General features: G+C 38.5%; 4 protein-coding genes across 5 annotated transcripts in view; 3 read left to right on the top strand and 1 right to left on the bottom strand.

Annotated features, from left to right (window-relative positions):
* The window catches only part of LOC307150577 (uncharacterized protein), a 13,552-nt gene extending 7,406 nt beyond the window's left edge, over positions 1 to 6,146 (top strand). Inside the window, exon 3 of the mRNA XM_079857928.1 lies at positions 5,444 to 6,146. Coding sequence (XP_079714054.1) covers positions 5,444 to 5,593 — 150 coding nt within the window. The 3' untranslated portion in view covers positions 5,594 to 6,146. The remainder of the gene's footprint in view (positions 1 to 5,443) is intronic.
* Positions 6,147 to 36,750: 30,604 nt separating this feature from the next.
* LOC307150140 (uncharacterized protein) lies at positions 36,751 to 51,078 on the top strand (the record flags this gene model as incomplete). Its single annotated transcript, XM_079856995.1, has 3 exons — positions 36,751 to 36,811; positions 49,605 to 50,096; positions 50,926 to 51,078. Exons 2-3 carry the CDS (start codon positions 49,644 to 49,646, stop codon positions 51,076 to 51,078), a joined length of 606 nt encoding a protein of 201 aa, XP_079713121.1. The 5' UTR covers positions 36,751 to 36,811; positions 49,605 to 49,643.
* Positions 51,079 to 62,701: 11,623 nt separating this feature from the next.
* On the bottom strand, positions 62,702 to 69,315 carry ralbb (v-ral simian leukemia viral oncogene homolog Bb (ras related)). 2 transcript variants are annotated; one of them, XM_079857721.1, is made up of 5 exons: positions 69,178 to 69,315; positions 68,016 to 68,164; positions 65,408 to 65,616; positions 63,523 to 63,700; positions 62,702 to 63,443 (listed from the first exon to the last, which is right to left on the bottom strand). In XM_079857721.1, exons 2-5 carry the CDS (start codon positions 68,127 to 68,129, stop codon positions 63,324 to 63,326), a joined length of 621 nt encoding a protein of 206 aa, XP_079713847.1. In that variant the 5' UTR covers positions 68,130 to 68,164; positions 69,178 to 69,315; the 3' UTR covers positions 62,702 to 63,323. The 2 variants fall into 2 exon arrangements, with proteins under 2 accessions (XP_079713847.1, XP_079713848.1); XM_079857722.1 differs by lacking the exon at positions 69,178 to 69,315 and adding an exon at positions 68,610 to 68,959.
* Positions 69,316 to 70,812: 1,497 nt separating this feature from the next.
* The window catches only part of LOC307150449 (inhibin beta B chain), a 9,613-nt gene continuing 8,336 nt past the window's right edge, over positions 70,813 to 72,089 (top strand). The window contains exon 1 of the mRNA XM_079857720.1: positions 70,813 to 71,921. Within this exon, the coding sequence (XP_079713846.1) occupies positions 71,537 to 71,921 (385 nt within the window). The 5' untranslated portion in view covers positions 70,813 to 71,536. The remainder of the gene's footprint in view (positions 71,922 to 72,089) is intronic.

The raw sequence follows: 72,089 nt of genomic DNA, 5'->3' as shown, positions 1-72,089 counted from the left end.
CCTATTCACATCTGCCTTGTTTGGTTCGATTGAATCGAACTCAAGTTTGTTTCCCCCCTTGGTGCGGATTTGGGGAGGTGTGAATACAGCAATCGAACTCGGGTGCGGACCAAACAACCGAACCGAGACCCAGCTGAAGAGGTGGTCTCGGTACGGTTCCAAACGAACTCTGGTACGGTTCGTTTATGGTGTGAACATGAACCGACCCAATTGCAGAAAACTGCGCCTTTTTATTTGACTGCTCTTATGAGCATACTGAACAAAACGGACATTTTGGCATAATGGTTATTGTTCATTCAAGCGCGAAAGAGAATTCTGGCGCGCTGTCTGTGCACGCGATACTGTTGCGTGTCTTTCTGCGCGTCGTGTGTGCATCAGGACATTCATAGACAGAGCGTTCTCTTTTGTCTTATCGCGCTTAAATGGTTTAAAAGCATGTTCTCTCCGCCGGAACCGTCTTGCAACACATCGTCGTCTTCTCAAAATCCTAATTACAACATCGTATAGATAACATTGTATCATATGATGCTCATTAGTTTCTTAATATTGCGTTAGTAGAGAATAACACCAAAATAAAAGAACAAATATTGCATTACGAAATATCTCCATGCTGAGCCTGTTTGTGCACTTCCTGCTTTTCCCTGCTTGAGAATTCCTGTCCAATGAATGGATGACCTTAGCACACTGTGGTTTTGTTTACAAATGTTGGTTCACTTGCAAAAAGAGCAGTGTGAAAGCGAACAAAACATTTTATTTGGTCCGGACCAAAGCAAGTGAACTATCGGACTTTCCTGGTGTGAATACACCCTTAGTTACGTTTTTGTGCTAGAGTTTTTTTTTTGCTTTATTTGGTAGTATTTCAAATATGGTTTTAAAATAGTATTAGTAAAAAAATTAAAAATAATAATAAAATAATTCAGTCATTCACTCATTTTAGCGCCCCTATGGCTGAGTAGCGCCCCTAGCATTTGCCTATTCCACCTTTGCGGCGGGCCGGCCCTGGTGGCATGGCGTGGGCGGACCTGGGCGGAGCAGGCTGTGCAGGAGGCCAGGGTGGACCTGACAGTTCAGGGGACCATGGCAGCGCTATCAAGGGACCCACTGCCCCCCCTCCCAAAATGTTCTTGGGGGAAGCTATGGGGTAATGGCCTGGAATGGATACAAGCTTAGGAACAGAAATGACGTGAAAAGTCTCAGCAGAAGTGACGTGAACCGTCTCTGGCTCGGCAGAAGTGACGTGAACCGTCTCTGGCTCGGCAGAAGTGACATGAACCGTCTCTGGCTCGGCAGACGTGACGTGAGCGTCTCTGGCTCGGCAGAAGTGACATGAACCGTCTCTGGCTCGGCAGAAGTGACATGAACCGTCTCTGGCTCGGCAGAAGTGACGTGAGCGTCTCTGGCTCGGCAGAAGTGACATGAACCGTCTCTGGCTCGGCAGAAGTGACATGAACCGTCTCTGGCTCGGCAGAAGTGACATGAACCGTCTCTGGCTCGGCAGACGTGACGTGAGCGTCTCTGGCTCGGCAGAAGTGACATGAACCGTCTCTGGCTCGGCAGAAGTGACATGAACCGTCTCTGGCTCGGCAGACGTGACGTGAGCGTCTCTGGCTCGGCAGAAGTGACATGAACCGTCTCTGGCTCGGCAGAAGTGACATGAACCGTCTCTGGCTCGGCAGACGTGACGTGAGCGTCTCTGGCTCGGCAGACGTGACGTGAACCGTCTCTGGCTCGGCAGACGTGACATGAGCGTCTCTGGCTCGGCAGACGTGACATGAACCGTCTCTGGCTCGGCAGAAGTGACATGAACCGTCTCTGGCTCGGCAGACGTGACATGAGCGTCTCTGGCTCGGCAGACGTGACGTGAGCGTCTCTGGCTCGGCAGACGTGACATGAACCGTCTCTGGCTCGGCAGAAGTGACATGAACCGTCTCTGGCTCGGCAGACGTGACATGAGCGTCTCTGGCTCGGCAGACGTGACGTGAGCGTCTCTGGCTCGGCAGACGTGACGTGAACCGTCTCTGGCTCGGCAGACGTGACGTGAGCGTCTCTGGCTCGGCAGACGTGACGTGAACCGTCTCTGGCTCGGCAGACGTGACGTGAACAGGCTCAGCAGCAGACATGACGTGAAGAGAGACAGGCTTGGCAGGTACTGTAGGGTTGCGGGGCTCCTTGTCCGCCAAACCCACAGTAAAAGTTGAGCCACTTAATAAAAGGGCATAGTCAATATACTGGGCCAGGGAAAAAAATTGTTTTCCCCCTGGCAATTGGGACCACACCGGATCGTTCAGCCTAAACCGAAAAATGTCCTCAAGAGCCACATCATTAAATTTTACCTGGCAACACAGTCCACAAAATTTCTCCACATACATTTCCAGGGAAAGATTTCCCTGGCGTAGGTTTAGGAGGGCAGCCGCTGGGTTCATTGTTGGAGGTCAAGTATTCTGTAAAGGTGATCCACTGGAGGCAAGTGTAAATGAGAACCCAAGTGCAGTTTATTATAAACAAAACCAAACATGAAACAAAAACATGGCATGGCATGGTAGTGATGTTACATATGACACTGAAGCTTCGATGCGCGTATCACATAAGCGACACAATTTGTAGTGAAGCCCCGTATCGAGGCGTGTATTGGTTTACTAGAGTCACGTGATCGATGACAAATGAAGCCTCACTTTCTGTCCAGTCACGTGCGCGTTTCGCTTTGGGTGTCAGAAGGCTCGAACTTCAGATCGTATTTAACGAGTCATTGTTGCCTCAGTCTGGTTGATATTTACAATTATTGATATTGACATTTAATAACAGATGATCCTATCAGACTGTCCTTATTCATTGTGTGTGTGTGTAGAAAGAGAGAGAGAAAGAGAGTAGGCCTACATTAAATCGTATTGAATCATATAAGCTATTATATTTTATTGTCACACTTTAATGGGAAAATTAATTTATTTAATGAACAAATCAAACACAAACATGTAAGGCTTTTATTTGTACACATAACACTGAAACTATGGAGTGTGTTGTGGTTGCTTCATCTGCCAGAGCTTCTAACACAGGCTTCTGGCTGCTTTATTTTAAATAAGCACCAGATGGCGCTGTTCTCGGCGCTGTTCTCGACACTCTCGAAGCTTTGAATCTTTTCCCGGAACAGTCAGGGGAAAGCCTCAGTGATTCATGAGGCTTCATTTCCCCATCCCTATGGCATGGCATGGCGTGGCATGGCATGAAAACTCAAAACAAGACATGAACATGAACAGGACTCACAACAGTGGTTTACAGGAAACAATACTTGACAAAAACACATGGCAAACATGAGGGTTTAAATACACAGACTAATGACAAGTAAAGGGACACCTGTGAACAATGATCAGACAATTAACCAATGACAAGACACATGGCAGGATCACATGACAAACAGGGAATCACATGACAGACATGGAAACATGATATGAACAAACCTAAAACGTGACAAGGATAAACACTATCTGAATATATTTACAAATGGATAAAAACCATGTCAAGGGTGTTGCAAATAAAAGGGATAGTTCACCCAAAAATTCTGTCATCATTTACTCTCTCATGTTAATCATGTTGTTCCAAAGAAGATATTTTGAAGAAAGTTGGGAATCAGACAGTTGACGGCACCCATTGACTTCCATAATATGGGGAAAAAAAATACTATATTCTATGGATGGAAGTCAATGGGTGCCGTTAACTGTCTGATCCCCAACATTCTTCAAAATATCTTCTTTTGTGTTCAACTGAAGGAATTATACAGGTTTGGAACAACATGAGAGTGAGTAAATGATGACAAAATTATTGGGTGAATGATCCCTTTGAAGACTTTCTTTGTCTGACAGAAAGTTTAATATATAGCCTATATACATATATAGCTTGAGATAATGCACTTTTACACAATTTAACACTTTATAGAATGTGATGACAAAAGGTTTTATCGAGTTGATCTTTGTGTACATGTTGTGATGCAGTGATATTTGCATAAACTTTAATTACATTAATGACTAACCGAATGCTGGGAAACCAGACGGTCATATTGCAAATTAAACTTTTAATTTCCTGCAATGATGTCATCAGGGATGGGTTACGAAACCCGTTCCCGGGGCTAAATTATTAAAGTATGCAGTAACGCAGGTTTACACAGAAAAAAATGTGCTTTTTAATAATGTCTAAATTAATACTTGTTAAAAACAATCACTTTAGCCAAGTTTGTACCTTTTTCTGTTTATTTTGATAAAATAATTCATTTTTGTTCAATAAATATACTGTCATTAAAATATGTTAATATAAAAATATATTTTAAAAATACAATAAAAAAGTAAAGATTCTGAAAGCATTGAATGAGATCCCATAATAATTATAGATTTACAGTTGTAACATTGAATCATATCTTATTATATGACAGTATCATATATATATATATATATATATATATATATATATATATATATATATGAAGACTTTAGATGCAAAAGCCTCTAAGTGCCATCTGAAATTTTCTTCTAGAATTTTTATCAAGCTTGTATATTTATGTTCAGTTATTTCACTTTAATGGCAATGAAAATTACCTATTAATTGTCATTAAAGTAAAATTACTATACTTAAACATATGAGCTTGAATAAAATGCTCATTTTAGAAGAAAATTTCAGATGGCACTTAGAGGCTTTTTCATCTGAAATCTTCATATATTTATTTTAAATATGATGGTTTCATTATAAATATGGTGATTATCTGTCCTGTTGTGTTTGCAGTGCGCATCTGATCAGTGGCTGCCCTACCACAAACACAAAATGTATTCATTATTTTCATTATCCAGATGTCATAGTCATCTCATCAGACAGCTGGATTCTCCTTTTACACCAGAAATTACAGCATAATTAGGGTTACAGCTCTGGATAACTTTGGATTTGCATTTGGAGTCATTAAAAGCAATGATCTATGATATGTGTTACGAACTGCTGCGAGACAATAAGGTTGAGGATCCCAAATGCAGTTTATTAGAGTAATCCAAAATCCAAGCAAGGGTCATACACAGGCAGGCAGTCCATACATACAAACAAACAAACAAATCCAAAGGGTAAGACAGGAACGGGAAAACCAGAACACAGGCAGATATCAAGAACCAGGAACATCGACAACAGTGGAAACTCTCAGAAATGCCGTGTAACAACATACAAAACTTCGCAGAGAGTGATGGGGTGAACCAGGCTTATATGGGGTGAGCTAAAGAAGATAATGAGACACAGGTGAAAGTAATAATGAGTGCTGATGAGTCCAGGCAGAGAATTATGGGAGATGTAGTCTGTGAGTGAAACAGGATAGTCTGATGTGGAGTGCCCTCTGGTGGCCAGCTGATGACCATTACAATATGACATGCGATTTTTAGTGTGAAATAAAACACGCATTGACAGTTTGATTGTTTTTTTGCAGACTCAAAATGCTAACATGGCTGGACAGCAAGATTTAGCGACCAAGTCCTCCAGAACGGCATTGATCCTGAACCATGTCGCTCTCGGTCTCGGCATCACAGTCTACATACTGATCATCCTCCTCTCACTGCACAATAACAGCGTTTTTTAATGCTGTATTCTGCTTCACATGCAGCTATTCATGATTTTGCCAAAGAAATTACAAATCACAAGTGGTGTAGGCCTATGTGAAATTATTTGCCTTCAAATATATTCAATGTATCTTTTGATTGGTGCCTTTTAATTAATTAATTAATTAATTAATTAATTAATTATTCTGTTTTATGAATCTTATTAATATCTTCTTTATGAATTCTCTAGTCATTGATAGTATTAACCCTTTCATGCATGAATTATGATAACCTCAGTCAGGATTTTTTTCCTATGTGTTTTTATTGCTCTTAGGGCATGAAAAACAAGAATTGATTTTTATTTGATTTTTTTTACAAATTTTTCAAAGAGATCTTCAGATGTCCACTTGAGTGGACAGCATGCGGTTAGTTTAAACTGAAGATATACTGTATTAAATATAAGACAATAATCAAACAGATAAAGTATGTGAATTTAACAAACTAATCAATGCAATTGTATCAAATCATGTCAAAACTATAAAATATTTACAAAAAAAATAAATGCAAAATATTGCAAAGGCTTCATACAACTTCATACAAGTTGCACTTCGCGTATCTTTGATATCAGAACATGAGGACGTGATTCCATCAGAATTTTCTACAGCCTGTCAAGGTACAACTGTGGAAACCACTCAGATGTTCCCTCCAGTGCACCAGAGTATGGAGATTTACCCTTATTAGCTGATAATTCTGATTATGTTCAAGATGGACATGCACATTTCTATCATAGCCCTCCTCTGAGAAAACCTAGCGATACGTTTTTTCAATCTCATCTGAAATGATCAGTGTTGGGGGTAACGCATTACAAGTAACATGCATAACGCATTCAGATTACTTTTTTTTATGTTACAAGTAAAGTAATGTGTTACAAGTAACATGCATTACCTAATCAGATTACTTTTTGATCTAACAAATAATTAACTACAAGTAATGTGCATTACCTAATCAGATTACTTTTTGATGTAACGAGTAAAGAAACGCATTACAAGTAACATGCATTACGTAATCAGATTACTTTTTGATGTTATGAGTAAAGAAACGCATTACAATATCGCACATTACATAATCAGATTACTTTTCGATGTTATGAGGAAGGAAAAGCATTACAAGTAACATGCATTATGTAATCAGATTACTTTTTGATGTTATGAGTAAAGAAACGCATTAAAAGTAACATGCATTACGTAATCAGATAACTTTTTGATGTTATGAGTAAAAAAACGCATTACAATAACGTGCATTATGAAATCAGATTACTTTTTGATCTAACAAGTAAAGTAATGCATTACAAGTGTCATACATTATGTAATCACATGACTTTTTTAGATGTCAATGAAAATTACATTCTAATAATACAAATACATTTATTTACAGTAGAAAAAGTCAATGCATATTAAGTTTATAAGTTTTAAATTTCAAAAACAATATTCACATTATAATTATGAATTGTAGCTGAAATATAGCAGCTGATGCATGACGTCCACTACAATGGACATGTGATTAATCAGAGTTTTCTCTCAATCTAAAATCAAAACTTGGAAAATTTTACTGTGATATGACTCATTAGATATTGCTTGATGCTGCAATATTTTTTTTACCTACAAGAGTCTCCTAGGATAGAAGGAATCGGTGGATATTCTGGAGCAACTTGGCATGTCTGACTGACCCTTGGCCATCTTGGTTTGGAGGGGAAAAAATCTAAACACAACGGCTTGCCACTTGGTTGCAATGTATAGGATGATGCACCAGGGTCCAATGAAGAGGCTGATGTGCAACTTTGCCATAAAAACCCGTGCAAATTCAAGAAAATGCTTTTTTAATAGCTGTCCACTGTAGTGACCACTATGCGTGAAAGGGTTTTAATGTAATCATCATTCTTTATGTTGCATAATACTTTTACATGTTATTGATTTTTTTTAAATCATTTATATATTTTCTACTATATGCTCTGATATGTTTGATTACGTGATGTACCTTCGTATCAAAATATTAGGTGTTGGAATCTTTCGGATTCGATTCAAATCGATTCTTGAGGTCAAAAATCCACTGAATGAAATTGAAATTGAAATTTATTTAGTTTTTCTTTTCATTTTAGTCAATCCATTATTATTATTAATCTGACTGCAGTCATTACACACATGACTGGCAGTCTTCTGAAATAAAGCAAGGCAGGCAATTTTTATAATTTTTTTAAATATTAAAAATAGGAACAAAAAAAGCAATTTACAAACAATAGGACAAATACAACAGAAAAAAAATATACAAAATTAAATCAACTTTAAGTTTTTCAGGTACATTTTAAGGTTTATTTAACGTACTAAGAAATGCTAAATTGAATAATTAAATGTCAAAATAAAACACTGTATAGTCTACTAGTCAAGTCAAGTCATCTTCATTTATATAGCGCTTTTAACAATGTAGACTGTCTCAAAGCAGCTTTACAGAGATAAATGTATAATTTAACGTAAGATTGTTTTGGCTTTATAGCGGTTCTTTAATAAAGTTAATTTCCAGCTAAAGTTGGTTTTGATTGATTCGCTTCCGTCGCAATGATCATTTGTTATTAAGTTAGGGGCCGCCAAGACGACACCATTCTCTCTACACAAACTTTAAACGCGAATGGCGTTCAGATGCGCATTAAGAACGGGTTCAATAGTTATGTGCGTTTGAATATATGTGTGCAGGTTTGGAATTCCCTACAAACCAAGCCTAAACAAATTACTGGTGTTTCCTTATAGTTTTAATTCAGAATTTTATTTTATTTGATCAATTCGGGGTAGATACGCAAATTGAGTTTCCCGACAACGCTTTATCTGTAGAGTGGGAAAGGGATCCTCCATAGGGAGAGACTAGTTGGCACTTCAGCACTGCGTTGTCATCGGGTCCAGGCGAAGGGCCTTCGTCAGATCTGGAAACGGCCTGGATCCGGGAGGCTGCGGGAAAACCTCGGGATAAACACAGACACTAAAATTAGCGTAGATGCCATTCTTTCATGATGTAACAAGTACATCAGGATTTATGGGAAGTGTTCCCGGTTCCAGCTGACCTAATCTATGCAGCCTAATATTGAATTATAGAAGTCTATAATGTATCATGTGAATGCTAGGTCAAAGAGATGTGTCTTTAATCTAGCTTTGAACTGACAGAGTGTGTCTGCTTCCCGGACAATGTTAGGAAGACTGTTCCAAAGTTTTGGTGCTAAATAGGAAAAGGATCTACCGCCAGCAGTCGATTTTGATATTCTAGGTATTATCAACTGGCCGGAATTTTGAGATCGCAATAGACGTGAAGGAGTATAATGCGTTAAGAGCTCGCTCAAGTACTGCGGAGCTAAACCATTTAGTGCTTTGTAAGTAATCAGCAATATTTTAAAATTGATGCGATGTTTAATAGGGAGCCAGCGCAGTTTTGACAGAACCGGGCTAATATGGTCATACTTCCTGGTTCTGGTAAGAACTCGAGCTGCTGCGTTTTGAACTAGCTGTAGTTTGTTTATTAAGCGTGCAGGGCAACCACCCAGTAGAGCATTACAATAATCTAGCCTTGAGCTCATGAACGCATTAACTAATTGTTCCGCATTTGTCAATGAGAGCATATGGCATAATTTAGATATATTTTTAAGATGGAAAAATGCGGTTTTACAGATACTAGACACGTGACTTTCAAATGAAAGATTGGTATCAAAGAGCACACCCAGGTTCCTAACCGACGACAAAGACTTAACAGAGCAGCCATCAAGTGTTAGACAGTATTCTAGGTTATTACGTGAGGACGTTTTTTGTCCAATAATTAGAATCTCTGTTTTTTTCAGAATTTAGAAGTAGGAAATTACGAGTCATCCAATTTTTTATATCAGCTATGCATTCTGTTAATTTAGTGAATTGGTAAGTTTCGTTAGGTTTTGAAGAAATATAGAGCTGAGTATCGTCGGCATAACAGTGGAAGCTAATTCCATGTTTCCTAATGATATCTCCTAAGGGTAGCATGTACAGAGTGAACAGCAGCGGTCCTAGTACTGAGCCTTGTGGTACGACGGCAAATAGTATGCAAATAAGATGAGATATGTTGATGTATCAGCTTAAAATATGCTTATTCTATTCTGTGGGTGGATGGAGCTTACAGTAAACAGCATCAATTTGAGAAATATTAGAACCTCAGTGTGTCAGAAATATGGGGGGAACAGAATCCGAAGGCAAAAAAAAACAGCTGTCGAAATCCGTTCCCCCACCCCAATGATGAGAGGTGTTGATGTAATGGCTTAAAAAAATGCTGATTCTATTTTGTGTGTGGATGGAGCTTAACTTGCATCAGTTTAAAGAATATATTTATTTATTTTTCCTTTTATTATGATTGCACAGTATAGTAAAGATCTATGACCCGGGACTTAAACTCGTGTCGCCCAAAGTAAAAAAAAAAAAAAACATTGTCAGGTCACTGACCACTAGGCTATTGTGAGGCAAGAAATTTGCTGCAATTTGATCAATATTAGAACCTTATGCGTAAGAAACATAGGGGGAACAGAATCCGACGGCAAATAGTTCAGCTGTCGAATTCCGTTCCCCCACCCCAATGATGAGAGGTGTTGATGTATCGGCTTAAAATATGCTGATTCTATTTTGTGTGTGGATGGAGCTTAACTTGCATCAGTTTAAAGAATAGAATTTATTTTTCCTTTTATTATGATTGGACATTATAGTAAAGTTCGATGACACGGGACTTGAACTCGGGTCGCCCAAAGCTAAAAAAAAACAAAAAAATGGTCAGGTTACTGACCACTAGACTATTGAGGCTATTAACTTACTACAATTTGATCAGTATTATAACCTTATTCAGTAAGAAACATAGGGGGAACTGAATCCGACGGCAAATAGTTCAGCTGTCGAATTCCGTTCCCCCACCCCAATGATGAGAGGTGTTGATGTATCGGCTTAAAATATGCTGATTCTATTTTGTGTGTGGATGGAGCTTAACTTGCATCAGTTAAAAGAATGTGTTTTTTTTTGTGCCTTTTATTATGATAGGACAGTATAGTAAAGTTTGATGACCGGGGACTTGAAAACGGGTCGCCCAAAGCTAAAAAAAACAAAAACATTGTCATGTCACTGACCACTAGGCTATTGAGGCTAGCAAATTGCTGCAATTTGATCAATATTAGAACCTTATTGCGTAAGAAACATAGGGGGAACAGAATCCGACGGCAAATAGTTCAGCTGTCGAAATCCGTTCCCCCACCCCAATGATGAGAGGTGTTGATGTAATGGCTTAAAATATGCTGATTCTATTTTGTGTGTGGATGGAGCTTAACTTGCATCAGTTTAAAGAATATATTTATTTATTTTTCCTTTTATTATGATTGGACAGTATAGTAAAGTTCGACGACCTGGGACTTGAACTCGGGTCGCCCAAAGCTAACAAAAACAAAAACATGGTCAGGTCACTGACCACTAGGCTTTTGAGGCTACTAATTTGTTACAATTTGATCAATATTAGAACCTTATTGTGTAAGAAACATAGGGGGAACAGAATCCGACGGCAAATAGTTCAGCTGTTGAAATCCGTTCCCCCACCCCAAAGATGAGAGGTGTTGATGTATCGGCTTAAAATATGCGTATTCTATTCTGTGGGTGGATGGAGCTTAAACAGCATCAATTTGAGAAATATTAGAACCTCAGTGTGTCAGAAATATGGGGGGAACAGAATCCGAAGAAAAAAAAAACATATGTTGGAATCCGTTCCCCCACTCTCATTATGAGAGATATTGATGTAATGGCTTAAAAAATGCTGATTCTATTTTGTGTGTGGATGGAGCTTAACTTGCATCAGTTTAAAGAATATATTTATTTATTTTTCCTTTTATTATGATTGGACAGTATAGTAAAGTTCGATGACACGGGACTTGAACTCGGGTCGCCCAAAGCTAAAAAAAAACAAAAAAATGGTCAGGTTACTGACCACTAGACTATTGAGGCTATTTACTTACTACAATTTGATCAGTATTAGAACCTTATTTTGTAAGAAACATAGGGGGAACAGAATCCGACGGCAAATAGTTCAGCTGTCGAAATCCGTTCCCCCACTCCCATTATGAGAGGTGTTGATGTAATGGCTTAAAAAATGCTGATTCTATGTTGTGTGTGGATGGAGCTTAACTTGCATCAGTTTAAAGAACATATTTATTTATTTTTCCTTTTATTATGATTGGACAGTATAGTAGAGTTCGATGACCTGGGACTTGAACTCGGGTCGCCCAAAGCTAAAAAAAAAAAAAAACATTGTCAGGTCACTGACCACTAGGCTATTGAGGCAAGAAAGTTGCTGCAATTTGATCAATATTAGAACCTTATTGTGTAAGAAACATAGGGGAAACAGAATCCGACGGCAAATAGTTCAGTGGTCGAAATCCGTTCCCCCACTCCCATTATGAGAGGTATTGATGTAATGGCTTAAAAAATGCTGATTCTATTTTGTGTGTGGATGGAGCTTAACTTGCATCAGTTTAAAGAAAGTTTTTTTTTTTTTTTTTTTTTTTTGCCTTTTATTATGATAGGACAGTATAGTAAAGTTCGATGACCCGGGCCTTGAACTCGGGTCGCCCAAAGCTAAAAAAAAAAAAAAAAACATTGTCAGGTCACTGACCACTAGGCTATTGAGGCAAGAATTTTGCTGCAATTTGATCAATATTAGAACCTTATTCAGTAAGAAACATAGGGGGAACTGAATCCGACGGCAAATAGTTCAGTGGTCGAAATCCGTTCCCCCACCCCAATGATGAGAGGTGTTGATGTATCGGCTTAAAATATGCTGATTCTATTTTGTGTGTGGATGGAGCTTAACTTGCATCAGTTTAAAGAATATATTTATTTATTTTTCCTTTTATTATGATTGGACAGTATAGTAAAGTTCGATGACACGGGACTTGAACTCGGGTCGCCCAAAGCTAAAAAAAAACAAAAAAATGGTCAGGTTACTGACCACTAGACTATTGAGGCTATTTACTTGCTACAATTTGATCAGTATTAGAACCTTATTGTGTAAGAAACATAGGGGGAACAGAATCCGACGGCAAATAGTTCAGCTGTCGAAATCCGTTCCCCCACCCCAATGATGAGAGGTGTTGATGTAATGGCTTAAAAAATGCTGATTCTATTTTGTGTGTGGATGGAGCTTAACTTGCATCAGTTTAAAGAATATATTTATTTATTTTTCCTTTTATTATGATTGGACAGTATAGTAGAGTTCGATGACCTGGGACTTGAACTCGGGTCGCCCAAAGCTAAAAAAAAAACAAAACATTGTCAGGTCACTGACCACTAGGCTATTGAGGCAAGAAAGTTGCTGCAATTTGATCAATATTAGAACCTTATTGTGTAAGAAACATAGGGGAAACAGAATCCGACGGCAAATAGTTCAGCTGTCGAAATCCGTTCCCCCACCCCAATGATGAGAGGTGTTGATGTATCGGCTTAAAATATGCTGATTCTATTTTGTGTGTGGATAGTGCTTAACTTGCATCAGTTTAAAGAATATATTTTTTTATTTTTCCTTTTATTATGATTGGACAGTATAGTAAAGTTCGACGACCCGGGACTTGAACTCGGGTCGCCCAAAGCTAACAAAAACAAAAACATGGTCAGGTCACTGACCACTAGGCTTTTGAGGCTACTAATTTGCTACAATTTGATCAATATTAGAACCTTATTGTGTAAGAAACATAGGGGGAACAGAATCCGACGGCAAATAGTTCAGCTGTTGAAATCCGTTCCCCCACCCCAAAGATGAGATATGTTGATGTATCGGCTTAAAATATGCTTATTCTATTCTGTGGGTGGATGGAGCTTAAACAGCATAAATTTGAGAAATATTAGAACCTCAGTGTGTCAGAAATATGGGGGGAACAGAATCCGAAGGCGAAAAAAAAACAGCTGTCGGAATCAGTTCCCCCACTCCCATTATGTAATGGCTTAAAAAAATGCTGATTCTATTTTGTGTGTGGATGGAGCTTAACTTGCATCAGTTTAAAGAATATATTTATTTATTTTTCCTTTTATTATGATTGCACAGTATAGTAAAGATCTATGACCCGGGACTTAAACTCGTGTCGCCCAAAGCTAAAAAAAAACAAAAAAATGGTCAGGTTACTGACCACTAGACTATTGAGGCTATTTACTTGCTACAATTTGATCAGTATTAGAACCTTATTGTGTAAGAAACATAGGGGGAACAGAATCCGACGGCAAATAGTTCAGCTGTCGAAATCCGTTCCCCCACCCCAATGATGAGAGGTGTTGATGTAATGGCTTAAAAAATGCTGATTCTATTTTGTGTGTGGATGGAGCTTAACTTGCATCAGTTTAAAGAATATATTTATTTATTTTTCCTTTTATTATGATTGGACAGTATAGTAGAGTTCGATGACCTGGGACTTGAACTCGGGTCGCCCAAAGCTAAAAAAAAAAAAAAACATTGTCAGGTCACTGACCACTAGGCTATTGAGGCAAGAAAGTTGCTGCAATTTGATCAATATTAGAACCTTATTGTGTAAGAAACATAGGGGAAACAGAATCCGACGGCAAATAGTTCAGCTGTCGAAATCCGTTCCCCCACCCCAATGATGAGAGGTGTTGATGTATCGGCTTAAAATATGCTGATTCTATTTTGTGTGTGGATAGTGCTTAACTTGCATCAGTTTAAAGAATATATTTTTTTATTTTTCCTTTTATTATGATTGGACAGTATAGTAAAGTTCGACGACCCGGGACTTGAACTCGGGTCGCCCAAAGCTAACAAAAACAAAAACATGGTCAGGTCACTGACCACTAGGCTTTTGAGGCTACTAATTTGCTACAATTTGATCAATATTAGAACCTTATTGTGTAAGAAACATAGGGGGAACAGAATCCGACGGCAAATAGTTCAGCTGTTGAAATCCGTTCCCCCACCCCAAAGATGAGATATGTTGATGTATCGGCTTAAAATATGCTTATTCTATTCTGTGGGTGGATGGAGCTTAAACAGCATCAATTTGAGAAATATTAGAACCTCAGTGTGTCAGAAATATGGGGGGAACAGAATCCGACGAAAAAAAAAACATATGTTGGAATCCGTTCCCCAACTCTCATTATGAGAGGTATTGATGTAATGGCTTAAAAAATGCTGATTCTATTTTGTGTGTGGATGGAGCTTAACTTGCATCAGTTTAAAGAATATATTTATTTATTTTTCCTTTTATTATGATTGGACAGTATAGTAAAGTTCTATGACCCGGGACTTGAACTCGGGTCGCCCAAAGCAAAAAAAAAAAAAACATTGTCAGGTCACTGACCACTAGGCTATTGAGGCAAGAAATTTGCTGCAATTTGATCAATATTAGAACCTTATTGCGTAAGAAACATAGGGGAAACAGAATCCGACGGCAAATAGTTCAGCTGTCGAATTCCGTTCCCCCACCCCAATGATGAGAGGTGTTGATGTATCGGCTTAAAATATGCTGATTCTATTTTGTGTGTGGATGGAGCTTAACTTGCATCAGGTTAAAGAATGTGTTTTTTTTTGTGCCTTTTATTATGATAGGACAGTATAGTAAAGTTTGATGACCGGGGACTTGAAAACGGGTCGCCCAAAGCTAAAAAAAACAAAAACATTGTCATGTCACTGACCACTAGGCTATTGAGGCTAGCAAATTGCTGCAATTTGATTAATATTAGAACCTTATTGTGTAAGAAACATAGGGGGAACAGAATCCGACGGCAAATAGTTCAGCTGTCGAAATCCGTTCCCCCACCCCAATGATGAGAGATGTTGGTGTATCGGCTTAAAATATGCTTATTCTATTCTGTGGGTGGATGGAGCTTAAACAGCATCAATTTGAGAAATATTAGGACCTCAGTGTGTCAGAAATATGGGGGGAACAGAATCCGACGGCAAAAAAACCAGCTGTCAGAATCTGTTCTCCCACTCCCATTATGAGAGGTGTTGATGTATGGCTTAAAAAATGCTGATTCTCTTTTGTGTGTGGATGGAGCTTAACTTGCATCAGTTTAAAGAATATATTTATTTATTTATTTTTCCTTTTATTATGATTGGACAGTGTAGTAAAGTTCAACGACCCGGGACTTGAACTCGGGTCGCCCAAAGCAAAAAAAATAAATAAAAAATGGTCAGGTTACTGACCACTAGGCTATTGAGGCTACTAATTTGTTACAATTTGATCAATATTAGAACCTTATTGCGTAAGAAACATAGGGGGAACAGAATCCGACGGCAAATAGTTCAGCTGTCGAAATCCGTTCCCCCACCCCAATGATGAGAGGTGTTGATGTGTCGGCTTAAAATATGCTGTTTCTATTTTGTGTGTGGATGGAGCTTAACTTGCATCAGTTTAAAGAATATATTTATTTATTTTTCCTTTTATTATGATTGGACAGTATAGTAAAGTTCGATGACACGGGACTTGAACTCGGGTCGCCCAAAGCTAAAAAAAACACAAACGAATGGTCAGGTTACTGACCACTAGACTATTGAGACTATTAACTTACTACAATTTGATCAGTATTAGAACCTTATTGTGTAAGAAACATAGGGGGAACAGAATCCGACGGCAAATAGTTCAGCTGTCGAAATCCGTTCCCCCACTCCCATTATGAGAGGTGTTGATGTAATGGCTTAAAAAATGCTGATTCTATTTTGTGTGTGGATGGAGCTTAACTTGCATCAGTTTAAAGAATATATTTATTTATTTTTCCTTTTATTATGATTGGACAGTATAGTAAAGTTCTATGACCCGGGACTTGAACTCGGGTCGCCCAAAGCTAAAAAAAAAAAAAACATTGTCAGGTCACTGACCACTAGGCTATTGAGGCAAGAAATTTGCTGCAATTTGATCAATATTAGAACCTTATTGAGTAAGAAACATAGGGGGAACTGAATCCGACGGCAAATAGTTCAGCTGTCGAATTCCGTTCCCCCACCCCAATGATGAGAGGTGTTGATGTATCGGCTTAAAATATGCTGATTCTATTTTGTGTGTGGATGGAGCTTAACTTGCATCAGGTTAAAGAATGTGTTTTTTTTTTTGTGCCTTTTATTATGATAGGACAGTATAGTAAAGTTTGATGACCGGGGACTTGAAAACGGGTCGCCCAAAGCTAAAAAAACAAAAAACATTGTCAGGTCACTGACCACTAGGCTATTGAGGCAAGAAAGTTGCTGCAATTTGATCAATATTAGAACCTTATTGTGTAAGAAACATAGGGGAAACAGAATCCGACGGCAAATAGTTCAGCTGTCGAATTCCGTTCCCCCACCCCAATGATGAGAGGTGTTGATGTATCGGCTTAAAATATGCTGATTCTATTTTGTGTGTGGATGGAGCTTAACTTGCATCAGGTTAAAGAATGTGTTTTTTTTGTGCCTTTTATTATGATAGGACAGTATAGTAAAGTTTGATGACCGGGGACTTGAAAACGGGTCGCCCATCGCTAAAAAAAACAAAAACATTGTCATGTCACTGACCACTAGGCTATTGAGGCTAGCAAATTGCTGCAATTTGATTAATATTAGAACCTTATTGTGTAAGAAACATAGGGGGAACAGAATCCGACGGCAAATAGTTCAGCTGTCGAAATCCGTTCCCCCACCCCAATGATGAGAGATGTTGGTGTATCGGCTTAAAATATGCTTATTCTATTCTGTGGGTGGATGGAGTTTAAACAGCATCAATTTGAGAAATATTAGAACCTCAGTGTAGAGGGCTGCATTGGGATTGAGTCCCGCCGGGTCCCGCGGGACCCAACGCAAATCTCGCGGGAGCGGGCGGTTTGAACTTTGCTGCGGGCGGGAATGGGCGGCTAAAAAAAAACACTGCGGGATCGGGAGGTAGCCTAGCGACATGATGGAGATGTCAATAATGGCACTTTTTCACTACACAGTACCAGCAATCCTCGGCTCGGATCGACTCGACTCGCCTCGCCTTTGTTTGGTTTTCCTCTGTGTAAAAGTTGTAACTGCATCTGCTTCCAGGTAGGCTACTTTTTTTTCGTACCACCTCCGGCGAGGTTCTAAGCGAGCTGAGGCGATACTAAAATGTGACGTGAAAACACGGCAGCAGACTGCTGATCAGAGAGAATCATCACTATTCACTGCGTCATCATTGCACGCGCCAGACGGAGTATCCTGAATAAAAACAGCAAAAACAAAAACAAAACCATCCAAAAACAGCATACACTCGATTTCCTCCATTGTCCTGTGTGTATGTGTCCAGAATACATACCGGCCAGGGAAACGAAACAAACAACCCCATGAATCTCTTCAATAATAGCAATACAAATACATGTTTTTTTTCCTGCGGGACGGGAGAAGAGACTAAATCAATGCATCTCTATTATTGTGCGGGAATAAATTCTCAGAGTTTTGCGGGTGCGGGCGGGAGTGGACATACATATTGCGGGAGCGGGCGGGAGTGTAACACATACGTTGCGGGAGCGGGCGGTAATGGTCAGAAATTCGGCGGGCGCGGGCGGGAGCGGGATGAAGAAAACAGTCCCGCGCAGGGCTCTACCTCAGTGTGTCAGAAATATGGGGGGAACAGAATCCGACGGCAAAAAAACCAGCTGTCAGAATCTGTTCTCCCACTCCCATTATGAGAGGTGTTGATGTATGGCTTAAAAAATGCTGATTCTCTTTTGTGTGTGGATGGAGCTTAACTTGCATCAGTTTAAAGAATATATTTATTTATTTATTTTTCCTTTTATTATGATTGGACAGTATAGTAAAGTTCAACGACCCGGGACTTGAACTCGGGTCGCCCAAAGCAAAAAAAAAAAAAAAAAAAATGGTCAGGTTACTGACCACTAGGCTATTGAGGCTACTAATTTGCTACAATTTGATCAATATTAGAACCTTATTGCGTAAGAAACATAGGGGGAACCGAATCCGACGGCAAATAGTTTAGCTGTCGAAATCCGTTCCCCCACCCCAATGATGAGAGGTGTTGATGTGTCGGCTTAAAATATGCTGTTTCTATTTTGTGTGTGGATGGAGCTTAACTTGCATCAGTTTAAAGAATATATTTATTTATTTTTCCTTTTATTATGATTGGACAGTATAGTAAAGTTCGATGACACGGGACTTGAACTCGGGTCGCCCAAAGCTAAAAAAAAAAAAAAACATTGTCAGGTCACTGACCACTAGGCTATTGAGGCAAGAAATTTGCTGCAATTTGATCAATATTAGAACCTTATTGTGTAAGAAACATAGGGGAAACAGAATCCGACGGCAAATAGTTCAGCTGTCGAAATCCGTTCCCCCACCCCAATGATGAGAGGTGTTGATGTATCGGCTTAAAATATGCTGATTCTATTTTGTGTGTGGATAGTGCTTAACTTGCATCAGTTTAAAGAATATATTTTTTTATTTTTCCTTTTATTATGATTGGACAGTATAGTAAAGTTCGACGACCCGGGACTTGAACTCGGGTCGCCCAAAGCTAACAAAAACAAAAACATGGTCAGGTCACTGACCACTAGGCTTTTGAGGCTACTAATTTGCTACAATTTGATCAATATTAGAACCTTATTGCGTAAGAAACATAGGGGGAACAGAATCCGACGGCAAATAGTTCAGCTGTCGAAATCCGTTCCCCCACTCCCATTATGAGAGGTGTTGATGTAATGGCTTAAAAAATGCTGATTCTATTTTGTGTGTGGATGGAGCTTAACTTGCATCAGTTTAAAGAATATATTTATTTATTTTTCCTTTTATTATGATTGGACAGTATAGTAAAGTTCGACGACCCAGGACTTGAACTCGGGTCGCCCAAAGCAAAAAAAATAAATAAAAAATGGTCAGGTTACTGACCACTAGGCTATTGAGGCTACTAATTTACTACAATTTGATCAATATTAGAACCTTATTGCGTAAGAAACATAGGGGGAACAGAATCCGACGGCAAATAGTTCAGCTGTCGAAATCCGTTCCCCCACCCCAATGATGAGAGGTGTTGATGTGTCGGCTTAAAATATGCTGATTCTATTTTGTGTGTGGATGGAGCTTAACTTGCATCAGTTTAAAGAATATATTTATTTATTTTTCCTTTTATTATGATTGGACATTATAGTAAAGTTCGATGACACGGGACTTGAACTCGGGTCGCCCAAAGCTAAAAAAAAACAAAAAATGGTCAGGTTACTGACCACTAGACTATCGAGGCTATTAAGTTGTTACAATTTGATCAGTATTATAACCTTATTCAGGAAGAAACATATGGGGAACTGAATCCGACGGCAAATAGTTCAGCTGTCGAATTCCGTTCCCCCACCCCAATGATGAGAGGTGTTGATGTATCGGCTTAAAATATGCTGATTCTATTTTGTGTGTGGATGGAGCTTAACTTGCATCAGTTAAAAGAATGTGTTTTTTTTTGTGCCTTTTATTATGATAGGACAGTATAGTAAAGTTTGATGACCGGGGACTTGAAAACGGGTCGCCCAAAGCTAAAAAAAACAAAAACATTGTCATGTCACTGACCACTAGGCTATTGAGGCTAGCAAATTGCTGCAATTTGATTAATATTAGAACCTTATTGTGTAAGAAACATAGGGGGAACAGAATCCGACGGCAAATAGTTCAGCTGTCGAAATCCGTTCCCCCACCCCAATGATGAGAGATGTTGGTGTATCGGCTTAAAATATGCTTATTCTATTCTGTGGGTGGATGGAGCTTAAACAGCATCAATTTGAGAAATATTAGAACCTCAGTGTGTCAGAAATATGGGGGGAACAGAATCCGACGGCAAAAAACCAGCTGTCAGAATCTGTTCTCCCACTCCCATTATGAGAGGTGTTGATGTATGGCTTAAAAAATGCTGATTCTCTTTTGTGTGTGGATGGAGCTTAACTTGCATCAGTTTAAAGAATATATTTATTTATTTTTCCTTTTATTATGATTGGACAGTATAGTAAAGTTCAACGACCCGGGACTTGAACTCGGGTCGCCCAAAGCTAAAACAAACAAACATTGTCAGGTCACTGACCACTAGGCTATTAGGAATCAAAATTTACTGCAATTTGAGCAATATTTGAACCTTATTGTGTAAGAAACATAGGGGGAACAGAATCCGACGGCAAAAAAAACAGCTGTCGGAATCCGTTCCCCCACTCCCATTATGTAATGGCTTAAAAAAATGCTGATTCTATTTTGTGTGTGGATGGAGCTTAACTTGCATCAGTTTAAAGAATATATTTATTTATTTTTCCTTTTATTATGATTGGACAGTATAGTAAAGTTCGACGACCCAGGACTTGAACTCGGGTCGCCCAAAGCAAAAAAAATAAATAAAAAATGGTCAGGTCACTGACCACTAGGCTATTGAAGCTACTAATTTGCTACAATTTGATCAATATTAGAACCTTATTGTGTAAGAAACATAGGGGGAACAGAATCCGACGGCAAATAGTTCAGCTGTCGAAATCCGTTCCCCCACTCCCATTATGAGAGGTGTTGATGTAATGGCTTAAAAAATGCTGATTCTATTTTGTGTGTGGATGGAGCTTAACTTGCATCAGTTTAAAGAATATATTTATTTATTTTTCCTTTTATTATGATTGGACAGTATATTAAAGTTCGACGACCCGGGACTTGAACTCGGGTCGCCCAAATCTAAAAAAAAAACAAAGGTCAGGTCACTGAACACTAGGCTATTGAGGCTACTATTTTGCTACAATTTTGCTACAATTTGATCAATATTAGAACCTTATTGTGTAAGAAACATAGGGGGAACAGAATCCGACGGCAAATAGTTCAGCTGTCGAAATCCGTTCCCCCACCCCAATGATGAGAGGTGTTGATGTATCGGCTTAACATATGCTTATTCTATTCTGTGGGTGGATGGAGCTTAAACAGCATCAATTTGAGAAATATTAGAACCTCAGTGTGTCAGAAATATGGGGGGAACAGAATCCGACAGCAAAAAAACATCTGTCGAAATCCGTTCCCCCACCCCAATGATGAGAGCTGTTGATGTATCAGCTTAAAATATGCTGATTCTATTTTGTGTGTGAATGTAGCTTAACTTGCATCAGTTTAAAGAATATATTTATTTATTTTTCCTTTTATTATGATTGGACAGTATAGTAAAGTTCGACGACCCGGGACTTGAACTCGGGTTGCCCAAAGCTAAAAAAAACAAAACATGGTCAGGTCACTGACCACTAGGCTTTTGAGGCTACTAATTTGCTACAATTTGATCAGTATTAGAACCTTATTGTGTAAGAAACATAGGGGGAACAGAATCCGACGGCAAATAGTTCAGCTGTCGAAATCCGTTCCCCCACCCCAATGATGAGAGATGTTGGTGTATCGGCTTAAAATATGCTTATTCTATTCTGTGTGTGTATGGAGCTTAAACAGCATAAATTTGAGAAATATTAGAACCTCAGTGTGTCAGAAATATGGGGGGAACAGAATCCGACGGCAAAAAAACCAGCTGTCAGAATCTGTTCTCCCACTCCCATTATGAGAGGTGTTGATGTATGGCTTAAAAAATGCTGATTCTCTTTTGTGTGTGGATGGAGCTTAACTTGCATCAGTTTAAAGAATATATTTATTTATTTTTCCTTTTATTATGATTGGACAGTATAGTAAAGTTCAACGACCCGGGACTTGAACTCGGGTCGCCCAAAGCTAAAACAAACAAACATTGTCAGGTCACTGACCACTAGGCTATTAGGGATCGCAATTTACTGCAATTTGAGCAATATTTGAACCTTATTGTGTAAGAAACATAGGGGGAACAGAATCCGACGGCAAAAAAAACAGCTGTCGGAATCCGTTCCCCCACTCCCATTATGTAATGGCTTAAAAAAATGCTGATTCTATTTTGTGTGTGGATGGAGCTTAACTTGCATCAGTTTAAAGAATATATTTATTTATTTTTCCTTTTATTATGATTGGACAGTATAGTAAAGTTCGACGACCCAGGACTTGAACTCGGGTCGCCCAAAGCAAAAAAAATAAATAAAAAAGTGTCAGGTCACTGACCACTAGGCTATTGAGGCTACTAATTTGCTACAATTTGATCAATATTAGAACCTTATTACGTAAGAAACATAGGGGGAACAGAATCCGACGGCAAATAGTTCAGCTGTCGAAATCCGTTCCCCCACCCCAATGATGAGAGGTGTTGATGTATCGGCTTAAAATATGCTGATTCTATTTTGTGTGTGGATGGAGCTTAACTTGCATCAGTTTAAAGAATATATTTATTTATTTTTCCTTTTATTATGATTGGACAGTATAGTAAAGTTCGACGACCCGGGACTTGAACTCGGGTCGCCCAAAGCTAAAAAAAAAAACAAAGGTCAGGTCACTGACCACTAGGCTATTGAGGCTACTAATTTGCTACAATTTGATCAATATTAGAACCTTATTGTGTAAGAAACATAGAGGGAACAGAATCCGACGGCAAATAGTTCAGCTGTCGAAATCCGTTCCCCCACCCCAATGATGAGAGGTGTTGATGTATCGGCTTAAAATATGCTGATTCTATTTTGTGTGTGGATGGAGCTTAACTTGCATCAGTTTAAAGAATATATTTATTTATTTTTCCTTTTATTATGATTGGACAGTATAGTAAAGTTCGACGACCCGGGACTTGAACTCGGGTCGCCCAAAGCTAAAAAAAAAAACAAAGGTCAGGTCACTGACCACTAGGCTATTGAGGCTACTAATTTGCTACAATTTGATCAATATTAGAACCTTATTGTGTAAGAAACATAGAGGGAACAGAATCCGACGGCAAATAGTTCAGCTGTCGAAATCCGTTCCCCCACTCCCATAATGAGAGGTGTTGATGTAATGGCTTAAAAAATGCTGATTCTCTTTTGTGTGTGGATGGAGCTTAACTTGCATCAGTTTAAAGAATATATTTATTTATTTTTCCTTTTATTATGATTGGACAGTATAGTAAAGTTCGATGACCCGGGACTTGAACTTGGGTCGCCCAGAGCTTAAAAAAAAAAAAAAAACATTGTCAGGTCACTGACCACTAGGCTATTGAGGCAAGAAGTTTGTTGCAATTTGATCAATATTAGAACCTTATTGAGTAAGAAACATAGGGGGAACTGAATCCGACGGCAAATAGTTCAGCTGTCGAATTCCGTTCCCCCACCCCAATGATGAGAGGTGTTGATGTATCGGCTTAAAATATGCTGATTCTATTTTGTGTGTGGATGGAGCTTAACTTGCATCAGTTAAAAGAATGTGTTTTTTTTGTGCCTTTTATTATGATAGGACAGTATAGTAAAGTTTGATGACCGGGGACTTGAAAACGGGTCGCCCAAAGCTAAAAAAAACAAAAACATTGTTATGTCACTGACCACTAGGCTATTAAGGCTAGCAAATTGCTGCAATTTGATTAATATTAGAACCTTATTGTGTAAGAAACATAGGGGGAACAGAATCCGACGGCAAATAGTTCAGCTGTCGAAATCCGTTCCCCCACCCCAATGATGAGAGATGTTGGTGTATCGGCTTAAAATATGCTGATTCTATTCTGTGGGTGGATGGAGCTTAAACAGCATCAATTTGAGAAATATTAGAACCTCAGTGTGTCAGAAATATGGGGGGAACAGAATCCGACGGCAAAAAAACCAGCTGTCGGAATCTGTTCTCCCACTCCCATTATGAGAGGTGTTGATGTATGGCTTAAAAAATGCTGATTCTCTTTTGTGTGTGTATGGAGCTTAACTTGCATCAGTTTAAAGAATATATTTATTTATTTTTCCTTTTATTATGATTGGACAGTATAGTAAAGTTCAAGGACCCGGGACTTGAACTCGGGTCGCCCAAAGCTAAAACAAACAAACACTGTAAGGTCACTGACCACTAGGCTATTAGGGATCGCAATTTGCTGCAATTTGAGCAATATTTGAACCTTATTGTGTAAGAAACATAGGGGGAACAGAATCCGACGGCAAAAAAACAGCTGTCGGAATCCGTTCCCCCACTCCCATTATGTAATGGCTTAAAAAAATGCTGATTCTATTTTGTGTGTGGATGGAGCTTAAATTGCAGTTTAAAGAATATATTTATTTATTTTTCCTTTTATTATGATTGGACAGTATAGTAAAGTTCGACGACCCAGGACTTGAACTCGGGTCGCCCAAAGCAAAAAAACAAAAAAATGGTCAGGTCACTGACCACTAGGCTATTGAGGCTACTAATTTGCTACAATTTGATCAATATTAGAAGAACCTTATTGTGTAAGAAACATAGGGGGAACAGAATCCGACGGCAAATAGTTCAGCTGTCGAAATCCGTTCCCCCACCCCAATGATGAGAGGTGTTGATGTGTCGGCTTAAAATATGCTGATTCTATTTTGTGTGTGGATGGAGCTTAACTTGCATCAGTTTAAAGAATATATTTATTTATTTTTCCTTGTATTATGATTGGACAGTATAGTAAAGTTCGACGACCCGGGACTTGAACTCGGGTCGCCAAAGCTAACAAAAACAAAAACATGGTCAGGTCACTGACCACTAGGCTTTTGAGGCTACTAATTTGCTACAATTTGATCAATATTAGAACCTTATTGTGTAAGAAACATAGGGGGAACAGAATCCGACGGCAAATAGTTCAGCTGTTGAAATCCGTTCCCCCACCCCAAAGATGAGATATGTTGATGTATCGGCTTAAAATATGCTGATTCTATTCTGTGTGTGGATGGAGCTTAAACAGCATAAATTTGAGAAATATTAGAACCTCAGTGTGTCAGAAATATGGGGGGAACAGAATCCGAAGGCAAAAAAAAAACCAGCTGTCGGAATCCGTTCCCCCACTCCCATTATGTAATGGCTTAAAAAAATGCTGATTCTATTTTGTGTGTGGATGGAGCTTAACTTGCATCAGTTTAAAGAATATATTTATTTATTTTTCCTTTTATTATGATTGGACAGTATAGTAAAGTTCTATGACCCGGGACTTAAACTTGTGTCGCCCAAAGTAAAAAAAAAAAAAAACATTGTCAGGTCACTGACCACTAGGCTATTGAGGCAAGAAATTTGCTGCAATTTGATCAATATTAGAACCTTATTGAGTAAGAAACATAGGGGGAACTGAATCTGACGGCAAATAGTTCAGCTGTCGAAATCCATTCCCCCACCCCAATGGTGAGAGGTGTTGATGTATCAGCTTAAAATATGCTTATTCTATTCTGTGGGTGGATGGAGCTTAAACAGCATAAATTTGAGAAATATTAGAACCTCAGTGTGTCAGAAATATGGGGGGAACAGAATCCGACGGCAAAAAAAACAGCTGTAGGAATCCGTTCCCCCACTCCCATTATGAGAGGTATTGATGTAATGGCTTAAAAAATGCTGATTCTATTTTGTGTGTGGATGGAGCTTAACTTGCATCAGTTAAAACATTTTTTTTTTTTTTTTATTTATTTTTTTTATAATGATAGGACAGTATAGTAAAGTTCGATGACTCGGGACTTGAACTCTGGTCGCCCAAAGCCAAAAAAAACAACAAAAAAACATTATCCAGTCACTGACCACTATGCTATTGAGACTAGTAACTTACTGCAATTTGATTAATATTAGAACCTTATTGTGTAAGAAACATAGGGGGAACAGAATCCGACGGCAAATAGTTCAGCTGTCGAAATCCGTTCCCCCACCCCAATGATGAGAGGTGTTGATGTATCGGCTTAAAAAATGCTGATTCTATTTTGTGTGTGGATGGAGCTTAACTTGCATCAGTTTAAAGAATGTGTTTTTTTTTGTGCCTTTTATTATGATTGGACAGTATAGTAAATTTCGATGACCCGGGACTTGAACTTGGGTCGCCCAAAGCTAAAAAAAAAAAAACATTGTCAGGTCACTGACCACTAGGCTATTGAGGCAAAAAATTGCTGCAATTTGATCAATATTAGAACCTTATTCAGTAAGAAACATAGGGGGAACTGAATCTGACGGCAAATAGTTCAGCTGTCGAAATCCGTTCCCCCACCCCAATGGTGAGAGGTGTTGATGTATCGGCTTAAAATATGCTTATGCTATTCTGTGGGTGGATGGAGCTTAAACAGCATAAATTTGAGAAATATTAGAACCTCAGTGTGTCAGAAATATGGGGGGAACAGAATCCGACGGCAAAAAAAACATATGTTGGAATCCGTTCCCCCACTCTCATTATGAGAGGTATTGATGTAATGGCTTAAAAAATGCTGATTCTATTTTGTGTGTGGATGGAGCTTAACTTGCATCAGTTTAAAGATTTTTTTTTTTTTTTTTAACACTAGACCATCAGAAAATGTTTAATCATACACTTACAGACTGTATAGGCTAAATGATGTATAAGATGAGTCATATTTACAAAAACAATTCATCACATCTTTCTGACTTATTTCAGATGCAGAGAGCACAGTCAAAATGTAACTTTTTGTGACTGACATTGGACATATTGCAGGGCAGTATAACGTACGTATAACAGATCTGTTTACAGTATATTGATGTGAAAACTGAACTATACAGAAAGCAGCTCTCATACAAAAAATACTAAATAGGTCACAATGAAATTGCCAATTTTCCATACGTTAGCTTTCAACGAAGAGGGTGCCGTTCGAATTTGGCGCTCAGCCATCATCATGCGTCTCTGTTATGTGCGCACCACAGACTGTCTGCGCACTGCACATCCGCTTTAGAGTTTTGCCTTTTGCTTTCTGTCAATATTATGTTATTAGGAAAAAAAAAAATATATTTTTTTTTTAGAAAATCGATTTTTGACATTTGTGAATCGATTCAGAATCGTCCACGTCCGCATCGCGATGCATCTAAGAATCGATTTTTCCGCCACCCCTAGGAACGGGGGCCAATAAGGGGCCAATCAGATTTCAGCAGGGGCCAGGGCCCCTGTGGCCCCGCCTCTAGAACCGCCCCTGATTATTTACCTTTAGAGTGGCTAATGGAGTTTCCCCAAAAATCAGCCAGTAATCTCGAAAAAAACAACAACATGATTTACCCCGTTTGCATCTGCAACTTTGCAAGGCATATACACATTCTTCCTGTGAGTTGATGTCAAGAGACTGTTGCTAGACAAGAATAACTAGACGTCTTGAAGTCATGGGTGTCTGATTTCCAACATTTCTTCAAAATATCTCCTTCCGTGTTCAACAGAACAAAGAGACTCGTACAGGTTGAGGGTGAGTAATGACTTTTAATGAGTTTTAATGAGTTTAGAAATTAGTTTTATGTGAACCATCCTTATTTTTTCCCCCCCTTGATTAAAATAGCCTAATAAAATAAATGTTAACTGAAACAAAATACAATATTAAAAAAAACCTTAAAACTTATTTCATTTATATGAAATAATTTAATTTTTAAAATAGTTTAATTTGTACTACTAATAAAAAAAACAATAAAAACTATATATATTATAAATTTAATTTAGGTTGTGAATATACTTTTTTAAAAATGAATAAAAATGACAACAACACAACAAGATGACTAAAACATTAATTCAGCTTAAAATGAAAAATATACAAATATTAATAAAAACTATAATAGGATCTTAATGATACTAATTTGATTTGATGAGCTTCTACCAAATGGCAGATGAATTTGCAACAGAATCCTGTAGTTTAAGACATGATTTTGGACATCAACAACAAAAGATACAGGAAATCTTTTCTCCTTACTTTAATTAAAGGTGCATGTTTAGCTATACTATTCTCGATTAAAGTTAAAACATGTTTAAGCTTGATCAAGCAGTTATTACTGTAATGTTCAGTAAAGATGAAAGAATTATTACACTGAATCTCCACTAACTGAACCTCCTCAATAAGCTGTAAACCACCTCCCATTAGAGTCCTATATATCTCCATCACCATCAGAGGACGAGGTTCATGAAAACACAAGACGGAATATTGACCAGCAAGAAACCAAAGAGATCACGAGTACAAGAGAAGACATGGACAATCAAGGACCAACAATCGGGACAATAAACCCCTTATTCAGTGGCGCTCCAGATGAGAAGGATCCATCACAGCCCAGGATGGGTCCGCCTGTGCCAGGCATGCCTCTATATCCACAAGGTCCAGTTCACACCGGGGTCACGGTTCAGCCCACTGTGTTCATGATCTCCACACCAGCGCCCGTTAATTTGCCGGATTACTTGTGCTACTCCATCTTTACTCTGGTGTGTTGTTGTCTCCCACTGGGAATCGCTGCCGTCATCTACTCTATCTCTGTAAGTATTCGCTCTCACTTCATATATATCTTGAGATATACACTGTAAAAAATGTACCGTAGAATTTACAGGCAAAAAAGTTGCCAATAAAGTCCTTTAAAAATGTTGTTAATTGCTGTCAAATTGATTACAGTATAATACTGTAAAGCATTTGACAGTTAATGTAAAATGAAATTTCTAAACTAAAGTTGCCAATAAAATCCTGTAAATACCCCAAAATCCAGGATAATGTTTTAATAGTTTAACATTTAAAACGCAGATTTTTTTTTTTGGAATATATTTACAAATGAATAAAAACCATGTCAAGGGTGTTGCAAGTAAAAGGGATAGTTCACCCAATACTTCTGTCATCATTTACTCTCTCTCATGTTGTTCCAAACATGTATGAGTTTCTTCAGTTGAACACACAAGAAGATATTTTGAAGAATGTTGGGAATTCTTCCTTTAAAGACTTTCTTTGTCTGGTAGAAAGTATAAAACATATGTATAATGCACTTTTACACAATTTAACACTTTATAGAATGTGATGACAAAAGGTTTTACTGAGTTGATCTTTGTGTACATGTTGTGATGCAGTGATATTTGCATAAACTTTAATTACATTAATGACTATAACCGAATGCTGGGAAACCTTACGGTCATATTGCAAATGAAACATGTAATTCCTGCAATGATGTCATCAGGGATGGGTTACGAAACCCGGTCCCGGGGCTAAATTATGAAAGTATGCAGTAACGCAGGTTTACACAGAAAAAAAAAAAAAAATTTCTACTGAACATTGACAGAGCAACCGATTTTGTGTGAAAATAAATCACAAAAGTGGTTTATTTTGTTTAAAAATCGTATAAATGAATGAGGTGGCAAGACACACGGGGTTATATGTAAAATAATATGTTTTTAAAAATGAATACTTGTTAAAAGCAATCACTTTAGCAAAGTGTGCACCTTTTTCTGTTTATTTTAATAAAATAATTCATTTTTGTTCATGATATGATCATGATATGTGTTACGAACTGCTCCGAGACAAGAAGGTTGAGGATCCCAAATGCAGTTTATTAGAGTATTCCAAAATCCAAGCAAGGGTCATACACAGGCAGGCAGTCCATACAAACAAACAAACAAACAAATCCAAAGGGTAAGACAGGAACGGGAAAACCAGGACACAGGCAGATATCAAGAACCAGGAACATCGACAACAGTGGAAACTCTCAGAAATGCCGTGTAACAACATACAAAACTTCGCAGAGAGTGATGGGGTGAACCAGGCTTATATGGGTGAGCTAAAGAAGATAATGAGACACAGGTGAAAGTAATAATGAGTGCTGATGAGTCCAGGCAGAGAATTATGGGAGATGTAGTCTGTGAGTGAAACAGGATAGTCTGATGTGGAGTGCCCTCTGGTGGCCAGCTGATGACCATTACAATATGACATGAGATTTTTAGTATGAAATAAAACATGCATTGACAGTTTGATTGTTTTTTGCAGACTCGAAATGCTAACATGGCTGGACAGCAAGATTTAGCAACCAGGTCCTCCAGAACGACATTGATCCTGAACCATGTCTCTCTTGGCATCGGCCTCGCTGCCCTCGCAATCTATCTACTGATCATCCTCCTCTTACTGCATCAGTACCGCTTTTTTTAATGATGTATTCTGCTTCACATGCAGCTAATCATTATTTTACCAAAGAAATGACAAATTACAAGTGGTGTAGGCCTATGTGAAATTATTTGCCTTCAAATATATTCAGTGTATTCTTTTGATTGGTGCCTTTTATCTATTTATTTAATTAATTATTCCGTTTTATGAATCTTATTAATATCTTCTTTATGAATTCTCTTTTCATTGATAGTATTAATGTAACCATCATTCTTTATTTTGCATAATTCTTTTACATGTTATTTAATTTTTTTTAAATCATTTATATATTTTCTACTATATGCTCTGATATGTTTGATTACGTGATGTACCTTCGTATCAAAATATTAGGTGTTGGAATCTTTCGGATTCGATTCAAATCGATTCTTGAGGTCAAAAATCCACTGAATGAAACGTGAACCTTGAAATTTATTTAGTTTTTCTTTCCATTTTAGTCGACCCATTATTATTATTAATCTGACTGCAATCATTACACACATGACTGACAGTCTTCTGAAATAAAGCAAGGCAGGCAATTTTTATAATTTTTTTTTTATATGAAAAAAATAGGAACAAAAAGCAATTTACAAACAATAGGACAAATACAACAGAAAAAATATATAAAAAATTGAGAGAATCGCGATTCATATGTGTTTCCATCTCTGCAGACATGAGATAATGCAAGATTTGCCATATTCTCTTAAAGGTCAAAACAACCCCTCGGTCAGGCCGACCTAGCCGTTATACCAACTACGACATAATGGATAAGTCTGTTTGACTTTTTCTTATCAGACCAAAACATATACGTTTAGGAGGACATAAGTTTCCTGTATATTCGTTGCTCTCCACTTCTGCTTCTTCTCTTCTACCTCTCCTTTAATTCTGCAAATATCTTACTTCTGTTGGGTCTTTATTTCTCTATAATCTGATTTTCACAATCTTCATCTGTTAGATTCGGCACTCTGGATTTTATTTTAAACTATTAATTACTTGATTAATTTGTTTGTCTCTATAATTTCAACCCCACCCCCCATTATGAAAATAGATATAAATATTTGTATTTATACATCTAGTATATAGTTCACAATGCACAAATCTGTACATAAGTCTTCTGTTCCAGATGTATACAACTTTATTATTATAATTATTATTTTCTCATGTAAATGTTCTTCCTATTCGTGTCATATACACTCACCTAAAGGATTATTAACACCTGTTCAATTTCTCATTAATGCAATTATCTAATCAACCAATCACATGGCAGTTGCTTCAATGCATTTAGGGGTGTGGTCGTGGTCAAGACAATCTCCTGAACTCCAAACTGAATGTCAGAATGGGAAAGAAATGTGATTTAAGCAATTTTGAGCGTGGCATGGTTGTTGGTGCCAGACGGGCCGGTCTGAGTATTTCACAATCTGCTCAGTTACTGGGATTTTCACGCACAACCATTTCTAGGGTTTACAAAGAATGGTGTGAAAGGGGAAAAACATCCAGTATGCGGCAGTCCTGTGGGCGAAAATGCCTTGTTGATGCTAGAGGTCAGAGGAGAATGGGCCGACTGATTCAAGCTGATAGAAGAGCAACTTTGACTGAAATAACCACTCGTTACAACCGAGGTATGCAGCATTTGTGAAGCCACAACACGCACAGCCTTGAGACGGATGGGCTACAACAGCAGAAGACCCCACCGGGTACCACTCATCTCCACTACAAATAGGAAAAAGAGGCTACAATTTGCACAAGCTCACCAAAATTGGACAGTTGAAGACTGGGAAAATGTTGCCTGGTCTGATGAGTCTCGATTTCTGTTGAGACATTCAGATGGTAGAGTCAGAATTTGGCGTAAACAGAATGAGAACATGGATCCATCATGCCTTGTTACCACTGTGCAGGCTGGTGGTGGTGGTGTAATGGTGTGGGGGATGTTTTCTTGGCACACTTTAGGCCCCTTAGTGCCAATTGGGCATTGTTTAAATGCCACGGCCTACCTGAGCATTGTGTCTGACCATGTCCATCCCTTTATGACCACCATGTACCCATCCTCTGATGGCTACTTCCAGCAGGATAATGCACCATGTCGCAAAGCTCGAATCATTTCAAACTGGTTTCTTGAACATGACATTGAGTTCACTGTACTAAAATGGCCTCCACAGTCACCAGATCTCAACCCAATAGAGCATCTTTGGGATGTGGTGGAACGGGAGCTTCGTGCCCTGGATGTGCATCCCACAAATCTCCATCAACTGCAAGATGCTATCCTATCAATATGGGCCAACATTTCTAAAGAATGCTTTCAGCACCTTGTTGAATCAATGCCACGTAGAATTAAGGCAGTTCTGAAGGCGAAAGGGGGTCAAACACAGTATTAGTATGGTGTTCCTAATAATCCTTTAGGTGAGTGTATGTATGTATGTAAGTACCCAGAACTCCTGAAAAAAAAACACAACAAATTCCTTGTATGTTTAGCACACTTGTCGAATAAAGCTCATTTTGATTCTGAAAAATGTGTCTTAATAGTTTTTGGTACTTAAAAATTCAGTTTGAAATCCATACCTGTGGCTGTAGTAAATTAAATGCTTATACTTGATCTATTTTTATCACTTGAATTCATATGGGCTATAATCAAGACAGCACAGTGAGAAGGTCTCCGGTTCGAGTCTTGCATCTAGTGCCCCGCCCCGCGGGTATAAATAATGGAAGTAGAAGAGGATGATTCGGAGCCTAGTTGTGTTCGGCTGTGCAGCGCAGTGTTGCAAACAATTTTCAAAGGAAAGTAGCTAAAAGTCACTAAATGACATCACACGCCAATTAGCATGTTCATGACGTCATCGCGTCGTACTTGCGTTCTGCCTGCCGAATGTCCAATAAAGCTTTTCTCATTTCCTATATTATTTTTGTCAGAAAATAGCTATGATATAGTGAATGACTAAATTTTTTATATTTGTAAAATTATCTGAATTGAGAGAGTTTGGGAACTGGATGAAAGCTCTGTGATAGTGAGAAGGCTATGACAAATAATAAGCACAAGAGAAGAAAGGAAATTAAAATGGTCACTAAACTAAACTAAATTCTTTAAATATAAAACAAGAGAGAAGCAGATGAGTGATAAGTCCGTGAAAAAAAAAAAAAAAAAACTGAAAGCAAGACCTCGCGCTTGCAGGACAGTACTGCCAACATTTGGAGGTTACTGAGGTTTGTCTAAAAAGTCGCTAGATTTGTCGCTAGTCGCTTTTTAAAGAAAATGTCGCTAAAGGGGCATAAAAATAGCAACAAAGGGGCTAAGTTGGCAACACCGGTGCAGTGACGGTACAGCGATCGTGGCGACGGGACGTAACTTTCAGTCGGTCACGTTCGACGTGACGTCACCGACATATTTCGGATCCCTTTGAAAAACGGCACGGTTGTTGCCACATACAGCGGCCCATGTAAGTCTCTCAGACCCTCAATTTTCCAGGGTGGAAGACTCACGTAGAGGGAGCTCAACTGCTGTTCTGCAAGACCCATGCAGTGGGCTCTTGGATAACACTGGGAAAGCCCGTAGGGAGGTACAATGTGGGAGTTACACATATGTGACCCTGGATCACAAAACCAGTCACAAGTAGCACGGGTGGGGAAGACCGCCAGGGATGGTTGTAACACGTTTTGCTTCAGCACCTAACTCGCTTAATTTTTTAGCTTCAGTTCTCAAACTTTTATAAAAATGATGACCCACATTTGTTTACTACAAATGGAACCAATTCAATCCTCTACAACAGGGGTTTTCAAAGTCTATGGGCCCTATTTTAACGATTTGAAACTCAAGTATCAAACGCGAAACGCAAGTAACCTAATTTATGTGGGCGGGTCTCGGGTCCAACGCAAATCTAAAATGTGTTGGTCTGAAGTCGCTTCATTACTCATAGGTGTGGTTTGGGCGTAACGTGAAATAAACCAATCAGAGCGACATCTCACATTCCCTTTAAGAGCAGACGCGCTTGTTCCATGGCGTATTGCTATTATACCGGCGGATTTGCAGGAGCGGTTCACAGCGAGGAGACCGACGTTCTCGTCAGGGCTGTAAAAGACATTGTATGGGGGTTGGAGAAATGGGAGAAACACACCCAGATTAGCTTCGGTTAAACAGGTGTATAATAATTTGGGTAAATGTGTAAGCTAGATTTATGCCTATTTTTCACATCTTCATGGACACCACAATGATTTCCCTCATGTGGAATATTGTTCCTTGTAATTACCGTAAATCCTCTAATAGTGGCCTGTATTCCATTAGTGGCCGGGTCTCTAACATTGGCCGGTCTCGCTGTTGGCGGAGGTAAATAAAGGCCGGTCTCTAATAGTGGCCGGGGCTATTATTAGAACCAACGTTTTTCTGGGCAGGCCACAACATTATGCTTGTGATAGTAACATGCAAATACCACAGGGGGGCAATGTTTGCTAATGAATCCAAGCCATAGCTATGGTAGCCTGGTCATGTCAATCACTTCGCTCTTGACTCGCACGTGAGAATTCAGTCACCGGTAGGCTAATGTTGTTTACCATGGCAGCTGCGGAGCCAAAGAGGATTTTTGGCGAAAATCTATTTTTTAACCCCCTGGGATCGACAATCGCACTGGCGCGATAGGCTCGCTTTTTTTCTTAAGTGCAAAAGAGTTTCAAAATACTCTGTTGACTTTGATCTCTTAATTACGGAGAGCGCGCGTTATTCAAACGCAAATAATCTGAGGCGATCCACGCAAACCTGAACACCCACAATCAGCTGGATAACACACATCTATCTAAGTAATAATAATCCTGGAAAATTTACCTCAGAAGTGCTTGGAAGTATTATTTCGAGGACCAACGGATCCAGCTGAGAAATAGGTCAGTTCTATTTGCTTTGTTCTAATCGCAATAGTGTCTGTAAGTTACACGCAAAAAGACACGCGTTTCTAGTGTGTGAATGAATGAATGAAATCAATGAATGCACAGATGCGTGCTGTTGTGGAGCTAACGTTACTACTGCTGGAACAAATACTGTTTCAAAATGAATCATTGCTTTTCACAAAAAATATTATTTATATTATATTTATTTGTTGTTAATGTTCTGTATGCATACCATAATGTTATATGGTAACTAACTGTACGTTTTCAATAAATTAACCTAGTATTTTATAGGTTAAAATAGACACAAAATCTCGTTTTTATTCATTCTACTGGTAGTCCGTTTTGCTCAAATACAAATAAAGGCCTGTCTCTAATTATGGCCTCCTTCCAATAAAGGCCTGGGCCGCGATGCGCTTGAGTAAAATAAAGGCCCGGGCCTATATTTGAGGATTTACGGTATGTATGGTTTGCAAAAATGAGAACTGCTGCGTCTGTGTGTAGATGAGAGAAGCAAAGTGTGTGTGTGTTGTGCACACGCTACATTATGGCCAAGCATGAGCCCTTAAAATAGCATCTGAATAACACGCCGCTGACTTTAGACGAGGTTTCTCCTGGTCTGTGGCGGGATTGTTTTCTGAAACTGCAAAATAGCACCAGGGAACGTTTGCGCCGGAACACGCCTCCTCTTTTCGCTGAACCGCCCCCGGGAGCGCAAGTTCATTCCCTAATTTACCGACGTGCGTCTGTGGAGGGAAAAGTCCGCTGTGCGTCGGGTGTAAAATAGGAATGATACATGCGTCGCTGTACGAAGTCAATTGCGCTGGGTGAGAGATAGGGCCCATAGACAGTGGGCCTCCCTTTTGACACAGCTTACCCAATGGCGATGATGCCACTTTTCGTCCTCCTCCGCCTCAAAATCAAAATCATTGTGATGTTTGGCGAACTTTGCAGAGGCCTATATATCGCAGAGGTTACGGAATAGGCCTAAAAAAGTTACGGAATGCAGCTTTAATGACTACAATAGTAATTTCTCGCTAGAAATGACATCATAAGTGGAAAACATTTATCAAAAATGTACATTTACACACAAACTGACGACCAGCCACAACTTTCAGACGCCGTCTTTATGTTTCTAGCTCAACTGTCACAGAAAGGAAAGCACAGGGTTGTGGGATATCAAAGACGGCAAAGGATGCATCTATGCTGCCTTCAAAAACCCATCAGATGAAGGAATCTCAGGAGACGGGAAGTGAAACATGATTTACCCCGTTTGCATATTCAAGGTGTATACACACAGTCTTCCTGTGAGTTGACATCAATCTTTATGATTGTCAGACACGAATAACTAGAAATGTTGAAGTCAATGGGTGTTTTGATTACCAACATTCTTTAAAATATCTTCTTTTGTGTACACCAGGATATACAGGTTCAAGAATTCGTACAGGAAACAACTTGAGGGTAAGAAATGACAAACATTTGTATTTTTGGGTGAGCCATCCATAAAATATTAGTTTTTTACTTGAATAAAATAGCCTAATAAAATAAATGTTAGATGAAACAAAACAAAAATGTAAACTTTTTTTATTTCGTTTTTATTTAGTTTAATCTGTACTATAACTATAACTATATTTAGGCTATTATATATTTTAAAATGAATTTAAGTTTTAGTAATTTTATTGTATTGTTGTCATTTGTATTAGTTTTTTTAAATGTATAAAACGAATAAAAATGACAACACAACAAAATTACTAAAACGTTAATTCAGTTTAAAATGAAAAATATAAAAATAAAAATGTCAAAATATTAATTAAAACTATAATAGGATCTTACTAAAATAACACTGGCATCACGCAAACTTTCCATATTGACATATGTCTAATTTGATGAGCTTCTACCGAATGGCAGATGATATTAATTAATATTTGATTAAACATGATTTTGGACATCAAAAGATAAGAAATCTTTTCTCCTCACTTTCATCAAAGGTGCATGTTTTGCTATACTATTCTCGATTAAAGTAATTGCATTTTTTTATGATTTAATTACATTTTTGACTTCATGGTTAAAACACATTTTTAAGCTTGATCAACCAGTTATTAGTGTAATGTTGAGCAATGATGAAAGAATTATTACACTGAATCTCCACTGACTGAACCTCCTCTAATAAGCTGTAAACCACCTCCCATTAGAGTCCTATATATCTCCATCACCATCAGAGGACGAGGTTCATGAAAACACAAGACGGCAGATTCACCAGCAAGAAGCACGAAACCAAAGAGATCACGAGTACAAGAGAAGACATGTACAGTCAAGGGCCGACAATCGGGACAATAAACCCCTCATTCAGTGGCGCTCCAGATGAGAAGGATCCATCACAGCCCAGGATGGGTCCGCCTGTGCCAGGCATGCCTCTATATCCACAAGGTCCAGTTCACACCGGGGTCACGGTTCAGCCCACTGTGTTCATGACCTCCACACCAGCGCCCGTTAATTTGCCGGATTACTTGTGCTACTCCATCTTTACTCTGGTGTGTTGTTGTCTCCCACTGGGAATCGCTGCCGTCATCTACTCTATCTCTGTAAGTATTCGCTCTCACTTCATATATATCTTGAGATATACACTGTAAAAAATGTACCGTAGAATTAACAGGCAAAAAAGTTGCCAATAAAGTCCTTTAAAAATATTGTTAATTGCTGTAAAATGTATAGTATAGCTTAATATAGCTAGAGATAATGCACTTTTACACAATTTAACACTTTATAGAATGTGATGACAAAAGGTTTTATCGAGTTGATCTTTGTGAACATGTTGTGATGCAGTGATATTTGCATAAACTTTAATTACATTAATGACTATCTACTAACCGAATGCTGGGAAACCTTACAGTCATATTGCAAATGAAACTTGTCATTTCCTGCAATGATGAATTAGGGATGGGTTACGAAACCCGGTCCCGGGGCTAAATTATTAAAGTATGCAGTAACGCAGGTTTACACGGGGAAAATGTGCTTTTCACTTCTCCCATAGTGTATGATTGCAGAAAACATATATATGTTTGTACTGAACATTGATGGAGCAACAGATTTTGTGTGAAAATAAATCACAAAAGTGGTTTATTTTGTTTAAAAATCTTATGAATGAATGAGGTGGCAAGACACACGGGGTAATATGTAAAATAATATGTTTTTAAAAATTAATACTTGTTAAAAGCAATCACTTTAGCAAAGTGTGCACCTTTTTCTGTTTATTTTGATAAAATAATTCATTTTTGTTCAATAAATATACTGTCATTAAAATATGTTAATATAAAAATATATTTTAAAAATACATTAAAAAGTAAAGATTCTGAAAGCATTGAATGAGATCCCATAATAATTAAACATAGATTTACAGTTGTAACATTAAATCTTTTTATTATATGATAGTATCATATATATATACACTCACCTAAAGGATTATTAACACCTGTTCATTTTCTCATTAATGCAATTATCTAATCAACCAATCACATGGCAGTTGCTTCAATGCATTTAGGGGTGTGGTCCTGGTCAAGACAATCTCCTGAACTCCAAACTGAATGTCAGAATGGGAAAGAAAGGTGATTTAAGCAATTTTGAGCGTGGCATGGTTGTTGGTGCCAGACGGGCCGGTCTGAGTATTTCACAATCTGCTCAGTTACTGGGATTTTCACACACAACCATTTCTAGGGTTTACAAAGAATGGTGTGAAAAGGGAAAAACATCCAGTATGCGGCAGTCCTGTGGGCGAAAATGCCTTGTTGATGCTAGAGGTCAGAGGAGAATGGGCCGACTGATTCAAGCTGATAGAAGAGCAACTTTGACTGAAATAACCACTCGTTACAACCGAGGTATGCAGCAAAGCATTTGTGAAGCCACAACACGCACAACCTTGAGACGGATGGGCTACAACAGCAGAAGACCCCACCGGGTACCACTCATCTCCACTACAAATAGGAAAAAGAGGCTACAATTTGCACGAGCTCACCAAAATTGGACAGTTGAAGACTGGAAAAATGTTGCCTGGTCTGATGAGTCTCGATTTCTGTTGAGACATTCAGATGGTAGAGTCAGAATTTGGCGTAAACAGAATGAGAACATGGATCCATCATGCCTTGTTACCACTGTGCAGGCTGGTGGTGGTGGTGTAATGGTGTGGGGGATGTTTTCTTGGCACACTTTAGGCCCCTTAGTGCCAATTGGGCATGGTTTAAATGCCACGGCCTACCTGAGCATTGTGTCTGACCATGTCCATCCCTTTATGACCACCATGTGCCCATCCTCTGATGGCTCCTTCCAGCAGGATAATGCACCATGTCACAAAGCTCGAATCATTTCAAATTGGTTTCTTGAACATGACAATGAGTTCACTGTACTAAAATGGCCCCCACAGTCACCAGATCTCAACCCAATAGAGCATCTTTGGGATGTGGTGGAACGGGAGCTTCGTGCCCTGGATGTGCATCCCACAAATCTCCATCAACTGCAAGATGCTATCCTATCAATATGGGCCAACATTTCTAAAGAATGCTTTCAGCACCTTGTTGAATCAATGCCACGTAGAATTAAGGCAGTTCTGAAGGCGAAAGGGGGTCAAACACAGTATTAGTATGGTGTTCCTAATAATCCTTTAGGTGAGTGTATATGTATATATGTATGTATATATATATATGTATGTATATATATATATATACAGTATATATATATATATATATATATATATATATATTAAATATGGTTTTATTATGAATATGGTGATTATCTCTCAGATGGACACCCAACTTAATATTGCTATGATATTTCCCATCTGAATCTAACCATATCATGTCAATAAATGTAAAAGTTAGTCAGCTGTTGATTATCATGTTAATTATTGGTTAATTAGTCGCAGCTGAGGCGCCTTTTACTCCAAATACTATACTTTACATATTCTTCTGCTATTGAAAAACTGTTGCTTTCATTATCTTGAACAAAACTGAAAATCACTAAGAAGACCTTTGTCTCAAAATATAGTCAATAATTTTAGCGATTATCATTTGCTACTTAAATCTACAACATTTTAACATATTAGATCAAATTAGTGCAGAATCGAGTCAAGGATCAGACAAATTTCCACATGCATCTTGAAAAGCGGATGTTTTAGATTAGAAAGTGATGTTGCAAGTTTTTGTGCCATCTAGTGGTTTAGAGGAAAGCAAAATCAATGACATTACAGAATGAAAAATGCAGATTTTTAGTGTGAAATAAAACATGCATTGACAGTTTGATTGTTTTTTGCAGACTCGAAATGCTAACATGGCTGGACAGCAAGATTTAGCAAACAAGTCCTCCAGAACGACACTGATCCTGAACCATTTCGCTGTCGGCATCGGCCTCGCTGCCCTCGCAATCTACATACTGATCATCCTCCTCTCACTGCACAATAACGGCTTTTTTTAATGCTGTATTCTGCTTCACATGCAGCTAATCATTATTTTACCAAAGAAATGACAAATCACAAGTGGTGTGCGTGAAATTATTTGCATTTAAATGTATTCAATGTATTCTCTTGATTAATGTATTTTATTTATTTATTAATCCGTTTTTATGAATCTTTATGAATCTATTCATTTAATCATCTTTCTTTATGTTGCATTATTTTATTTTTCTTACATGTTATTGATTTCTTTAATCATTTTATATATTTTCTACTATTTGCTCTGATAAGTTTGTTTGTTTCCAAATGTAAGATAAGACATTTTCCATCAGAATTGATTATGTGATGTACCTTCGAATCAAAATATTAGGGGTTAGAATCTTTTGGTACCTCACGATTCGATTCAAAATCCCACTGAATGAAATGTGAACCTTGAAGTGTAACAGTTTAGAAAGTCGATATTTGAAATTTGTGAATCGATGCGAATCGGTAGAGAATCGCGATTCATATGTGAATCAATTTCCCCCCTATAAAATATGTGTTTCCATCTCTGCAGACATGAGATAATGCAAGATCTGCCACATTTTCTTAAAGGTCAAAAAAACCCCTCGGTCAGGCCGACCTAGCCGTTACACCAACTACGACATAATGGATAAGTCTGTTTGACTTTTTCTTATCAGACCAAAACATATACGTTTAGGAGGACTTAAGTTTCCTGTATATTCGTTGCTCTCCACTTCTGCTTCTTCTCTTCTACCTCTCCTTTAATGCTGCAAATATCTTACTTCTGTTAGGTCTTTCTTTCTCTATAATCTGATTTTCACAATCTTCATCTGTTAGATTCAACACTCTGGATTTTATTGTAAACTATTAATTACTTGATTAATTTGTTTGTCTCTATAATTTCAATTATGGTTAAATCCCCCCCACCCCCAATACATTTATTATTCCTTATTCAGATTTGATCCTTGACATTGCTTGTCTGTCTGGATCTTATTGCATCAACAAGTATTTTCGACCTTTGAGGAAATAATAAATATAATAATAATAAATTATTGTTTTTATTTAATGCTGTCAGTTGTGTATTATTGAAGTAAGGCAGACTGGTTACTGAAATCAAACTTGCATGGATGAGCACAATAGATGTTTTCCACACGTCTTGTAAGATTTGACTTGTGTGCCATCTAGCTGTATGTTTTGAGTTTGTGTTCTTTTTTACCTTGTGTTTTTGGTTTATAAAATGTCTCTGTATGATTCCATGTTTTGGACTGTGACTCTCACACAGTTTAGTGTACTACTACAGTAAAATGTCCATCTTAAAGTAAAGCCTTATCTGTTTTTTTTTTTGTAATTCAAATATTTAATGCACTCAGAAACTTTTGTACTCTAGAAAAATTAACACAGAAATTACTACCCTGTTTCTATAATTCATACCTCAGTACTTGAGAGTGAGGCAATAATTACATATTATGAAAATAGTAGGGCTGTCAAACGATTAATCGCGATTAATCGCATCCAAAATAAAAGTTTGTTTTTACATAATATATGTGTGTGTACGGTGTATAATTATTTTCTATATATAAATACACACACATGCATGTATATATTTAAGAAATATTTGCATGTATATACTGTGTATATATATTTATATTATATATCATTTATATTATATATAAATATTTTATATATAAATAACACATTTTTCTTAAATATATATGCATGTGTGTGTATTTATATATAGAAAATAATTATACTCCATACACACACATATATTATGTAAACACAAACTTTTATTTTGGATGCGATTAATCGCGATTAATCGTTTGACAGCCCTAGAAAATAGATATAAATATTTGTATTTATAGATCTGTATTTACAGTACACAATGCACAAATCTGTACATAAGTCTTCTGTTCCAGATGTACCACTTTATTATTACTATTTCTTAGTCTTATTTAAATGTTCTGCGTCTAAATTTGTGTCATATATGTATGTATATATGTACCCAGAACTCCTGAAAAAAACAAATGACTTGTATTTGCGTACACTTGGCAAATAAATCTCATTCTGATTCTGAAAAATGTGTCTTTAACAGTTTTTGGTACTTAAAATTTTAGTTTGAAATCCATACCTGTGGCTGTAAGAAATTAATTGCTTACATTTCATCTATTTTTATCACTTGAATTCATATAGGCTATAATCAAGACAGCACAGTGGCTGCATTGTCAGCTCACAGCGAGAAGGTCTCCGGTTCGGTTCTCCGTGTGTCAGTGTGGGTTTCCTCCAGGTACTCGGCACAGGTAAATTGCCGATACTGAAGAGTTTGTGTATGAGCCTTGGGCCATCCGTCCAGGGGTGTGTTTCCCGTACAACGACGTAACTCGCTGCTGAACTACAACAGTACGATGCATCGTTGAAGAAATCAACTAGCGAGTCACGACTGTTTCCCGAAACCGTATTGTCGCAAATTGGTCGTTCAACCATGTTGGTTAATGATGTCACGCCGGTGCTGGAGTAATGACGTCTTGGTTACGTATGTAGCCCTCGTTCCCTGAGGGAGGGAACGGAGACGTTACGTGACGTCACCAACGTATTTGGGATCACTTCAGGGAGTCCTAATCATCTCAGAGTGTATACAGAACGAGCTAATGCACATTGGCGTGCGAGATTTGCATTTCGCGCCCCGCAGCGCGGGTAGAAATATAAGCCTTGCCCGTCAAACCAGACAAGAACTTACAGGCCTTGGACAGGAACCGTAGATTACCCCGCCAGGAGGCAGCGGACACCGGACACAGTTGCACCGCGATGGCCCGCTTCACCAGGGGGATATCCATGTACCCCTTATCTGCCCCGACATCGAGGGTCGTGAGGAGGGAGGAGGTACTAGAACGGCTTCTGGCAGAATAAGGTGCCGTCATAGACTGTAAAAAAATATGGACGTAGTGTCCGTGACGTCACCCGTAGGTTTCTGAAGGGCATTTTTGAAGTCGGTCGGTCGTCGCCATCTTGGCCTTGCGTCACTCCCGGATAACAGAAAATGGGCAAAGAGGCGGGGCGTGAGTGGAGCTGAGGAGCCTGGCACGCTCGCGGCTCACCGCTCGACGTGATCGAGTTAGCTCAGGCTTGGGAGGTAATGCTATATGCTACTGAAAGTACCCTATGGAAAGTACCAAGTCTGCGACTGCACAGGGCCTCGCGCTAAAGTGACAGTTGATGATGTAAAGCAAATTAAAAGTTCCTGTTTTTGCCCTTCGAAATATTATAATAGTTAAAAGACATGGCTACAAGTGAGACTGTGTATCGTGATTCTGTACTATTCTGCTAGTTGAAAATGTATTATGCAGTAACTATTCTGAGAGAGTGTGTGTGACAGTGATTTATGTGCATAACAGTTACATGTCAGTCACTCTTTTTTATAGTCTATGGTCCGTCAGCGCGGCATCGCTCGTCAAGTTCGTAGAGAGCTTAATCAGTCCATTTTAAATTCTGATTTTGTCCGCCTCTCAAATGGGTTAAACCATAGATATATTACCTATGAAGTTCAAGTAAATGCGATAGAAATCCGCGCTCATTCAAGGATTTATTGCATGGATGGAGAAAGCGCCGACACCTGCATGACTTCATCTGACGGTACATAAGCATATTATAATCTAGCCTATCTGTTCCGTGAGAGCAGAACGAACGAGCCTTTATAGGCTATAGACCTTTTTTAAATCTGAAAACTCCAAAAAGCAACGAAATTGTCAGACATCCATTAGTGCATGTTCACAGAGGAAAACAACTGAAATACAGCGCTGGTTGTTCTCTCGAACGATACTCGACGACAACGACGGAATCCAAAGCCGTGGGCTAAGTAATGGGTGTATTAAATTGTATGAAATAATCCCGAAAAAAGCACAAACACTGCAGAGATGGCAAGTTCAGCAGCTAAAATTTGCTGAGGTGAAGTGAGTAGTGACGCGGCTAACAGCAGACAAACGGCTAGCATTGACATCAGCGGGAATCCACCTGTCACTCAAAAGTGGACACAACCTTAATTATGCAGAACTTTAAATATTAATCAACTAAACGGATGAGTTATAAAAAAAAATCACCCCCCTCACAGTTGTCATGAAGGGCAAAATTAACTGTATAGACCAAAAAAACATACAGACACCAGGCTGTAAACACGTTTTTTTCTGCTGTAAAATTTGGCATTTTAACATGGGGGAGATGCAGATTTGACTCACTTTTGACACCAGCCTCAAGCGGCCAGTCAACGAATTGCAGTTTAACTCACTTCCGTGTTGGTTTCAAGAGAGAGACGGGGAGGTTGCTGCTTGGGTGCCGTCCACGTTCTAGTTCCTCATGTACCTCTGGGAAGAAAGGCACCAGGGTGGCTCGTCCAACCTAGAAGCTTCAGGACACGGTGGAGGATTCCACGCGAGCCCGACCTTTTCGGCGGCCTGGGATAACATAGCTGTCAACTCTGGGTCCGTCTCGTGCAACGCCACTCTCCCAGAAGGAGGCAATACAGCCGAGTCTTCATCCCCAAAAGACTGAAGCTTCCCCTGCGATGCTGCGATCGACATCTGATCATCAGCTGGAGCCCGAAGGAAACGACCATGAGAGGGACCAGCGCGCTCCAATGGAAGCTCCACGGCTTGCGGTGTTAGAGAGGCGTGAGGGGCCCACGGAGGCTGACTCGGCGAGGAAGCCCTCACGGTGATCCTCAGGTCACCCTGGCTAAGCGCCGAAGTAGCCCTATACTGGGGACCAGAATAGGATCTAGATCGGGGCATAGACGAGGGGACTCCACCTCCATTGAGGTAAGCAAGTCTCGACCTTAAAGGAGACATATGATGCTTTTAAATCGTTCCTTTTTACATATAAATCATACATTTGTAGTCTATATAAAGCAGAACTGCAATGCTTGGGTCTGAATTCCTCATTATTATAGCTCCACAGGCCCCTTTTCTACCCCTTTTCTGATGTGCGTCTGAGAGCAACTCGTTTTGGTGCGGTCTCTTTAAATACAATTGAGACACTTCATACCCCGCCCCCTCTCCAGGTGACACTCGGTTCAACTCCACCCCGTTCGGCCATTTTTGTAGTTTGATAGCAGAGATACGATTATCTAGCGGCACAGAAACTTTTTATTCACACGTTATTAACAAAATGTCAACAACGGAAGACTTGTCCAGCCAGCCTTACATGTTCGAGCCAGAGTCGGAGCCGGAGCGAGATGAAAATGAAGACGACGAACCTGCAGAACAACGTCTTCATATGGATGTATCGCAATGGTGTGTTACTGTATTTACACATGAAACTTTGGTCTTCCGACCTTTTACCACCGTGTCGATTTATTTTGATTAATATGTGCGAGGGAGAGAGAGCAAGACAGCGTCTAGTTTGGAGACGGTGAAGTCTTGTTTACACTTTCGCTTGGCTCCGAAGAGAGAGAGAGTGCGTGCGTGCGCGCGCCCGGGTCTCTCTCTCTGCTCGTTCTTTCAGTTAAACATGCGCCCTGTCACAAGCGCAGCAGTTCATCTACATTAGACGGTGTAATGAAGCGTGTGGGTTACTACATCCAACAACCCAACATTTTAACTTACCCTCTCGTAACTTCTGCATCTTTTAGCTTGGACTACAAAATTGCAGCTAGAAATAAAAATGGCGGATTGCTCGAAGTGTTGGGCTGGAAGTCAATGTCCTTATTTGGCAGTTCCGCTGCAAATACTGTGACGTAATAGTTCACAAAACGTCATAGATAACAGAAAAATCTGAATAGGTTGAAAAATAAGGCCAAAACAGAATATAAAGATATCAACGAAGCACCTGAAGAGAATAATTTCAACTTTTCTGTACTTCTAAACACTCCAAATATACAACAAAATGCATTTAAGTGCTAAAAAAGTGGATTTAGCATGATATGTCCCCTTTAACACCAAGATAGACATGTTCCCGCAGTGAGAACATGTACTATCCATAAAAGCAGCCTCAGTGTGTTGAATGCCCTAACACGTGAGGCAACGATTGTGACCGCCAGCTGGCGCCAGGGAACGACTGGAACCAGAAACGCACAGGTGGAATGACATCCTGAAAAGGATGCAGTGTCACACCCGTGAAGGTCTTTTAGGGAAAAACACTCTTTTAATATAGGGCTGAGACACCCAGGGATGGCCGCAGTGCACAAGCAAGGAATAATGCAGCCAGTTGTACACTTTTAAAAGGAACGCCCTCCAGACCGACACAATGAAATTCACAGTTCTGTGAAAACAGCAGTTGTTTGAACTATATGCTCGCGGCTACCGCTGTACGCACCGTAACACCAAGAAAAGAGAGATCCAAAGCTTGTGAAGTCTGCAGCACTCTTGGAGAGAGAAATGTTCACAACTCGGCTCCGAAGTGAAAGACAAAGGTGTGTGCATCCGCTTCAGTATTGATACCCGTGCTGCAAAATCTCGCACGCGAATGTGCATTGGCTTGTTCTGTATACACTCGAAGATGATTGGGGCTCCCTGAAGTGATCCCAAATACGTTGGTGACGTTGACGTAACAGAATCTGTTTGAGATCGAATTAACGCTAGATGTTTTGCTATAAATTACGGACATGGCATCTGAGGACTATTTCTAATTTTTCTCAGTTATTTTGCTATATTTTCAATCAAACAATCAAACAAGAAACTCTGCTTCTAACCACAGGTAGAGAGCTGTCGTTCAAACCACACAACTTTGCGATGCTTTTTGCGAATGTTCGTCAGAACTATGTTTTTGGGAATCGCAGACTCGTTGAACTATGCTGACAACGACAGGACTTGTGACCATAGTTGGCAAACAATGCTTTTTTCGGGAAACACTCCCCGGGTTGTTTCCCATGCCTGTAGCCTGGGATGGTGGGTTAGGCGCCAGTCTACCGCTACCGCTCTTTCCATTGTAGTCGTGCACTTGGTGGATTTTTTTACGCAGCGTCTTAAGTTTACTATTGATCTGCGCTTTCGATCTCGAGAAACCACGCTCGAATATTTTTTTTCCGGATTCGGTCGTACACTAACGCATCGTGTACCGTTCCACAAAGCTGGCAAATGATATCTCAGCTTCAGCGCAGATAGTAAGGTCTCCTGGTCTCTGCTTCATTCTATTTTGCTGACATTTTTTCGTTCTTTTTTTGTTGATTACGAACACAAACTTTCTTCTAAGAGCAACAAAATACCCTTTACGGCATTGGTCCTGGCTTTTGTTCGCACAGGGCGCGTTCCGGAACTGATCCCGGCAGTCATACCTAGGATATCCAGATCCACCAAAGGAGGGAGAGCATTTTCACATTTAGCTCCAAAACTCTGGAATAGTCTTCCTGATACTGTTCGTTGCTCAGACTCGCTCTCCCAGTTTAAAACTAGATTAAAGACGCATCTCTTCAGCCAGGCATTCATATAATATTTTTAATCTTACAGTTAAATCCGACCTCTAGTTCATAGACGCCAGAGGAGAACTGGCCCCCGACTGAGCCTGGGTTCTCCCAAGGTTTTTTTTTTTCTCCATTAGGTCACCTGATGGAGTTTTTCGGTTCCTTGCCACTGTTGCCTTTGGCTTGCTCAGTTGGGGATATTTGGGGATATTTAATTGAATTAATCAATCAACGATACTATTGATCAGCATAACCAAACGTGGACGTTCCACTAGAAACAAACATTGATGTATTGTTTTAATTTAATACTGTGAAGCTGCTTTGATACAACCTATGTTGTGAAAAGCGCTATATAAATAAACTTGACTTGACTTGACTTGACTTGACTTGTTACTAGGTCCCCATCCCGGCATCGATCCTGGCTAAATCTAGACTAAAGACACATCTCTTTAACCTAGCATTCACATAATACATTATAGACTTCTATAATTCAGTGTTAGGCTGCATAGATTAGGTCAGCTGGAACCGGGAACACGTCCCATAAATCCTGATGTACTCGTTACATCATAAGAAGAATGGCATCTACGCTAATTTTAGTGTCTTTGTTTATCCCGAGGTTTTCCCTCAGCCTGCCGGATCCAGGCCGTATCCAGATCTGATGAAGGACCTGCGCCTGGACCCGATGACAACGCAGTGCTGAAGTGCCAACTAGTCTCTCCCTATGGAGGATCCCTTTCCCACTCTACAGATAAAGCGTCGTCAGGAAACTCAATTCGCGTATCTACCCCGAATTGATAAAATAAAATAAAATTCTGTATCAAAAATTATAAGGAAACACCAGTACTTTGTTTAGGCTTGGTTTGTAGGGAATTCCAAACCTGCGCACATTCAAACGCACATAACTATAGAACCAATTCTTAATGCGCATGTGAACGCCATCAGCGTTTCTCACAGGTTCACGTTTAAAGTCTGTGTAGAGAGAACGGTGTCGTCTTAGCGGCCCCTAATTTAATAACAAATGATCGTTGCGACGGAAGCGAATCAATCAAAACTAACTTTAGCTGGAAAATAACTTTACTAAAGAACCGCTATAAAGCTAAAACAATCTCTGTTACCTTAAATTATACGTTTATCTCTGTAAAGCTGCTTTGAAACAATCTACATTGTTAGGAGCGCTATATAAATGAAGGTGACTTGACTTGACTGGCATCAATCCCGGGACGTGTTTGCGTTCACACAAAGGGCACTCTAGCAATTTTACGGCAATTTCCCGGGATCAACGCGCTGTGTGAAAGGGGTTCTAGAGAGGTTAAGTGGTGTGGAGAATGGATGGAAGAGTAGAAGCAATGTCCCTGTGGGAATGTTTGGATGATTCTTGCATAACCAAGAAAACACACCTCCCCATCAAGCTGTAAACCACCTCCCATTAGAGTCCTATAAATCTCCGTCACCATCAGAGGACAAGGTTCATGAAAACACAAGACGGCAGATTCACCAGCAAGAAGCACGAAACCAAAGAGATCACGAGTACAAGAGAAGACATGTACAATCAAGGACCGACAATCGGGAGAATAAACTCCTCATTCATTGGCGCTCCAGATGAGCAGGATCCATCGCGGAAGCCCTGGATGGGTCCGCCTGCATCACCAGGGTCCTATCCCAACACTTCTGGATATCCCAGCCAGCCGAACGCAGCTCAAGGTGGCCCTCAGGGCCCGTATCCCCAACAACAGCAATTTCAAACCATGTCTATATATCCACAAAGATCGAATGCAGGTCACACCGGGGTCACGGTTCAGCCCACTGTGTTCATGACCTCCACAGCGCCCGTTCATGTGTCGGATTACTTGTGCTACTCCGTCTTTACTATGCTGTTCTGCTTTTTCCCTCTGGGATTCGCTGCCATCATCTTCTCTGCCTCTGTAAGTATTCACTTTCACTTCAACAGTAATCGATTGCCTCGTAATGAATAACCTATGTTAGAAATAATGAAAATATGTTTTAATTGACAACATGCATATGATCCAATTTTTTTTTGTTAGTATATTTATTATCTTTGTTTGTAACACTGACTTTATTTGTCTGATAAAATGTTTAAAATAGAAAAACTAACTGAACTTAACTGAATGCTTCATAAAATGACCCATAGATGTTACATTTGATGATAAAAGATTTTATCGAACATGTCATATAAATACAAATAAACTGTACTGAGCTTATCATAATACAATACTAATATATATATATATATATAGAATGTGATTCATAGAATGTGCTGATAAAAGGTTTCATTGAGTTGATTTTCTACGTGAACATGTTGTGATGCAGTGATTTTTGCATTAACTCTAAATACACTTTGTGACTTTCTACAAACTAAATTCTGGGAAACCAGATGGTCATATTGCAACTGAAACTTACCAGTTCCTGTGAAATGATCTCATAGCCATCTCACCAGACAGCTAATGGATTCTCCTTTTACAACAGAGATTACAGCATAATTAGGTTTATAGCTCTGGATAACTTTGAACTTTGGAATTTCATGATCCGTGCGCTCCATCATAACCTACAAATGATGGAAAGATCCGTGACTCTGCAACCTCTCCCAAGTTACTCACTTACCTGATTGTCTGCTGGTCATTCGATCCTTTACCTGTTTAATAAAGTTCCTGCTCAATGATACCCGTGTTCCTTCTGTTCATGTATTGACAGTTTTTTTAAAACCTTTCTTTTTTTGTGTGTTTGTTTTCATAGACTCGAGATGCTAACATGGCTGGACGACAAGATTTTGCGATCAGATCCTCCAGAACGGCGTTGATCCTGAACAATCTCGCTCTCGGTTTCGGCCTCACAATCTACACAGTGACCACCCTCCTCTTACTGTGGGCGTATGGCATAATTAAATGAACACATGCTGTATTCTGCTTCAAATTCTGCTATTCATCATTTTGCAGAAGAAATTATAAGTATTTTCAAGATCTTCTGAGGAAATAATTCAATGTATGTTTGTTTTATTAATTTTTTTTTAATGCTGTCAGACTGAAAACTGTATTACCATCAATGCACTGAGCACTTATGAAACTAGATTTAATTTAGTGCAAGTTTCTTTCATTCTTTTCAATTACACATCAAAATAAAGTATTTTTAATGGAGAAAAAGGACTGAGTTTTCTTGTTTTATTGATTGATATAACAATATGATCCATAACCCAAAAGAATATATATATATATTCATGAAATACATTAAGTGTTCTGCTCATCTATTATTATACAAGGTATCAGTCTTTTCTAACAATTTATGCAAGATTGATCTGCTCATTACGGCCTTGTTAAATGTAATGTTACGTCCAAGGATGTATTCAAAATTTGCCTCTGCTATTCATACAAGGAGTGTTATTGGAGGGTATTTTTCTCTCTATTTCTCTATCTTTCGATCCCGGATGAGACACCAATTGTTACGTCTTTCCCTTCAGTTTATGAGTAAATAAATGTGTGAAAACAATAAATGTGTGGATAGATCTTGAGGATCTTCAAATCTCCAGCCCCAGAGTCACAAACAACCACACATTAGGGTAAAAAAAAAAGGCATGTCTGCCTTTTATTTTTACACTAAGCAGGGGTTCAAAAGTAACCAGGGATATTAAATAAAACATTACAAAGAAACCAAAAATACAAACGAAAGCATTACCTGGGGAGGAGGACCCAAACAAAAGAAAACAAAAATACCTCTACCTTAAGGGGATAACATTAACTATAACTACCTATACATAAAATAAAGAAAACAAAACAACATATAGCTTCCCTCACTCCTTAACCATCCATTAAACAGGAGAAAAGATATAGTTATCCTCCATCCAACGTTACCCATAGCTTTTAACTTACGATTAATGTCATCAACCCAACTGAACGTTATGACACACACATTGTAACCCAACAAGAAAGAGTGCGAAGAGCGCTAAATCATCTGGGGCTGGAGATCACAAAACCAGTCACGAGTCGCACTGGTATATTTGTGGCAATAGCCAACAACACGTTGTATGGGTCAAAATTATCGATTTTTCTTTTATGCCAAAAATGTATAGGATATTAAGTAAAGATCATGTTCCATGAAGATATTTTGTAAATTTCCTTCCGTAAATATATAAAACATGTATTTCTGTGAGTGAGTACAGCACAATCGTGAACATAAATGCACAACTTTAAAGGAGATTTTCTCAATGTTTCGATTTTTTTGCATCCTCAGATTCCAGATTTTCAAATAGTTGTATCTCGACCAAATATTGTCCTATCCTAACAAACCACACATCAATGAAAGCTTATTTATCCAGCTTTCAGATTATATATAAATCTCAAATTGATCCATGTGTAATCATAAGTAGCACAGCTCATAATGTGAAACTTATGTCAACCTTTTATTAAAGTCCGCGTGAACAGGAAGTTGCAAAGAACTTTTCTCCAGTGTTGTGACGTATTTCCAAGTGAAAGGGAATATTGAACCGAGGGCAGGGTTTCACTTTAGCGCTCCTCCTCTCCATCTCTGCTCATAGCAGACTAAAGGTTTGAGGAGTGGTTTAGTGTTTTCAACCCAAGCCGTCAAACTGATGTGATCAGAGAAGGAACGCCATTCCAGACCGGAAGCAACTTTTCAGATTTTGATAAAAGATTACCACGCCAAACAATTTTTTTCAGTGTATTAACTTGCACGGATCAATTGTTCACCACAAGACTAGTAATATGCGCTAACAAAGTAAATAGGGTCAATTTTGATATCAGGTCGATTTTAAAGATGCATGTTTTGCAATACCTGACTAATCTTGATTAAAGAAATGCATTTTAGGCGTGATCAACCAGTTAAGAATCACTGTATTGGGTGTAATGTTCAAGATGAAGTAATTATTACATTGAATCTCCGCTGAACCTCCCCTATCAAGCTGTAAACCACCTCCCATTAGAGTCCTATAAATTTGCACGTCACCATCAGAGGACAAGGTTCATGAAACCACAAGACAGCAGATTCACCAGCAAGAAGCACGAAACCAAAGAGATCACGAGTACAAGAGAAGACATGTACAATCAAGGACCAACAATCGGGAGAATAAACCCCTCATTTGGCGCTCCAGATGAGCAGGATCCATCGCAGAAGCCGCCACCATACCAGGAACACCCCAGTGCCGGATACCCGTTCCCATCGTCCTATCCCAACCCGTCTGGATATCCCAGCCAGCCGTACGCAGCTCCTGGTGGCCCTCAGGGCCCGTATGCCCAACAACAGCCGTATCCAGGCATGTCTGCATATCCACAAGGACCGTACGCAGGTCACACCGGGGTCATGGTTCAGCCCACTGTGTTCATGACCTCCACATCAGCGCCCGTTTATGTCTCGGATTACTTGTGCTACTCCATCTTTACTCTGCTGTTCTGCTGTTTCCCTCTGGGAATCGCTGCCGTCATCAACTCGTCCAATGTAAGTATTCGCTCTCACTTCAAGATCGCCACAACTTTGAAATTTGGATTTGCATTTGGAGGCATCAAAAGCAATGATGAAATTACAGAATGGAAAATGCAGATTTTAAGTATGAAAGGAAAACATGCATTAACTTTTATTTTTATTTTTAAATTGTGTTTGTTTTCGCAGGCTCGAAATAATAACATGGCTGGACGGCAAGATTCAGCAATCAGATCCTCCAGAGCGGCTTTGGTCCTGAACAATGTTGCTCTCGGTATTGGCCTCGCAACCTACGCAGCGACCACCATCTTAGTACTGTACACGTACGGCGTATTTCGATGAACAGATGCTGTATTCTGCTTCAAATGCAGATTGGAAATTACAAGTATTTTCAAGAGCCTTTGAGAAAATAATCTATTGTATGTTTACATTTTATTTCTAATTTATTTAATGCTGTCCGATTGAAAACTGTATGACTATCAATGCACTGAGCACTTATAAAACTAAATTTCATTTAGTGCAAGTTTCTTTCATTGTTTTAAATTACACATCAAAATAAAGCATTTAAATAAAGAAACAAAAAACACTTGGAGTGTTCTGGTTTTAATGAGATGTATATGTATATATGTATATACTCTGTATGATTTATAACCCAAATGAAAAGTTCTGATTGTTCATGAAATACATTGTTTCTGCTCATGTATTAATATAGAAGGTAGCAACATTATCAAGTTTGATCTGCTCAATACGGCCTTGTTAAATGTAATGTACACGCATTTGCGAACAGTCTCATAAATAAAGCTCATATTTTTTTCATATCAAGTTTTCCTAGATATCTGACTGGATATTGTCATATGCTGAGATACAAAAGGGAGAAGGATCTATAAAATCAGAATAACAAAACTACTCGGGTTTCTCAGAAATTAAAAAAAACGAGAACAGAACAACCAGTAAACATTAATGCGGACATAACAGACAACTAAACAGGACCAAACCCATTGCTTAAATACACTGAGTAAACAAAGGAGCGAACGAGATAATTAACGATTAACAGGTGAATGGGATGGTTCATTGACACACTGTCAAGCAAGGTCAAAATTATACAGGCAAACAAACTGAACACAAAGAAAACCGAGACAAAATAGAACCTATCTGTAATATGGAAACATGTTTGTTCATATGATCTGTAATCAGAAGTAGCACAGCTCATAATGTTATTTCTAGTAAAGAAAAAGCTGAGCATTTTATGGTTGTTATAATAATGTGCAGAACAACTGTAAATGATTAAATTGTAGATTATCATCTAATCTTATTTTACTGCATTCCAAAATGGAAGGCCAAATAGTTGTATATGACTATAGGATGAAATAAAGTTTGTAACCAACCTTTAAACTTATAGCATGTTTCTGTATTGAGAGCTGACAAACAATTATACATACGGTCTCCAATATGAATGACTTTCACTTTTATCAGGGTAAATTCAGGTAAACTGGGTGATTTTGTGGCCAACTGTCTAATATTGAGATGTAAAATCAGTCTGTGAAACAAAACCGACAACCTAAAAGAACCAGAACTGATTCTTACAAAGACCAAAGCTTTGAGATCATTAAAAAAAAAAACAGTGTAGTATGTATAAATATGAATTATGTCTACTGTATGTACCTCAATCATAGGCTCCTGTTGTTGTTGTTGTGATGTTCACTAGTGGGCAGCACTGTCACGTGACACTCTTGAAAGCATGAAACAGAAAAATAGCTTCCTCTGCTGATGTTTTGTGGTGTATTTTACTTTGCAGTCTGAAATAAACAAGTCTTCTCAGATCCATCTCGTCAATCCTCCAGGTCAAAAGCCATGTCTGGCGTTTGGTCATTTTCATTCACGGTGTAATTCTGGAGAAAAGACACATCACAGGTTCATGTTTGAAACTAGTTTTACACATCACTCTATTAAAAACTTGGATGTGGTTAAGATTACCCAGCTAACAGGGAACGTTCTCAGAACTTTGGTTAACGTTATGTTACATTATATGAGCATAACGTTAATAGGACGTGTGTTCAACGTTTTCTAGTCTTTAATAATGTTCTCAATGTAAGCACAAAAGCTGTATTTACACCGTTTATGGAAAGAATTGTCTTCAACATTTTAGTTTGTCTAATGTTTGTTTAAATTTTACTTGTTTCAGAACGTTCAGAGAACATTCAGATGGAAAGTTGAGGATGAAATGGAATGTTCCCTTAAAGGTACAATATGCAAGATTTTTTGCCGCTAGAGGGCGCTACATTCCAGACAACAACAACGGCGTAGCTTGATGACGATGTGAAGGAGCGTGGAATGATGGGAACTGTCGTTTTAAACTCCACATTGGATGTAAATCAGTCAGACGGGAATTGAAAAATCATGTTCATGGATGGGGTAAAGTTCTATTTTTATTAGGGCTGTGAAAAGATTAATCATGATTAATCGCATCCAAAATAAAAGTTTGTGTTTACATAATATATGGGTGTTTGTACTTGGTATAATTATTTTGTATATATAAATACACACACATGCATGTATATATTTAAGAAATATTTGCATACATATACTGTATATATTTATATATAATTTATATTATATATAAGTATAATTTTTTTTATATAAATAACAGTTTTTCTTAAATATATACATGCATATGTGTGTGTATTTATATATACAAATTTAATTATACACAGTACACACACATATATTATTTAAACACAAACTTTTATTTTGGATGAATGGTGAATGCGCGTTGTGCACGACTTTTGTTTGTTTTGCTTTATTTTAATAAAGTACGAGTCCCAGTCACGCCGACCCCTGTCTTCCTCCTTCCTTCCTCTTGAACCTCATCACACTTTTATTTCATTAAAATGAATTAACCGCAAGAAAAGTAAGGTTTAATACTATATTGGTTATCATAGATGTTACTGTATATTTTGAATTCATTGTTGTGATAACGCGGCGCAGTTTTACGTCTTCTAAACAATTGTTGTAAAAGTACATTCGAACATACCCACATCATTTGCCAAAATACTGATTAATCTTTATGTATAACACATTTATTTACATTGCCATAAACAATGTCAATAAACTAACGTTAAACACAAATCTAAAGCAATAATACTTTCCTTACATAAACATAACTATTACCGAATGCTACATGTGGAAAATATAAAATAAAGCATGCTTTGTCGACAGAACCAGCTGCAATCGGTAAAGAATAATTGTGTTCCATAACGACAGCACGAAACAAGCTAACGTTTGTTGCTTGATAGACGCTACAACTACAACTTCCGCATTTGTCCAGGACTCCACGCAGTACGAGCGGAAACCGAGGGTAACGCGGATATGACGCCATTGACTGGCGACTCCCAGCTCCCCCCTGCTCTAACGCCCCGTTTCCTTGGTTAAAATTGCAATTTTCTCACGATTCAAAAATAGTTGGAAACATTTGGAATATTGTAAGTAATCAACTTAACAAAATATATAACACTGGCCTTGAGATTTTGGGATTTTAATGCACAATTCTTACATATTGTACCTTTAACGTTCGCATAACCCCCCAAAATTTAAATGTTTAAAAACACGTTTTGAACGTTCAGAAATAACGTTTTCACAACATAAATGGAACGTTAGCAAAATGTAAGCCGCTCATTTATACCCTTATTGTGGTTGTTACAAAAATGTCCTTATTTTAGCATTTATGTAGCATTTTATTCCGTTTGCTCTGCTCTTTTTCTTCAGGTCTTTTAAGGGATTGTCGTTTTTTCCTTCTGTTTAGAAACACAGAGAACATAAACATGATGACATGAGGCTTTGGATAAAAGCTTTTGCTTAATGCAAAGAAGCACCTGATCAGAGACTCACATCATCCATAGACCAGCACAAATCAACAGCGGAGCAATGAGAGTCAGGAGCGACGACAGCGCTATGATTCTCTCTGTCGCATTCACATCTGGAGCTGTAAATAATCGATCAGTTTCACATTCACACACGACACTGATCAAGAGTATCGTAAATCTCCCTTCCACGGCATGGAACTTGGTTAATTAGCCAGTACCCTGCAGAATAACATGCGCTAGTTTATAACTTCTGATCACTTGAATCTCTCTACCAGGTGATGGTACATCTGGTCATACTCTTTGACATCAGATCCTCAGTGCAAAAACTCAAGGATCGACTGGAAGTTCCAGAAGAGTTTTCCCTGTCCTGAAGCTCAGGTGCGTGTCAGCTCATCAAACAAACATCTGCCCTCTGCTGGACAGTCATTGGAATTACTCTAAAAGAAATCATCAGGAAGACATTTGAGCTGAAAACAACATTTCATTTGAAAGATGTTTAAGCACTGAATATGCACTGAAGTGTTTTCTTATTTTATGTATGATCTTCAGCAGAGAGCAGTGGAGATGAAAAAGAGAAAAAGCTCAAAGCAACAGCAAAGCAGAGAAAAAAGAGGAACAGAGATGATGAGCCTGCAGGAAAGATATAGACAGCATTTCATAGATGGATAGAATGTTATATAGAACGATAGATAGATAGATAGATAGATAGATAGATAGATAGAACATTAGATAGAGAATGTTACAGTATATAGAACGATAGATAGATAGACAGAACGATAGATAGAGAATGTTACAGTATATAGAACGATAGATAGATAGATAGAACAATAGATAGATAGATAGATAGACAGAACGATAGATAGGTAAACAGAGAATGTTATTTAGAACAATAGAACGAATGAACGAACGATAGATAGATAGATAGATAGATAGATAGATAGATAGATAGAACATTAGATAGAGAATGTTACAGTATAGAATGATAGATAGATAGATAGAACAATAGATAGATAGATAGACAGAACGATAGATAGGTAAACAGAGAATATTATATAGAACAATAGATCGAGAATGTTATTTAGAACAATAGAACGAACGAACGAACGAGGAAAATAGAGGATGTTCATAAACGTTTGAAATGCAGCAACATCAATAATCTGTGTTTGTGTTCAGATGGAAGCATCAGATTGCAGCAGCACACAGTATAGCTGGAGTCGTGTCACATCTGGGCAGCAGTTTGTATCGTGGTTACACTTTCTTCTAAATTTCCAATCATCTCATTCACTCATCAAGCTTCATGCTAAAGTTCCTCTGTCTTGAAAGGGAACTACATCAGTCACGTACGGGACTTCAGGGGCTCTGATTGGCTGAAGTGCAGTGACGCCAGCATCACAAGATCAAGCCGGTCAAAGGCGTCAAGTAACTTTGGGAAGAACGGATACATGCTCTTCTATGTGAAGAGGTAAATAGTAGCACAATACTAGTGCTCAGCTAATGTCCAGTGCTCAGGTCACTGTACCTGTAGCTGAACAACGGCTGGTTGATGCAGTTTTGAAGAGAAAGGAAACTTAGAAAACACCAGCTCTTCCCAGATTCCTCCAGCTCATTCTGGGCATTGCATCTCTCCACCAGAGCATCCGTTTACAAGGCCGATTTCTGAAGGCTTTTTGTCAGCTTAGCTTCTGGCAGGTTGACTGGCTGGGCCAGGTCTTCTAATGGGAAGATGTCCTAAAAGCTGTTGGCGTCTCACGGCTCCTGTAAAGGGTCGTACAGACAGTTCAACATGGCGTTCTTCATTAGAGAGATGCATTCATCTACATCAGTGGTTCATCATTCAATCCTAAAAATAGCAGGCTGTGGCTAATAACATCAGGCACATTATAAAGATAATAAATACCAGGGCAATTCCGTGCAAAACTGTCACATCCATAACACCAACACAATGCCATGGTATTTAGTTGGCGTTATGGATGTGACATTTTTGCGTGGAATTGCCCACCATCAAAAGAGCTTCTGTCTATCATGAGAGCTTCACATAGACTCTCTGACTTCTCATTATTCATCACTGCCATTATACGCTTCTCTTTAGTAGACCGGTCACTTCCCTGCGCTTGGGGAATCTGCCACATCTCCATGGGTTGATGTGAGTCTTTGCTGAAATGAGTAGAAAGGAATGGCTCATGGTGGTAAAACCAAATGATGGAAACGTTTACTACAGCACTGGACATAAACCACCGTCTTCTGCATGTGCAACAAGAAAAAAGATTGAATGTTAATGGAATAAATATGTGAAAACCCTTACGAAAATTATTACAAATACTGACATTGTTAAGCAATTTGGTCAACTATGGTTGTTTTTAAATGTGCTATATAATTAAATTTGAACTTGAAATAAAACAAAAACAAAACATGGTAACCACAAATTAACCATGGATTTGCAATACTAACCATAGTTTACCCATATCTGTGTTTATACAAATGATAACCAATCTGACACAAAAAAACCATGGTTAGTACACTTTTAAAATAATAACGTTAATATTCGTAAGAAATAACGGTGTCAAACAAAAGTAAAAAGATGTGTAGTAAAAAGTGCAGATTTAAGTTTGAAGTTGAGGATGTGTGAATATTACAAGCATTTAATGTCAACTACACGTTTACATGTTTCACAGTTAATGATTAACGAAATATATATCCTTCCTTGTGAAATACAAAGTAAGATTTACCTCAGTGAGTGGTGGAAAATGAATTTCTGTAAAATGTTTAGACAAACAAAGTCGGTTCAAACCGAGAGCAACGCGAAATGGCGGAGTAAGTCCCGCCTTCTGAATAAAAGAGCCAATCGCCGAATGGTAAAGTCAATGCGTCACTGCAGCAGCCGTTAAAAGACGAGCACTTATGACTGCACATGCGCATTGGCAAGATTTGAGTGTTTAGAAACAAAATTTATTAGACAGTTGTTGTCAGATTTCATTGGTGAATGATTACAAATATGAAGTTTAATCGTAAGCTTGGTGAACATCTTTGGAGAATTTGATGTTTCCCCATTCAAAGAGATAGAGCTGTTCTTGCATGACTGAAATAGACCTTTTCACATTTCTGTTTTTTTTTTTCCAGAAGCAAAAGTCGTCATAGTTGGTTATAGCGACGAATGAGAGAATACATTAAATATATTTTGTGTTCCCATTAGCTCAAATAGCAAAATAAAAACTCCACAATAGTGTTTTCACAACTTTAAAAAAGAGGGGAAAAATAGAGAGAGATTGATAAAGGCAGTCATACCTAAAGGTTGAGATGCTAACGGACTTTTTCAAAGAAACTAAACCATTTCTATAAAGTAAATATTCAACGGAAGCGTGTCATTTACGTGAAAGAAAGTATCAGAAACATTTGTATGTGCTATTTGTGTAATTGTAGGGCCTAAACCTGAAAGTAGTAAAAACAACAGTGAGATATTTTTGCAGCTGGTGTCAGTTGAGCTGCCGCCTGATTTCCATGGTAACGCCCTCCGCTTCAGTTCAAATGCGACTGCGCACGCCCCTTAAAACACGTAGAAGTCACGCAGTATTTACATACATGATGGAGTGAATTATTTGATAATCAACAGGTCAAATATCCTGAAACTTGATACATTATTAAGTGGATAGTAGGCCTGTGGCCATCATCAAACTGTAAATGGAATGAGAACGCAGTATTGAGAATGTAAAACTATGTTTAAGTCATTTAGATATAATAGGCTAAAATATAATATAATATAATATAATATAATATAATATAATATAATATATAATATAATATAATAAAGCTTTAGAAATGGTAAACGTGGTGTAGAAATAAAATTTGATTTGAATTAAAATTTGATGATTAAAAACTAGGCTATAGGCTACAATATAATGGCATGAATATATTTTATTTTCAACGTCTATTTTTGGGCTAAATTTGAACCAAATCAGACAGACTGAACAAAGCCCAAATTTCAACGTCTATTTTTTGGGCTAAATTTGAACCAAATCAGACAGACCGAACAAAGCCCAAATTTCAACGTCTATTTTTGGGCTAAATTTGGACGAAATCAGACTAACCAAACGAAGCCCATTTTTCAACGTCTATTTTTTGGGCTAAATTTGGACCAAACGAAGCCCAATTTTCAACGTCTATTTTTGGGCTAAATTTGGACGAAATCAGACTAACCAAACGAAGCCCATTTTTCAACGTCTATTTTTTGGGCTAAATTTGGACCAAACGAAGCCCAATTTTCAACGTCTATTTTTGGGCTAAATTTGGACGAAATCAGACTAACCAAACGAAGCCCATTTTTCAATGTCTATTTTTGGGCTAAACGAAGGCCATGACAGGACAACTTGATTTAGCCCAAAAAACAACGTCCAAATGACGTCTGTTGCTGGGTGGGAAAGATGTCAACTTTACCGTCACTCCCACAGCAGCTGTTAACACCCTGACAGCAGCGTTAACTAGTTTCTTGTCATTTGATGCAAAGGTAATATGATAAAAAAGTAAAGTGTTATAATACATGTAAAAAATTTACGATGGATTTACGATGCTGACTGTTAAATCACGTCATCAGTCTTTGAACAGGGTCATAGCTGCCATAGAGGCGTTTCAAAGATGGCCACTGAGTGAAATGACTGGAGTAAACGTATTTTTCACGAGAGCGGAACTGTAGAGGCCACTAATATTTGGGCAAAAGTTAAACTTTTGTCTGGGCGAAAATAGCTAGTCATTCTCCTACTATATTTTATTTTCACTAATTTCACTAAAGATGTTTGGAAGAAAAGTATATTAATATATAATCACAACAAAGGTAAACAATTTAACAAATTTCCATTAGCTGGTGATGCCACCCCTTTATTTCTCATCACAAAAGGTAGTTTAACCTGTTGCACAAATGAAGTGTGGGGTTGCTGAATTTTCTTATTGTAATATTTTTTCATTGTCCCATCGTCCAGTTTGCTTGACTCTTGAAGGTCTCAGGATCCTCAGATCTGAGCATGCGCAAGTAAAGGACATTACAATGGGATGTTAAATGCTGAATAGACGGTTTCTCACATTCAAAGTCAAGGTGACTGATTGCCTCCGGACACTTTTTACTGCTCTCATAAACTCTTATGGCCCTGCTGCCGTCCTTTGTCAAAACTCCGGAGGTCATCAAACGCAGAAACACAAAAAGCACTGAGAGACACAAAACACAACCAGGACGGCATCGCTTCGGTGAAACACAGGAGATTCATAACAAAATCAGAGAAGGTTTATTTGGTCGATAATCACCAGGCAGAGAAATCATGAAACATAAAACATAAGTGGTTTGATTACAAAAATATCAATTGTCTATTTTGTGAACCATTTCATGAGTTTGCATAGTGGATTCTGAGAATCTCACCAACTCCGTCAGCCGTGTTAAGCTGCGTAATAATGCTTTACTGCATTCAGAACAAACAAACATTGCATATAATGTCTGTTGCCTTTTCCTTTAAGGAAGGCAGAGGCAGATAAAATAGAGTATTTAGCACAAAAAGCATGTTTTATGTGTGATAAAGTGAAAAATAAAGAAATTCATGAAACACACGCAGAATTAATTGCTAAATAGTTTGTCGCATTAATTCAAAACTTGTGTTTCATGAATGAGGCCCAATGAACGAGGAATCACAGCTCCATATTCCAGAGTTGAACTGCTGATTTGATATGGGAAAACCTGTAGAAACGTGCAAAACAATGTGACAAGAGTTGCAGTTCTGGTTCGATTGTATTTGGCATCAAAAAGGATGGATGAGGGATGAAGATCTGGTCTCCTCTTCATCAGAGGAACGTCTCAGTCCAGGACAGGCCGGCTCAAAGCAGTGTGCATCTCTCTTTCAGGCTTTTCTTCTTCTTTCCACTCTTCTTTCCGTTCTTCTCCTTGTTCTCAGACATCTTCTTCGCCCGCACCTCCCTCATCAAGTCAAAGAACACCTGCAAACAACAGACCCCAGTTGACGCACTCACAATCATCATGTATTCTGAGAGGATCGGGATATGAAAGGCACAAAACCTTATCGACGTTGGCTCGAGTTTTGGCGGATGTTTCCACGTACTGGACGGCCCACTCGTCCGCTTTGGCTCGGGCCTCGTCCGCAGACACCTGCCTCCTTTCCTCCAAATCAGACTTATTCCCCACCACTAACAGAGGGATTTTATCCTCCTCTGCTTTCACTCTCAGGATCTGCTCCCTGTGCGGATCAGGAACACATAAACACATATAATATGATCCTAACACAGCTCAGGTGCAACTGAGAATCTCTCTACAAACACGTTAAAACATTTTTTTTTATCAAAAGCAGTCTTTTATGATCACCAAGGCTGCATTAAAACAGCAAAAACTGTGAAATATTATTTCAATATAAAACAGCTGTTTTCTATGGGAATTAGGGCTGTCAAACGATTAATCGCGATTAATCGCATCCAAAATAAAAGTTTGTTTTTACATAATATATGTGTGTGTACGGTGTATAATTATTTTCTATATATAAATACACACACATGCATGTATATATTTAAGAAATATTTGCATGTATATACTGTGTATATATATTTATATTATATATAATTTATATAAATATTTTACATATAAATAACTATTTTTTCTTAAATTTATACATGCATGTGTGTGTATTTATATATAGAAAATAATTATACACCGTACACACACATATATTATGTAAAAACAAACTTTTATTTTGGATGCGATTAATCGCGATTAATCACGATTAATCACGATTAATCGTTTGACAGCCCTAATGGGAATATATAGTAAAGTGTAATTTATTCCTGTGATCAAATCTGAATGTTCAGCATCATTACTCCAGTCTTCAGTGTCACATGATCCTTCAGAAATCATTCTAATATGATGATTTGATGATCAAGAAACATTTCTTATTATTATCAATGTTGAAAACAGTTTCATATGTTTGTGAACTGTAAACTGTGATGCATCTTACTTTTCAGGATTCTTTGATGAACAGAAAGTTCAAAAGAACAACATTTATAGCTTATCATATAGCAGCACCTAAATGTCTTTAATGTCACTTCTGATCAATTTGATGCATTCTAGATTACTAAAATGATCAATTTCTTTAAAAAAATTATAATTCTGAGTTCTGATTCTTAGTTTTTGTACTTTCAATCAAATAAAATGTCATTGTTTCAACTGTTTTACAATATATGGAAGTTTGTTGTGCATAAACCCCATTACAGGTTTATCATTATTATTATTTACTCACAAGAAGCAATTTCTACCCAATAAAATATTTTACAGTTTGATGTAACTAGAAAAACATATATTCATTATAGTGTGTGTATATATTATTATATTTAAATATATATATATATATATATATATATTAGTATGTGTGTGTGTACTGTATATACACAACACATATATATATATATATATAATACATATACACATATTATATAAACACAAACCTTTATGTTAGATGCGATTAATCGCATTAATTTTGACAGCACTAATTTGTTAACGTATTCGTAAAATATATAATCCATGACTATTTTATTAGACTATTTATCCATGATTATTTTATTTTCAGAAACTAGGAGTGTCAATATATTCAAATCATCACTCTTTTAAAATTCTCTCATATATCCCGTTTTTCCAATCCTGACTCATAAATAAAATGTCAGTTGTTGAAGGAACAGCAGCTTTAGCTTATTGCATGTCTTATATCTTACAGCTCGACTCAGCATTTTGTTTCCATCAGATGATCATAATGTTGTTGTGGGCAGGATGCCGGCGTAATGATAACATCATTCTGCTCTTTCTGAGAACACACGGTGCGGTAACTGTGCTTCTTCCACACTGGGACTGAACTGAGCGTGTGTAAAGGCACTAGAACAGCAGATAAGCAGGACGTCCTGACCTGAACTCTGACGCGGCGCTGAAGGACTCTGGTTCTGTGATGGAGAACACCAGGAGAAAACCCTCTCCGCTGCGGAAGTAGTTATCCCTGATGGCAGCGTAATCTTCCTGACCCGCCGTGTCCAAGATATCAATCTGCACCTCCTCTCCATCCAGCACCACCTTCTTCCTGTAACTGTCAGCCTTGGTGGGCTCGTAGTCCTCCACGAACTGAGCAACACATATTAGACGAGTAATAGTCATAATAGACATAGAGCAGACGAAGGAGAGTAAGGCCCAATCCCAATTCTACCGCTTACACTTCACTTTCCCCTACCCCTCTGTTTAGTGTGTTCACGTGTTAGGGTAGGGTTGTCTCGATTCTCTTTTGGGTGGAGGGGTAAGGGTAGGGCCAGATAGCCCTTAAAACGAAGATTTTTCAGGACCACACTTCAAACGAAGGGGTACGATAAATGTCAAGTCAAGTATATTTGTATAGCGCTTTTCACATTACAGATTGTATCAAAGCAGCTTCACAGTATTAAATTAAAATAATACAACAAGGTTTGTTTCTAGTGGAATTTATTGATTGATAAAATAAAATTAAATATCCCCAAAATATCCCCAACTGAGCAAGCCAAAGGCAACAGTGGCAAGGAACCGAAAAAACTCCATCAGGTGACCTAATGGAGAAAAAAAAAACCTTGGGAGAACCCAGGCTCAGTCGGGGGCCAGTTCTCCTCTGGCGTTTATGAACTAGAGACCGGATTTAACTGTAAGATTAAAAGTATTATATGAATGCCTGGCTGAAGAGATGCGTCTTTAATCTAGTTTTAAACTGGGAGAGCGAGTCTGAGCAACGAACAGTATCAGGAAGACTATTCCAGAGTTTAGGAGCTAAATGTGAAAATGCTCTCCCTCCTTTGGTGGATCTGGATATCCTAGGTATGACCAAAAGCCTCGAATTTAGTGACCTTAAAGAGCGAGATGGATTATAGGGCGATAGAAGATCCGTTAAATAGACTGGAGCTAAGCCGTTTAGGGCTTTATAAGTCAATAGCAATACCTTGTAAATAATACGGAACTTTATAGGTAACCAATGTAGTGATGATAAAATTGGTGTTATATGATCATATTTTCTTGATCTAGTAAGAACTCTAGCGGCGGCATTTTGGACTAACTGTAGCTTGTTTATTGAGGATGCAGGACAACCAGCTAATAAAGCATTACAGTAATCTAGTCTCGAGGTCATAAATGCATGAACTATAAATGCATGAATTAAATGTCCCTGCATACACCGGCTACAGAGGCAACATGGCTGACCCATAAATGTAAGAATTTTTGGCATTAAAGGGATAGTTCGGCCAAAAATGATATTTAACGCATGATTTACTCACCCTCAAGCCGTTCGAGATGCATATGTCAATCATTTTTCAGACGAACACATTTTCAGTTATTTTAGAAAATGTCTTAGATCTTTCAGTGGTTATAATGTGAAGTTATGGGGTCCACCTCCTTCAAGTCCCAAAAATGTGCATGCATCCTTCACAAAAGTAATCCATCCGGCTCCAGGGGGATAAACGAAGGCCTTCTGAGGGTAATCCGTGCGGTTTTGTCGTAAAAATATACATATTTAAAACTTTATAAATGAAAATATCTTGCTTCCGGCAACGGTCGACGCGCGTTCACGGCAGATGGATGCCGGCGTATGACGTAGGACGTAGCGTTTGATATACTTCGTTCTACGTCATGACGCTTCCTACGCTACGTCATACACCAGCATCCATCTGCCATGAACGCGCGTCGACCGTTGCCGGAAGCCAGTTATTTATAAAGTTTTAAATATGTATATTTTTACGACAAAACCGCACGGATTACCCTCAGAAGGCCTTCGTTTATCCCCCTGGAGCCGGATGGATTACTTTTGTGAAGGATGCATGCACATTTTGGGACTTGAAGGAGGTGGACCCCATAACTTCACATTATAACCACTGAAAGATCTAAGACATTTTCTAAAATAACTGAAAATGTGTTCGTCTGAAAAATAATTGACATATGCATCTCGAACGGCTTGAGGGTGAGTAAATCATGGGTTAAATATCATTTTTGGCCGAACTATCCCTTTAATAACTATTTTAACGACAAATAATCATTTGCTTTATGTTACATTCAATCTTGTGGTCATATTTACGGTCATGTTCTTCAAAGAAACGTTTGCAAAAACAAAAAAAAATCGCTGAAGTTCGCTAACGATAGTCCCGCAACATATTTTCATGTCTGATAACTGGTGAATGTAATTGCGGCAGGGAATTGGCTTATCTTTTACCGTACGACTGCTAAGCATCTCCTGTGACGTAGGCACTAGCGACGACGTATAATGACGTGTAACGGTGTAGTAGTGGTGTCCCATTTCTTAGGGGAATATTTTCACCCCTACGCCTTGCCACTCTGTTTCAAGGGGCAAGGGTTAGGGGTAGGAGAAGGGTTAGGGGTAAGCGAAGGGGTATAAAATAGAATTGGGCCTAAATGAAGGAACTCTTCCTGACTGTGATGAACAAGTAATAGTCATAATAGAGCAGATGAAGGAGAGTAAATGGTATAATTTTGAAGAAAGACTGTGATGAACTCACCTCGTCATACATGAACTGCAGTGTGAGAGCAGATTTCCCCACTCCGCCACTGCCAACCATGATCACCTTGTGCAGGACCAGCGAACTTTGATTTTTACTCTTATTTGCTGCCATGACTTTAGTGTTTTAGAAGAAGGAACAGAACTAGACTGCAAACATACAAAAGAATAGAAACATACATTATTAATACATATTATAAGTACATTCATTATTAATATATATTATAAATACGGTAACACTTTACAATAAGGTTCATTAGTTAACATCAGTTAGTCTATTAACTAACAATGAGAAATACATTTGTTACTGTATTAGTTAATCTTTGTTAATGTTAAGTAATAAAAATACATCTTTTCATTGTTTGTTCATGTTAGTTCACAGTGCATTAACTACAACCTTTAATTTTAGTAAATGTTGAAATTAATATTAACTGAGATTAATAAATGCTGAGAAAGTATTGTTCATAGTTCATTCATGTTAACTAATGTTAATTATTGAACCTTATTGTAAAGTGTTACCATAAATACATATATATTATTAATAACATAGTATAAATGCATACATATTATTAATACAAAATCCAATTAAATGCACCTTAAATTGTGGTCAGCTGTGTGCATCCATCCATCTATATGATAATACCATGTTTATAGGTCATGTACCATGATAGTACTATGGTATTCCTTGACGTATAACGTAAATACTATGGTACTGAATTAATCATTTACTATTATGGTACACAGTAAAAGTACCATGGTACCGTCAGCCATAGCACTTCTTTGTAAGGACAACAGTATCAGTAAGAAACAGAGAAAAACACTACATTACTAAAATGTCCTAAAAAGTATAAAGCAAGCTGTTGTAAAATTGAATAAAGCTATTTTCACTTTTCCATCCCGCGGACAGAGACACCACCCCTTCCTTATTGTTATAGACGAGAGCCCGCCTCCTCTAGCTCTTGATTGGTTCAAAAGACAAATTATAAGGCGGGTCCTCCTCTACTCTCCCTCTCATTGGATGTGAAAACAGTCAATCACAGAGTTTTCCCACAAAGACTTCATCCGAGGAAATACCTCAGAACTGCAAAGTTTTCGTCTGCGCAAACTGATCTGAAACATTTTTAAACTGATCAAAACAACGTAAAGTCGCATAGATCACTCACCGGAAGTTTGATCTGTGAAGGGCCAGTGATCTGATTGGAATGTATAAGCGGTTAAAACATAGTTCTGTCACCCGGGATCAAATCCACTACTCCCGTCCCGTACAAGCTACACCGTCCCGCCCACCGGATATTCAAATTACAAGGATATGACGCCATTACACCATGTATGGATATTTCGGCTAAGGTAGTCTTTATTTTGATTTGAGATTAAGTATGATGATTTTTCACATGATGTGCAAAATTCTATACAACATGTTTTTACATTGCTTTAATTCATCAAAATAAGTTCAGTAATTAAAAATAATAATAATTATGTCATACAAGATTCAGATTTTTTTTTAGCAAATAGTCAGCTTAATGTAATTTAAATTGTAATGGCTTAAAAATAATAAATAAAAAACTTAAAAATGTAAGGCAACAACTTTACTGTGAAATTTTCCGTACACTGCATATGTTTATATTTATTTGTATAAGCTATATATATATATATAGTAACTATATAATGTGTTAATGCAGTTATAGGTGTCAAGTGTATGCAGGACTTGTGAATTCTTAATTTGGCGAGTGGTGGCGCTGTTTTACAACTTTAAACTTCATCAGTGAGGCGCTATCAGTCATAAACCACTGGACTATTTTATTCAGATAAATGTAAAATAAAATTAGGCCTATACCCTTTAGTCAAGTACTTTTTATTTTAAGAGACCATCTTTGCACTTGTTCTATTTAAAAACAACTAGGCAACTGTGGTTTTTTTTTTAGTCATAGCCTACTTTTCAAACTCTTTCTGTTAGATCTAGTTAGTGAGGTTTAAAAGAGCTTCTCTGGCGCCTGTTTAACCAGTTTACGAGTTCACACTTTCATTCACTCAAAACAGTTAAAAGTTTTGCTCATTTAGCCTACTTTCCAGGACTGAAACACAGTGGCTGTGAAGGGTTTGATTCAAAGAGGTTCATCATCACTTCAGACCCACAGTTCGCCTTTTGACCTTGATTTAGCAAAATGATCCATAATCACCTAAAATCATGTCGTTTTGCTTTGCGTACTTAGCAGCAAAATAAAAAAGGTGTCTTTACTCTTTTAAAAGGATATGTTGATCTGAATAAATACACACTCTGAAATATGCTGGGTTGTTTCAACCCATGTTTGGGTCAAATATGGACAAACACACCCGTTAGGTTAAAAAATAAATAAACCAACCGTTGAGTTTAAGAATAAAAAAAAATTAAAAAAATAAACCAACGGTTGGGTTGGAGACCCAAACATGTGTTGAAACAACCCAGCATTTAAATCTAATCTTATTATGATAGGCAGGGCTGGCAGGCTATATCAGAATATAATATTTTGCACACTGCATGACTAGCCTATACTTCATTTATATAACCTTAATGTAAAAGTACTTTTTTTTTTTGCATGTAATTTTATTTTTATAGGCTAATTTTAACTCGCAGAAATGATATTATATTGGACCGATCATTACTATATTCTATATTAGGTGTATTGTGCATTTGATAAGCACTGCAATTTTTTTTTCCTGCTGGAAATGTGCATTAGTCCTGCCACAGATCCCGAGGTTTCTCTACCTCTGACTGGAGTTGGCGGATCGTCCCACGTGGTTCTCCAGTCCCGTATAAAAACTTTCCAGAGGCTCCAAAGCGGCACAATGTCTGTTTGCGCGAGAAAAAAGCTGAAGCTCCAGAACACCATCCCGAGAGCTATGATGAAGAAGTATTTGGGAAACGTACACTGGAAGTCAAAATGCCCAACACAAGAGAACGGGATCTTCAACTGAAGAACTGAAAACAAAGGCAAAACGGCGAATGATTATTTGGAAACACTGTGGGGAAACTGACTGGTTTGCGCTCGCTTCCCTTAATCATGGATGATTTTAACTCAAAAGCGTGAAGAAATCACCGGGACAAATCATAACAGCTCCTTTGTTTAGTCTGTGGGGTTTTTGACGCGTAATACTGAGATGCCATGACGCGTCGGACTTGTGCGTAAAAGCGCGGCTGAACGCGGACAGATCTCAAGAGCTCTGCTTATACGGTCCTATTTATCCAACATCATACACGAATCGGATGGTGTAACGGGCCGTTCTCACTGTGATATCGATCCGAATTGAACGGGCATCGCGGAGTGACCAAAAACAACAGGAACATATTCAAGCCGCTCACAGGATTTATTGCGTTTATATTGCCATTTCATAAACCGGATCATCTCCACGAGTGGATATTACAGCCTTTCCCCACTTATTAAGCGCCACTTTTTTTCGGAGTTGGAGAAGGCGGATACGAACTTGGCCGCTTTCATCTCCATCAATCCTGCTCTCCAGCTCTCCAGCAGTTTATCATCACAGAAGATGAAAAGCTTGATGTTCGAAGTGCTTTGTTTAGTGTCCTTCCTCGTCTCCACCCGCTGCACACCGGCACCGGACACCGAAGCGCACAGCACCGGCCCGAGCTGCGCGTCCTGCGGGCTCAGCCAGACCGATGGACCCGCGCGGGTGGACGTGGATTTCCTGGAGGCCGTGAAGAGGCACATCTTGAGCCGGTTACAGATGAGGGAGAGACCCAACATCACACACCCCGTCCCGAAGGCGGCGATGGTGACCGCGCTCAAGAAGCTCCACGCCGGGAAGGTGCGCGAGGACGGGAGGGTGGAGATCCCGAATCTGGACGGACACGCCACGTCCATGAACGAGGTGGAGGAGGAGACCTCGGAGATCATCAGCTTCGCCGAGACAGGTGTGTGTTTGAGGCCGGTCTGTGCGCGCGCTTTTACGCGTGCACTGTAAAACCAACCCGGTCACACTAAATGCGTCTCTATAGCACGCATTGTGTTTATCGTGTAATTTATACGTGGAAATGAGTTTTTACGTGCATATGATACGCATGGGCAGGTTTAGTAGTGGT

The sequence above is a fragment of the Squalius cephalus genome (assembly GCF_949319135.1).
Source record: "Squalius cephalus genome assembly, chromosome: 22".
Taxonomy (NCBI): domain Eukaryota; kingdom Metazoa; phylum Chordata; class Actinopteri; order Cypriniformes; family Leuciscidae; genus Squalius; species Squalius cephalus.
The sequence above is the reverse complement of the archived record's forward strand: the minus strand, read 5'-3'. Positions and strand labels throughout refer to the sequence as shown.

Excerpts from the sequence above, each read along its gene's own strand:
- ralbb (XM_079857721.1), bottom strand. The coding sequence starts at position 68,129 with ATGGCAGCAAATAAGAGTAAAAATCAAAGTTCGCTGGTCCTGCACAAG. Across the intron at positions 63,701-65,407 it reads AGCGCCGCGTCAGAGTTCAG|GGAGCAGATCCTGAGAGTGA; the intron begins GTCAGGACGTCC and ends TGATCCGCACAG. Across the intron at positions 63,444-63,522 it reads CTCGAGCCAACGTCGATAAG|GTGTTCTTTGACTTGATGAG; the intron begins GTTTTGTGCCTT and ends TGTTGTTTGCAG.